The 72,089-nt window shown below is 45.2% G+C and overlaps 1 protein-coding gene and 1 pseudogene across 1 annotated transcript; one reads left to right on the forward strand and one right to left on the reverse strand.

The window, feature by feature from the left end:
• The first annotated feature begins 14,150 nt into the window (after positions 1 to 14,150).
• LOC139020243 (small nucleolar RNA SNORA21) lies at positions 14,151 to 14,310 on the forward strand (annotated as a pseudogene).
• A 308-nt stretch (positions 14,311 to 14,618) lies between these two features.
• LOC139019572 (leukocyte elastase inhibitor-like) lies at positions 14,619 to 16,080 on the reverse strand. Its single transcript, XM_070428564.1, has 2 exons — positions 16,061 to 16,080; positions 14,619 to 15,753 (listed from the first exon to the last, which is right to left on the reverse strand). Exons 1-2 carry the CDS (start codon positions 16,078 to 16,080, stop codon positions 14,619 to 14,621), a joined length of 1,155 nt encoding a protein of 384 aa, XP_070284665.1.
• Between the last annotated feature and the right edge of the window lie 56,009 nt (positions 16,081 to 72,089).

Consider the following 72,089-nt stretch of genomic DNA (forward strand, 5'->3'; position numbering starts at 1 on the left):
GAGCTGAACCATTACCATGACTTAGCCCCACTCTACTTATCCAAGGTAGGCAGGAGGGGGAGTAACAGTGCTGCATACCTATTGTGGGCCAGATACTGTGCCTAGTAGTTTACATGTCTTTTCTCATTTAGCTCCATGACAACCTCGTGGACATGAGTTATCACTATTTTGTGAAAGAGGATATTGACCTCTGAGTGGATAGAAGGCTTGTCCATGGTCACATAGTTAGTAAGTGGAGAAGTTAAGACAGTAAGTCTGTCTGATTCTTTTTTTTTAATCCTCACCAGAGGATATTTTTCCATTGATTTTTAGAGAGAATGGAAGAGAGGTGGAAAGACAGAAATATCGATGTGAGAGAAACACATCGATTGGTTGCCTCCTGCACGAGCCCCAACCATGGCCTGGGCTGGGGAGGAGCCTGCAACCGAGGTATGCGGCCTTGACCAGAATCGAAACCGGGAAGGCCGATGCTCTATCCACTGAGCCAAAGCGGGTAGGGCTGATTCTTAAAACACTGTGCTACTGTAGCAAGCTTACTCCTAGCTACTCCCCGGTGTTCACCTTTATATGGGAGATTCATATTTGTTGACACTAGTTTACTGAAATATTTTATAATATTCATCCTCCAACAATTACCTAAATAGTATTCAACTGATCCTGTAATTACTTCTTATTTGCATGCCCTCAAACCCCCTTGTCCATCCCCTGAAGCAGCCATATTTTTCCATGACCCTGCCACCCTGGTCCCGATGGGCGCCTGATCGTTTGCCCAATGATTTGTTCCCTGAGGTTTTTAGACTAGAATGGAGATAGGCTGTCACTTGTTGGTTGAGGGCAGCTGCTGGTGGGAGTGGTGGGTGTGAATTACCTGGCAGAGCGAGCTCCAGCAGGCAGCGAAAGCCTTTGGGCAAAGACATGCGGGCTGGCAGCTGGAAGTTGGGCAGTTGCCCTGAAATGAAAGAAAGAAGGAAATGGGTGTGGCATCGACCGCTTCTGCTAGAGCACACTTACTACACCTTCCCTGTCTGCGGCCTGTGTGAGCACTTCCATAATACAAGTACCACGTGGCAGCGATATGTTCATATCAAGGTGGATTCACATTGATTTGGGGTTTAAGATCCATGGGAGAAAAAAACGAATTCTTTGTGTAATTATTGCTTAAAGCCCATCTCTTCTGTTTGACTGTAAGGTTAACGAGGGCAGAGGCTGTGTCTTTCTTTGATTGCTGTTTTACTCTCAGGTTCTAGCATGGTGCCTGGCACATAGCAGAAACTTGATGCATTTATTTATTATTTTTTATTTTAAAATATATTTTATTGATTTTTTTACAGAGAGGAAGGGAGAGGGATAGAGAGTTAGAAACATCGATGAGAGAGAAACACTGATCAGCTGCCTCCTGTACACTCCCCACTGGGCATGTGCCTGCAACCAAGGTACACGCTCTTGACCGGAATCAAACCTGGGACCCTTGAGTCCGCAGGCTGACGCTCTATCTGCTGAGCCAAACCGGTTAGGGCAAAACTTGATGCATTTAAAAGAAAAAAAAAAAATATATATATATATATGTATCTCGACTGGCTGCCTCCTGCCTGCCCCCCACTGGGGATCGAGCCCACAACCCAGGCATGTGCCCTGACTGGGAATCGAACTGGGGACCCTTCAGTCCACAGGCCAACACTCTATCCACTGAGCCAAATCAGCTAGGGCTCAATGCATTTTTATTGAATGAATAGTGCATAATTAGAAACAATGTGAAGTATTGTTAGGTGTGTGAAATTTGGGAGAATCTGAAAGTCTACAACAGTGTCATTGCTGGTTTCAGGATATATTTCTGTGTGACAAGCAAGTTAATTTGCTTATAAAATTATTAATCGGTATGTTTAGAGGTCTAAAGACCTTGAAAAACATTGGAGGATCTCTTTTTCTTTTTTAGCTTAAAAACTTCTAAGGGGGGGCAGGGGGAGAAAAAGCTGGTGTTTCAGCTGTTTGTTTTCTTTTCCCTCCCAACTCTGAGGCTTCTATATGCTATTAAAGCCGGGCCAAATATCCCTGGCTTGGATTCCGTCTTTCCTTGGGGGGCAGAAGTTCTCGCCTTAGGCCTCCAGTCTTTTCAGTCTACAGATTCTTCAAAATATGGGCTGACTAATCCAGAAATGGTCTTTTTTGTTGACCAACTCCAGGCACATGTGTTATTTCATGGAGGAGTATTTGTTGAAAGATAGGACAGACAGTTCTCATTTGCAAGAGAGGAGGATATTTTCAGAAGCTACTATGGAAGGGAGGGTATCTTTGCACTCACATGGAGAGCCTTCATTCTGGGTTTTTATGAAGAATGTCAATTATCCTTCCTTCCTTCCTTCCTTCCTTCCTTCCTTCCTTCCTTCCTTCCTTCCTTCCTTCCTTCCTTCCTTCCTTCTGTTTTCCCCTTCCTTTGCTAGTTTTCGCTGTTCTTTGGGTAAATATTTTTTATTGAAGGATTTTACAACAGGGAGGAAAAACTTTTTTTTGTTGAAGGAACATCTCAGGCTACTTAGAATCCAATCTGGCCCAGGGAATAAAACTTGGGAGTCCAATTTCCTCAAACTGTACAGACATTTTACAACCCCTATTTTGTGTACTTTGAAATGTGGCATGTATGTAAGGCCACAGAGGGAGTTGAGCTAATTATTAAGTGAGGTGTTCCAGGCAAGAAAATGAGTTGGAGCTACTGCTAAAACAGTTGAATATAAATGTCCCTTCTTCTGCAACTAAAGGCAACACTGTTCCTTAAGTCTCCCCCCAACACCCCGTCCCCCTCATCTGGATACTGCAAAAAACCCTGTCTTGTCCATTGGGAACAATGGTTGGAATGATGATGTAGTCAATGGAGGTGGGGAGAAGTGTTTGAAATAAAAAATATCTTAAAAAGATGTTTCATGTGGTGGATCAGAAGCTGACCAATAAAATATTGCAACATTTGTATCGACCAACCCTATGGTTAGGGTTGTAAACATACATAATTATATCTCATTTTCATTTATTTTTAAAGAGATCAGAGATCCCTCTTTCAGCTAAAAACAGAACAGGACATTTCATTGATAATAGAGGGAAGGAGGGTGAAGGATGGTAATGGAGTTGCTTTGTAGTAGGCAATCAGGATATAGACTTTGGTCGTGAGAGCTAAGTACAGAGCTGACCCTCATTCAGGAACACATACTATCTGAAGATTATTGTCCAAGGAAACCAATGCTATGTACCCCCTAGCTTTTTTTTTAAATAAATAAACACAACTAAGGGCTATAAACCTCAATATGTGTACAAAAATTAAAACCTACATGAAGAGAGAAAAAGCTTCCTCTTCTTAGTCTGTCCATTTAGGGCTCTCCCCAGTGGAACCCCAAACTCCTTTTTTAATCCTACTGACCACACTTCTCCCACATGGAACCACCGCAGCAAATTTGCTCAATTGATAAATACTCCTATCCTGAACTTTTGAATGTTATTGTACAGATGCTGCATTTTTTTAAAAAATTGATTTCAGAGAGGAAGGGAGAGGGAGAGAGAGATAGAAACATCAATGATGAGAGAGAATCATTGATTGGCTGCCTTCCGCACAACCCACACTGGGGATTGAGCTGGCTACCTGGGCATGTGCCCTGACCAGGAATCGAACTGTGACTTCCTGGTTCATAGGTCGATGCTCAACCACTGAGCCATGCTGGTCGGGCCAGATGCTGCATTTTGATTTGTTAATATGATGTTGAAGCCCATGTGACATCTTTACTCTCAGTAACTCAGCATATTTCTAATCTAATTTTATAAACTAGGCTATAATTGTTGTTATTAAAAGTCTGTGGATCAGCCTGACTTTAAAAGGAAATCAGTGGATCAGACCTTTATATACCTTATGAAGTGATCACCACAATAAGTCTAGTACCTACGTGGCATTACACATAATTATTACAATATTATGACTATATTTTCTATGCTGTACTTGACATCTCTGTGACATTTTTATGCCTGGCAGTTTGTACTTCTTAATTCCTTTCACCTTTTTTGCCCATTTCCCAGCCCTTTCCCATCTGGCAACCTTCAGTTTTTCTCTATGAGGTTTTTTTTTTTTTTTTTTTTTTGGCTTGTTCATTTATATTGTGTGTTTTTTTAGATTCCACACATGTACAAGTGAAGTCATATGGTATTTGTCTTTTTCTGTTTGATTTATTTCACTTAGCATAGTACCCACTAGGTCCGTCCATGTTGTTACAAATAGAATGATTTCATTCTTTTTTATGGCTGAGTAATATTCCATTGTATATATGTACCACATAATCTGTATGCATTCATCTATTAATGGACACCTAGGTTGCTTCCATATCTGTCTATTGTAAATAATTCTGCAATGAACATAGGAGTACATACATCTTTTCAAATCAGTGTTTTCTATTTCTTGGGCTAAATACTCGGAAGTTGGGTTGCTGGGTCATATGGTAGTTTTACTTTTAATTTTTTTAGGAATCTCCATACTGCACCAATGGCTGGTGACTTTTTATTTTGAATGATTGAGACATCTGATGGACGAGTTCCCCCATGCATGTTCCATGAGATATACTCAACTCTGGCGCACTGGCCCTTACCCTGCACCTTCTGCTCCTTTCGCTCAGAACAGTATACCGAGTGGAAGAATGCTTTCAGACACAGGAAAACCTTGAATCCTCTCTACTTTTTAACGAGAAAGGTCAACCTTTGCAAAGCATATGTTCTTTCTGCTATGGAGTCACAGATCAGTGTGGGGAGGCTACAGTTATAAGCCCTGAAGGGTCTAACTCTACACTGGCCTGCTCTCTCACTGCCGACAGCAGGGAGACTGCCGGATTTGGTACAGAATTCATCCTGGCTCTTTGTGAGGAGACGCTGAAGTACTCAGTCTTCTGTCTACTAGTACATAGGTGTGCTTTACATTGAGAGAAAAATCTTAGCATTTGCCCTCGACTTTTCACCCTCATTTGCACTTTTAATATTATTTGTGGTTATTTTTTTTAAAGTTTCCATTTTCTAGTGTAAAATAAATATACTTTTGAGAATAGAAATCTGTGTATTTTCAGCTTGAAATAAATTAGAAGGAAGAGCTGGGAGTTGGTTTAATGAAAAGAGCAAACGGTTCAGAGTCAGATTTGTAGCTGTGTTCTCAGTACTTTGCCTTTCTGGGACTTAAATTCCTCATTTGTTGAGAGGGGATTTTTGTGGAGTTGTTGGGAAGATTGAAATACCATTTGGAGAACACCAGCCAGGGCCTGGGCCAGACGGCATCAACAGAGAGTACCCTTCTCCTTCTCACTGTCTGGTGGGGTGCCCCAGAGCAGCACAAGGCTCAGCTGCGGGCAGATGGCTGCCTCAGAGTGTGAATTCTCAGGGACTCTCTAGCTGGGCTGTGGGAAGTGCTGGTGACAGTGCCTGAGAGCCGTGTGTGTGTGTGTGTGTGTGTGTGTGTGTGTGTGTGTGTGTGTGTGTATGCCAACTTTTAGGGATTTGGCAGGAAGTCACACAATTTAGTTCTGTTCTTAGCTTGTTCTTGTACAATATCCTTGTGATATCAGAGACTCGGGTTCCGAGATGATAAACCAGCACAATCCTCAGTGCTTTTAAAAGAGATGGAATGGGATCAATTAATAAGAAGTCATAGCTGGGTGTGGGGAGGTAGAGGGATGATCACTTGTGCTGGTAGTGGGAGAGATCCTGGGACGATCCCTATGTCCCTAAATGTTTCTTTTCTCATGTACTGATCTGAAATGCTTGAAACATCACAGGGTATTTTTTCCTTGTCTTTGCCTCCTTCCTTCCTCCCTTCCTCCCTTCCTTCCTACCTACCTACCTTCCTTCCTTCCTTCCTTCCTTCTTTCCTTCCTTCCTTCCTTCTTTTTTTGCCTCCCCTTTAACTATACATCCAGGTCATTCACCCTGGCCAACTTGTTTGTGATCTAATTTGAGTCATTTTATCCCTCTGGGCCTCTTAAAATTAGGCATTTATCTATCCAACCAGTTCTGTTCTCCAGAACATAGAAAACTGTTACCAACCTGGGAGTTGACTCTGGTTGGGCCTCTTCAGCAATCACAGGGTGCTAAGTGCTCATCTTGTGGGTGGGGAAAGGGTTGCAGGGGATGCTGAAGACAAAACCCAGTCATCCGAAGGCAGGCCCTGGGCTCACTGTGGAGTGCCTATAAGAGAACAGTGCAAAGGAAGTTCCTCACAGTTTGAAAATGTGTCCTGTGGATTTTAGACTCAAGCTGATGAAAGCAAAGTCTTCCTTCCTTGTCCTATGAATCCAAACTGTAGGACCGAGGACATGAGAGAAGTAAGTGACACAGCTGATTTGCATGTCTCTTGGTTTTAGGCAGCGTGGGAACGGGAGTCACGAGTTCTGGTTTTGAGGCCCAGGCTCACCACTGCTTTGCTGGGTGAATTTGACATTTCTGTGCTTTGCTTTTTTCTGTTAAGGGGCGGGGCGGGGGGGGGGGGCACACTTGACCTGCTGGAGACTGTGTTCGTTCACTCACTCACTCACTCCCTCACTAACTCATTGTTCAAATATCTTTTGAGAGCTGCTTATTATGTTCTCATTGAGGATAGCAAAATGGACAAGGCTCTCATGTCCCTGTAATCAGCGGGGGAGATACACAGAAAACAAAATAAATGAGATGATTAGGATTATGAAACAGCCTTGGAGGCACTCCGGGCACAACAGCAGGTGAAAGCAGTTCGCAGTCAGAACACATGTAGGCACTGTGGCCTGTAGCTGCCTGTGGTCACCATTCTTGCTCTGTCGCCTGCTTTGGAAGTGCCTTCTTCCCCTTCGGTCCGATTCATTGGAACAGCGCGGGAGAAGCCAGGGAGATGGCCTTGCTTTGGCTCTGGGGCAGTTCATTTCTTTTTGTGGTTCATCACTGAACTTCCCCATCTGTATCTTGCCCCCCGTCTTTCCAACACTCTTGGCTTGGGGATGCATAGCGTGTATTCTGGGGTCTTCTTAGGGGTGATGGGCTGTTGCCATAACAACTGCCTCCTAGACTTAACAGTAGGTTCCGCTGGAGGTTTTTCATTGGCTTTTCAGTCAATTCTTCTTTCTCTTCAAATACCAGAGCGGATCTAACTCCCCTACTTCTCAACCTGAAGCTGGGGAAAGCCTTGACTGTCAAGGAAGTCAGGCCTGCACAGGTTTCCTTCGTGTGGAAGAAACAAAAGCAAGAGCCAACATGGGCGAGCCTCCTTGCCAGGATGATGGAGGGTGTCCCCGGGCCCCGGGAGAAGCTCTCCTTCTCTCTTGCTCCTCACTGTGCTCTCCAGACCTCCTGGGGGATTTCCCAGGGGGCTCCGGGGGCCACGTCTCCCTCCGTGTTGGGTAGTATTCGTTTTCAAGTTTCCCTGCTCTTTGGATCCCGGTGCTAGATTCAAAGGCCAGGTTTATAAGGTCAGGAGAATCAAAGACGGCCAGTGACTCACACACTTTCATGTGTCTCAGCCTTTGCCTGTTGGCAGTTTCTGGATCCACTTGTAACCACTTTCCTGGAGCCAGTGCAGGTTAAGGAAAGGAGCTTAGCAAACAGGGAAGGGGTGGGCGGCCTGCCTGAGCCTGAGCCCGAGCCCTGGCCTGTGATGTGGTCAGGCCGCTGTGCACCCAGCTTGGCAGGCCCGCCAGCCCTGGGCAGACAGGCCAGGGCACACCGCAGGCGCCTGGGAGCGCTGCTGGCTCCCTGCAGGGTGGGGCTGGCTGGGTCGGCTGCTCCCGAGGCTGCCTTGGGGGTTGTGCTCCGGGTGGTGGAAGCAGCCGGGGAGGGAAAAGCAGCAGCGTCCACTTCTGGGACTTAATGCGCACCTTTCCCGCTGGCCAGGACGGACTTGCTCTGGTGTTTAAAGATCTTTTGGTCCTGACTGGTTTGGCTCAGTGGATAGAGTTCGGCCTGCGGACTGAAGGGTCCCAGGTTCGATTCTGGTCAAGGGCATGTACCATGGTTGCAGCACATCCCCGGTGGGGGGTGTGCAGGAGGCAGCTGATCAATGTTTCTAACTCTCTATCCCTTTCCCCTCCTCTCTGTAAAAAATCAATTAAAAAAAAAGATCTTTTGGACACAGTTATGTTCACTGCTGTCATCCTCCTTCCCTAATCTTCAAACTGTAGGTCATGACTCTTACGTGGAGCATGAAACCAACTTAGTGGATTACAAACAACATAGAGGAAGGAGAGAGATACACTGCACGGACATTAATTGTTTAGGTGCCACACAGAGTTGCGGCTGTATAAGAGAATGGCTTTATTCTTAGGAGGTGCATGCCGAGCTGTTGCGGTGTGAAGTGCTATGATGTCTGTCATGTACTTTCAAATAGTTCAACCCAAAATTTTGTCTCTGTGTGCGTGCCTGAGTGTATTGAGAGAAAAAGAAAGTGACATGGCAAAATGTTAACAGCTGGCGGGGCGAGGTCAGCGGGTCCCAGTGGGAGTGACATTGCCTATCAGGGGACATTTGACAATGTCTGGAGATACCACAGGTTGTCATGACTCGGTATATGTGTGGGGTGCTAATGGCATCTGGTAGGGGGAGGCCAGGGATGCTGCTACATATCCTGCGATGCACAGGACAGCACCCACACAGAATTATCCAGCCCCAAGTGTCAGCATCGCTGAGGCTGACAAACCTGCTCTCACCGAGGAGTGTTTACATGTCATTCTTCCAATTTTTTTCTGTAGGTCTGAACATTTTCAAAAGTAAATAAATAAAGGAAACACAATAGATGAATGAAGGATCAGGTCTCAGAGTGTAAAGGTCAGTATTGTTTGGTAAAACTTGTTTTGTTCAAGCCAGGTGTCTGTTTATGTGCTCTGGGTTGCAACATACAAGTATTTCCTATGATGATGATGCTCAAACACTTGAAAAACGCTGCTTCATCCATACTGTGCTGGCTGCACTGGCTGCTGGGGCGATAGAGAAGCGTGTCAAACTCCCCAGTTTTGACCCACCCATGGCGATGTTATAATCTTATGTTGTGTTTATCATGTATCATGCAGTCTGCTGGGCAGTTTACACACATTATTCAATTTTCACGAGAACCCTTGTAAAGTGGGCATTATTCCTACCCTCATTTTACAGACAGATTGAGGCTCAGAGACCTTAAATCAGCGGCCCAATGGCACACCACTGAAAACATGTCAGCAGAGACTTAGCCCTCTCAGACTCCAAAACCCCAACTCTTCATTCGTGAGCCATTCTGTCCCAACCGTCCCTGTGCTTCCAACTCCGCATTGCTTGGTTGGGAAGTGAGAGGAGCTTCGTTTCTGGGAGGATGGAGTGGGTGTGTCAGCACGCACCCAAGCCCTTTACTCTCCTCCAATCCATCTTCTGATACCAGCACATGTGAGTTTGGGTGCTGTTTTCAGCCCTGAAGAAAGATGGTGCTCATCTTGAAGTGATGAAACTTTGATCAGAAAAGAATCATTAGGGCTGGATGGCAAAAAGGTGACAAGTGATCATAAAAACATTTGAACGAATTGCAACCTAAATACAGTGGGACCTTAACTTACGAGTTTAATTCATTCTGAGACCGGGCTCGTTAAGGAGCTCGTTAACTCAAATTACTCGGTCAACTCAAAGCAAAAAATCGGCTGAGAGACAGCTGGTATCTCAAAAAACTCATTAGTCGGGACACTCGTAAGTCAAGGCCCCACTGTACAGATTTCCAAAAAGCCCAGAGTACTGTGTTTGAAGGACAAAAATGAGCTCACATTGTCCTTCTACCTGAACTATTTAGAGTGTAAATGAAGATTCAAAGAGTTAACTGAGGCCCAGCCAGAGATCAATGATTCTCTTTCATCATTGATGGTTCTATCTCTCTCTCCCTCTCCCTTCCTCTCTGAAATAAATAAGATTATATTAAAAAAAACATATCTCATATAAAATCTACCATTTTAATCATTTATAAGTACAATTCAGTGACATTAAGCACATTCATATCGTACTTACCATCACCACCATCTATCTCTAGAATGTTTCTAATCTTCCCAAACATTTTCCCACCTAAAAAAATAAAAATAAAAAATTGAGCTATAATCACACAGCATAAGATTCACCCCTTTCCGAGGGTACAATTCTGGGGTTTTCAGTTTACTACATGGTTATGCAACCATCACCACTATCTAATTGCTGAACATTTCATCCCTGATCGCTTTTTAATTCTTGTTTCCACACAGCATCACCCTCTCTGCCATCTGGTGCTTTGGGGATGCTGCATTTCTTAAGAGTGCACCATTATGATCTCTGAAATTTTCTCCCAAGCTGGTCACACCTATTCTGCAAGTTTTGATGCCAATGCATTCCTGATTGTGCCTGATGATGCCAGGCAACGACAACTATGACACGATTACCCACCTACCTGGCCACCAGCAACGGTATGACACATACTGATGTGGAGATGTGAAAATGTGAAAGCGTGTGGTCTTAGAATGGGTGCACTCAGTATCTGCCCAGCTTCAACCCCAAAGTTGCTGCATCTCCGGTGACTCACTCCCTTGCCAAGTTCTCTGGGTGGCATCCTTTGCACCACTGTGAACTCCAGTGCTTTGGACGAAACCCCATTATTGCCCCTATTGTAGCTGCACGATCTATACTTGTTTACATAATTGTCTCCCTCCCTGGGCCAAGAGCCCCTTCTGAACTGAATATTTTATTTATATTTGCATCTGCTGTGCCTAGGATCATTTGAGGAGTCAAATAAGTGCTTAATAAATAGTATCTGACTAAGCAATGTTAAAAAGAGCCCACAAATTATATCTGAGAAGGGGACAGCTTATTTGAACGTTCCTGGGCAGTTTGTTGGTGAAATAAAGAGAACTTCATTAGGAGTCATCCAGCTCAAAATGTAACTAAAGAAAAACATTCTGAGACATTGGGAATGCACAACATGCTATGAAAACAGGGAAACAAGGAAGAGTTGGGGTGTTAATGGCAATGAAAACAGAGGGCGTGTGGTCATATTTAAGTCTAGGACAGAGAAAATGGTTTGAATTTCCCAATGGCTTGAATTTCCTACGTGGCCAACCAAGACCCAGGGGCTCCGTCCTGGCTGAGGTGTGAGTTCCGGGGGCTTGGCAGAGCTAGGGACAAGCTTGACTGGACCTAAGCAGACCCCGAGGACCTGGTCCATGCAGCCTCCTCAGGGTACTAGTTCAGCTTCCTCCACCAGGAAGAGGGTGTGAAGGCTTGCCTGTCACGGTGGGCAGTGATGTTCCTTACGATAAACTAGTTGAGATGGCTTGCAAGCATGTCAAACTCAAAGGCTAACACGGGCCAAATAAGCGAGGCATGCGGCCCACGGACCATGAGTTTGACATGCTTCGCTTACAGGATTCCACTTGGCATTACCTGATGGCTTCTGTGCTAGTTTCTGCCAGTCTCAGCTGTCAGCAATAATCACCTACAGCGGCTGGATGGAGGCCAGAGTGGAATCCTGGAGTCCTGGATGGCAGTGTGTTAGCTTCTTCCCCACTAGTGTGTGGATCTGGAGACTGTCTCAGCGTCTGTGCTGCGTGTCCCAAGGGCCGTGGGTGCCTGTCCTCCTCAGGGACAGTCCCCCATGTGTGGCCAGTCTGCTGACTAGCCCAGGGCCCAGGGCCCTGCTTTTTGGATTGCCTTTGTTTCCCTGTTCTCTAGTACCTGTCCCTGACATCTCTCTCAACAACTTCACTGGCCTCCCTATACTCTGACTTATGCATCCATCTGCCCCAGAGAGCTCTGGCTCCCTAAGTCAGGAGGCCTGGGTGCCCTTCCTCACCTGGAATTGAACTCCGGGGTAGCAACACTGGGCTCTGTCTTCCGGAGTTTGCTCTGCTCCTTGAGATGTGGCCACTTGAAATGCTGGACTCTCTCTGGAGCGGAAGAGGAGGAAAGAACAGTCTGACCTGTCCTGGTCGATTCCTTCAGTCTGCCTTTTCTTTTTCAGTAGAAGCCTCCAGAATGCTTTGTGGTCAGGATAGTCTCGTTATGCCAGAAGGACTGACAAACAGAATTGCTAGATCTGTAAAACAGGACCTAATTCTGGGCCATGAAGGTCTGTACAGGTGGGGTTCTCTGGGAGACCCATCTTGACAGGGGCTTCTTCTCTTACCCAGCATCACTCAGCTTCCCAAGGAGTAGTGGGCAGGTGACTGAGGCTTTGGGGAGGCATGTAGTGCTCAGTTGTTACCTCGGAATCAGCATCCCCTGAAAAGGCTAGACAGAGAATCTCGGGCCTCAACCCAGACCTCTTGAATCAAAACCTTAATTTTAATATGAAGCCCAAGTGATTCCAATTTATATAGGACTTTGAGGAGCACATTTCTAAAGCACTAGTTTGTTTTGTACAGATGCTAAGGCAGTGGTTCTCAACCTTCTGGCCCTTTAAATACAGTTCCTCATGTTGTGACCCAACCATAAAATTATTTTCGTTGCTACTTCATAACTGTAATGTTGCTACTGTTATGAATCTTAATGTAAATATCTGATATGCAGGATGGTCTTAGACGACCCCTGTGAAAGGGTCGTTCGACTGCCAAAGGGGTCGCGACCCACAGGTTGAGAACCGCGGCGCTGAGGAGACTCGTGTCTATGAAACACCTACTATGTGCCTGCACTTTTTTCATTACCAAGCTGCAGTGCCTGAGGATCCTTTCTTAGCTTATAGTTCATTCATTCATTCAACTCTACTTTTGAGAGCCATATGTGCTGGGCACTGGGCCAGACATTGGAAATACAAAGTGTACAAAACATGGGCCCTGATCACAATGATATGTATGAGGCTGCAATAGCAACCCAGTGCCCTGCCCACAGTGAGTGCTCAATGAGTGGTGCCAGAGTGGCTGATCTCAGTAGGTTGGTGTGGGACCCACATCCACATAGCCTGGTGGGGTGGCCCTTGCTATGTGGACCCCAGGTTGAACGTGGGTCAATCAGGAAGTAAAAGGGCATCATTATTACTGATGTTGAACAGGAAGAAGTACTATGTGGCAACCCAGAAACATGGACATTGGAACTGCAGCTGATGTAAACATGGAACAGGAACCAAATAAGCTGTCTTCTTTGGCCAGCATGCTCAGAAAGTTGGCATTTTGTTTGTTTATTTGTTCACCTAAGTCCAGGGGTCTGAAAACTATGGCCCATGAGCCAAGTCTGGCCCACTGCTTGTTTTTGTAAATAAAGTTTTATTGGAAAACAGCCATACTCATTTGTTTACATATTATTTTACGGCTGCTTTTACACTATAATGGCAGCATTGACTAATCTCCAATAGAGACTGACCACAAAGCTGAAATATTTACTATTGAGCTTTACAGAAAAAGTTTGCAGACCTCTGACCTGGCCTTCCACTTTAGCTAAAATAAAAAACAAGTTTTCAATTACTTTGAAAAGTGTACATATATTTATATAGAAAAAGTCTACCGCGATATAACAAAATTATTCGTGATTTCCTGTGGGAAATTTGATTTTGAAGAATTAGGGGCATAGAACACTTAATTTTTCCTTAATTTCTAATGATCAGATTCGATTACTTTTATATTTAAAAAGACTTTTGTTATATGAAGCACTTTTGTTATATTAAACTATTTTCATTATGTTCAAAGTAATTTTTAATTACAAAAGCTATACATAAATATTTGAGAAAACAAAAGGTAAATTTAAACTACCATCATTATACTACCCAGAAATTTCTTACTGTTCCTTTTTGGTGCATATTCTCCAGTCTTTCATTTGTATGGGTTACTATTTTGATGTACAATCTTCCAGTCTTTTGAGTATATACTAGTATAAGTGCATGTGTGAGTATGTATATACACATCCACACACATACATACACATTTAACATACTCATTATCTTTTGGGAATTTTTTTAAATTTAATAATGTATTGTAAACACTTTTCTGGGTTCTTAAATAGTCATCTACCCAACATTTTATTTTATTTTTTTTTAAAGGAAAATAAGCTCTTTAATCGTTTGAAATCAGAGGGGCTATAACAGAACACTAATCCTGTAGAACAAAGGGTCAGAAACACTGGCCAAGGCAAATTTATCTTCATAATCCAACCCTTAATTGGGCTGCTCTCCTATATTTCAATTGAATGTCTGTTTTTAAGCCTCCCTTCAGCAATGACTGTCTCTCTATGATTGCTTCCAGAAGTCTATCTGTGAAACTCATGGCTACCAAGACAGTACAGCACCACTGAGCCGTCAAGAAAGGGCAAAGGAAAAACACCGCTTTTGGGTGAAGCGGCAGCGTGTTGTGTTGCTTTGCTTCAATCGGTGGTGTGACAAGGTGTTCCGGAAAAAAAAAAAAAGAGAGTACAGCAGTTTCTTCGTTTACTACACTGTCAAGAGTCTACATATCTGCTTGGTGCATTCAAAAGCAATCACTAAATTTTTCAATATAAAAAAAGGAAAATAGATACCTATGCCAAAGTTAATGGGTGTAAACAGCCCACAGAGCTGACATTACGAAGGAAGTTACAGATTTTTTTTTGGGGGGGGGGGGTGGTAGATTTATTGTAGAAGATATATAACTTTCATATATCTTTGAAAGGGCCAGTGATACAGCTCTGAGCTTGACCTTGGGTTTCCACAGTCTCTAAGGGGAAGAAAGTCTGCCTAAGAACAGAATGTTAGTTGAGGGATTGTGTCGAATGAAAAAAATGAATGGATGGTCGGCCACAAAATTTTCAGTTTCTGGCACCATTAAAATTCCGGCTGTGGCAGCCGCTGCCTCTGTGCCTTCCTCATTAACTTCCACAAAAGACTTGTGGATAATTTTTGATATAAAAAGATCTCTGGCTCTTGCCATGCCAGACAGATCAGCCTTGCTATTAAAGAGATCCTCTGTACCCAGGCTGGCCAGGTGAGAGGTGAGGTGGTAGCTCTCTTCCAGCTGGAACCTGGGCAGGTGGACGTTGACTTTAATGGAACTCAGATTCTCAGGTTTGGTCCACTCATGCAGTTTTTCCAGGGTCAATTGTTCTTTGATCTTCTTCAGACCCGTGGCCTCGTCCTCGATGTCATCTGGCAGCAGGATGACCATGCTGAGGTCCCTGCCTTGGTAAGGCAGTTCCAGCACCCGGCACTTGAGGTCCTTGATGTAGCCAAATGGAAATTTGCTCTTCTGATACATCATTTTCACTGTTTTTGTGTCTTTCTTATTCAATCTGAACGGTGTATCAGTTGTGGCCTTTTTACTGAATGTCTCCTGCCAGTTTCCTTTGAAATAGATGGCATTAACTAGCACAAGTTTGGTCATATTATCAACCACGCCTGCAGCCAACAATTCTGGAATTTCCCCTTCAGTCTGCCCTTTGACCCACGCGTTTATCACCTTTCTTGCATCTTCAGAGGCTCGCTGAAAATCTACACTGGCCAGTTCAGCACCACACATTTTCTGGGTTGAAGCTAAGGACTCAGGGAGGAACTCACAGGTTTTCTCTCGGTATAACCTATTAGCAAGTTTGAGAATATAGGGAGCTCCACGCTTGTTGATATCAGCATTCAGACTCTGAAAACTTGAATGAATCTCCTTAACAGCATCGAAGTGAAGCGTCTTGGACATCTGTGCCTCGGTAGTGCCTCTGGCCCCCAGAAAGACCATGGCCGGCGCTGAGGAAATGCTCATGGGGGAGATGAAGATGTTCCCAGAGGGGCTGTTGTCCTTCAGTGTGCGGAAGAGGTCCACGGCGAACCGGGTGTTGGCCAAGCTCAGCTGCTTCGTGGTGAGGCTACAACACAGGACAGAGGCCCGTGGCTAGCTGCCTGGGAGGGGCTCTGGATCTGAAGATGTACCCAACATTTTATTTTATTTTTTATTTTTTTATTTTTGGGGGGGGGGGCTTTATTTTTTATTTTATTTTTGTCTCTTAAAATTCTGTTAACATATACATAATATAACATTTTGTATCTCAACTACTTTGAAGTGTGCAGTTCTGTGGCATTAAGTACATTCACATTATTGTGCAACCATCACCAACATCCATCGCCAGATTACTTCATCATCCCAAACGGAAACTCGGTACCCATCACACTCACTTCCAGGCCCCACCTCCCATAGCCCCTTGCCAAATAACCTTCCACTTTCAGCTTCTATGAAATTTACACTCTAAATACTTCATAGAAGTGAAATCATCCGATACTTATTTTGTGTGTGTGTCTGGTTTGTTTCATTTAGTATAATGTCTTCAAGGTTCATCCGTGTCATAGCATGCATCAGAATTTCCTTTTTAAGGCTAATACTTCATTTTATGTATATACCACATTTTGTTTTGTCCCCACCTTTTGACTATTGTGAATACTGCTGCAAATTTCTGCTGGGGTCCAATCCCAGCGGGTCCAGGGGTCCCCAAAGGTGTGGACGGAGTCGGCGAAGAAGAAATGACACGAAGACAGCCTTCAGTTGATCAGCAGCCTAGTCAGGACCTCTAGCCAGGATCTCCAGCCAAAGTTCTGGTCGGAGCTCTGGTTAGGAACTGATGAGGTTCTGATCTGTACCCAACATTTTAAATTGCTGCATGGTATTGCATTCTATGGAGATATATGTTTACCAATTCCCTATTATTGGACATTTACATTGTTTTCAGTTTATTACTCTTTTAAAGAAAGCTATGAGAACATTCTTGTAAATAAATCTTTGCAGATATCCGTTATGACTTTTATAGGCTACGTTTGTGTAAGCAGAATTGCTGGGCTAAATGAGCACTACAATTCTGATTCCAATTCTATTCCAGTGTGTGAGTTCCCCACCCCCCACATCCCCCATCAGGCAATTCTTAGATACCAGCTGGGTGTCCTGCATTTCAACTCAATTCGGACACTGTCTACCTAGAGTTAACGTCATATCCCACAGGTTAAGGGCTCAGGCCCACCAGACTGCCCCCCACTTCAGGTGCCAATCACAAGTCCAGGTTGTTACCTGTGCTTCTGAAAGACTCGCTAAACATCAGGGGTCCCCACAACCCTCTCCTTGGGTTAATTTGCTACAGTGACTCACAGAGCTCAGAGAAACATCGTACTTACCAGATTATCAGTTTATTATAAAAAGATGTAACTCGGGAACAGCCAGATGGAAGAGATGCACGGAGAAGCTGAAGGAGTTTCCAAGGGCTCCCAGCACCTCCACACGTTCACCAACCTGGAAGCTCTCCAACCCCCCCGCCCTGTCCTTCGGTTTTTACGGAGGCTTCATTACAGAGTCATGATTGGTTAAATCTGTGGCCCTTGGTGATTGAATTCAATCTCCCGCTCCAGCCTCCCTCCCCAATCCTGGAGGGCGGGACTGAAAGTTCTACCTTCCAATCACAAGGCTTATCGCCCTGGCAACCAGCTCCTATCCTTAGGTGACCTAGGGGCTTTCCAGAAGTCGCTTCATTAACATAACAAAAGACACCTTTTCCAGTCTCTCCACTTAGGAAATTCCAAGGGTTTTAGGAGCTCTGTGCCAGAACCAATGAAAACCATATATACTTTTTACTAAAATCACAATATCACATGAGCTTTTAAGTTGTTCTTCGGTGACTTGTGCATCAGGTTGTGCCAATTTAAATCCTCAGCAGTAGTGTCGGAGATTGCCTGCTTTCCAGAACCTTAAACCAAGTATTATAAAAACGAACCACAACACTTTCACTTTTGGTTTTGTGTTTTCTTACCAGACAGTTCTCTTTTTATTATTGGCCATTTAAGTCTCAATATCTCACTGTAATGCCGAGCAGGTGTCTTCACCCCACATTTCAGGACCATTTAAGTCCTGAACTACTAATGCTTGGCAAAGCCAGCTGTCGGCATCGACATCAGCCACTTCTGGATGTTGACCTCTGCGTGCACACACCCTGTTCTCCTGCCTCCCTCAGACACCCGAGGGAAGTGGTGGGTCTGGCGGGGTCACGTGACTTGGCAGGTACTAGATCACACACTACAGAAAAGCAAAAGCTTTATCTGGAGGATGGGTGGCCTCTCCTCCTCCTTTCCTTGGCCAACATTCTTTAAAGAGTAGCATAAACTTTCTGTCTCCACTCCCAATCCCACGAGGTTCTGCTGCAATTGAAAAGTCGGTCAGGAATTTCTAACTGCCTGATCCAGGACCTCCTGTTGGCGGCAGCCTGGACTGCACCAGGTGTTAGTTAGACCCATAGGGTCAGATGGGACCTGGGGCCAGATGGGACCTGGGTTCAGCAACCTGGGTACTAGAGTTCTAGCAAAGAAAGAATTCAGAGCCAAGACTCAAACTATAAAAAAAAAGTTTATTTAGAAAGTCACAGAGGTAGAAGAAGTGAGCAGTAGAAGAAATGAGCTCAGGAGACAAGTTACAGAGGCAAAAGAAGGGCCCTTGGAGCGTAGGAGAGAGAAGGGTGAAGGTAATGCGCCTGGGGGAAGGAGAGGGGAAGGCGAAAGGCCTGGGCCTGCTCCCGTCCTTAGTCCTAAGGGCTTTCAAATGTGGGGATTTTAGGGGCGGTCCTAGGGGAGGATCTTAATGGAATATTCATCAGCTTTCCAGGTGTGTCCTCTCAGGATCATGATCTCCACTGATTGGCCAGCACCAGGGCAGGCTGTCAATCAATGCAGCTGGTCCTGAGGTCAGCCTTGGTGTTGCTTGTCTGGTTTTGCTGCTTTTCTGGTCCTGGAGCTGACACACAACTGAGGTCTAGATGTGTTTGATGCAGATCAGAACCTCACTGTCCTGGGGGCTTGATGCTTAGGGCTATTTTCCAGGCCGCTTGTTCATTCCCTCTAAAGGGGTCAAACCTGCATGACTAGCAACATGCCAGGGGAGGGAAGGTCAGGGGAGAATGCGAACTGCATGACCAGGGTCATGTAAGGCCAGGAGGCCTACACCGCATGACCAGAGATGATAGGGATGAAAGCTTAGGTTACCCTGGGGGCGAGGTCCTTGCTTCCCAGTTTTTTCAGTTGCTAGGACCTGGGGCTTTCCACCCTGGTGACCTTCTGTACTGGCCCATTGCCCTTGCTCTGCTCATGTCTATCTAACTGCCTACCACACTTCTCCTCTCTTTGGCTTTTTTATTTTTTTATTTCTAATATATCTTTATTGATTTCAGAGAGGAAGGGAGAGGGAGAAAGATAGAAACATCAGTGATGAGAGTGAATCATTGATCGGCTGCCTCCTGCACACCCCCTCCTGGGGACCTAGCCCACAACTCAGGCATGTGCCCTTGACCAGCATTGAACCCAGGACCCTTCAGCTCTATCCCCTGAGCCAAACCAGCTAGGGGTCCTCTCTTTGGCTTTTGATATTTGACTCTCCTTCTTGGAAGGTGTCTTGTCCACAGCCTGCATTTAGTTGTTCATATTCAGTTTCCTTTACTAGCTCTTCTTCCTTAAATTCCCTTTAAATGCATGCATCAATATTCCTCAAGGTATATCCGGTTACATTTCACGTCTCTTTTTGTTCATGCTGTATGCTTGCAACTCTCTAAAGCTTTGCTCTGCAGACCATTCACCTCGGCTCCTTTGGCCTGTCCAGCACTCACCTCGTCGCCTCTCTGTCTACCCACCGGAACCAGTCCTTCCTCCCAGGCTTCCTCCCTGAACAGAATCACCCTCTACCAATTACTCAACTCGGAAACCTCAGAGGCATGTCTTTTTCTGCTTTCTGCCTCGTCTGTCAACATCCAGCATGTTGTCAGACCCCGCTGGTTTCTGTGCATCCGCGAGGGCCATCAGAACTGAAACGCAGCCCTCCTCAGCCCCGACTTAAATGAATGAGGCTGTTTTCTCTCCCATTTCCTGCTTCCTGATTCTCTAGGCAGAGTCTACCTTTCTGCCGCTGCAGCAGCGATCTCCTAACAACGCAACGCAATTGAGTCCTCTGTCCCTGAAAAGAACCTCTCAGTGATTTCTCGTAGATGACAAAGGCCTTCCTAATCTGGCCACCGCCTCCGCCTCCGCCTCCCTTTCATGCATGGCTCACATCCTGCACTTCTCCCTGCCCGGCAGCCAGCCCTCATTCCCAGCAGGGCCCTCTGCCTGCCATGCCCTGACCCAGCCCCTCTGCACCCCCAAGACCTTGCCTCTCCTTTCCCAGCATTACTCACTTCCTGCTCTCTGGGGCTGGGCACCGTGGTCCTATCGCTGGTAAAGCAGTTGTCACCTTGTCATTCCGGTTAGTCACATGCCTGCTCTTCCCCTGCCCATCGAGGAGTTCGTTGTGGACAGGGGGACCCTGCCTTACTCACCTGTCTCTCCAGGGCTTAGCACCGTGCCAGGCACAGAGGAGTCACTCCGTGAATGGGTGGGGTGGTCCTCTAGTGACATCACCACGCTGGCTCCCCAACCGATATTTTTTAAAAAACAGATGTTAGGCTCCTAGTGTTCTTAGTTTTATGGGACTACAGTCAAGATGATACTGTATCAGCGATCAATTTCCATATTGACCTAAGTTTCTGTTGCTGTTCATCAGACACCACCCCCGCCCCCCCCCCCCCCATATCAGGGTGTTTTCTGTGGTTTCAGAAAGTGCGCCTCCCAAAGGTGACATACTCCTTTTCCTGTCCACACAGGAAGCCAGAGGCCGATGAAAATGCAGGCAATCCCAGTTAGCAAACACAGTGAGCCAATATTTTTAGCAACTCTTTCACCACGGGCTTTGGGATGTCAGTCCCTTCCTACCAATTTAGAGAAAGGCATTTGCTCTTGGGCTGTGCCTGGAGCAAGCAGATAGGCCCCCCGGGCGTGAGCCGTCACGCCTGGCAGCTGGTGGGCCTGGTGGGGAAGGGAACTTGGCCTTTCTGAACCTTAGTGTCCTGATCGGTAAATGTAAACCTGCCCCTGAATGACAGGGTTGTTGTAAAGGTTGAGGGATGAGATGCCGTGGAGCACTGCTGGGGCCGCTCAACAAAATGCAGCTGCTGAGAGGTGCTGCCCATTGCGGGACACAGAAGGGAGGGAGCCAGGAAGTTCCTGTATGGCAGGCTCAGCCTTGGCCAGTCCGGATAATACTGCTGCCCCCCACCCCCACCCCAAGAGATGGCTAACTTCAGGTACCCGGAGTTGGGCAGGTGTGAGGTGCTTAGTCACGTGCAGGGAATGCCCTCTTGCCTTAGAATTCAGTGACCAGGGAAGAGGTTTGTAACGGTTCAGGCATGGTGTTCAGGAGCTCTTTGAACCCCTGAAACTGGATAGTGAATTTTGTGTCAGAGCACATTTTTCTGAGGAAAGAGGCGTTGGTTTTGTCAGATTCTCTGAGAGGTCTGGGACCTTAAAACTGTTAAGAACCACGGGCCTGGAGTCCTGCAGACTCCAGACACTTGAAGGTGCATTGTTTCCATCTCCAGGGCAGGGGTGCTGGGAGCAGAAGCCAGTCCTAGTGCAGATCCACTGTGAGCCTGCAGCGCCCACACTGCCTGTGGGAGGCTGTGGCAGGCTCTGAAGGATGCTTCTGGGGTGTGTGTGCCTGCCTGCATCCGGGGTGGCAGATGTTTGCACCAGCTGCTGGGGTGGGAGGTGCAGCCTGTAATCCAGGAACTTTATAAGAGAGACATCTCCAGCGATCCTTATGTAAACGAAAGGCAAGCCTCGGCCTTCCTAAGCTGGGGCTCTCACCAACAGCCATTAAACCAAGCGGGTAGCTCGGGCAGCTCACTAGCTCTTACAGCAGATGTGAGGGGAGGGGCCCAAGATGACCTACCTGTCCAGGAGGAACAGCCTTGGGCGTGAGGTCAGGCTCGTAGGTGGAGGTGCTGCCAGGGCGGTTTCCCTCCCATCTCCTGTGGGGACATTCAGGACACAGACACCCGGCCCCGCATTCCCCTCAGAGACTGAAGGAGAGTGTCTGTCCACTGCAATTGGGTGTGTTCAGTCTGTCCGACTCTCGTTTTGTTTTGTTGTTGTTGTTAATCCTCACCATAGGATATTTTTCCATTGATTTTTAGGGAGAGTGGAAGAGAGAGAGAAAGACAGAGAGAAACATGGGTGTGAGAGAAGCACATCGATTGGTTGCCTCCTGCACGAGCCCTGACCAGGACCAGGGCCGGGGAGGGGCCTGCAGTCAAGGTATGGTGCCCTTGATTGGAATTGAACCTGGGACCTTTTGGTCTGCAGGCCCATGCTCTATCCACTGAGCCAAACTGGCTAGGGCCCATTTCGTTTTAACACCCTGGGTTTGGTGGGATGGGGGCTGTCCGGGGTTACTCCTGGGCTGAACAAGGTTCCCGAAGGAAATGGGTTTATTCAGAAGCAGATAGCCACTCCCCTGGACAGGCTCTCGCTGCTCCCTGTTCTTAGGGCACTTCTGCCCCGAATGACTCAGCCTTCCCGGCCGGCCGGCGAGCAAACGGCAGTCCCTCGTGTTCCTGCTGAAGGATAAAAAGATGATGCTGTGCGCTTGCAGCTCGGGCTTGTCAGCGTGCACATTACATTCAGGTTTTTACAATGAGTGTTTGATTTGCCGTGGACGGATATTTATCTCCAAGTCCACCAAATGCTTCTCGAGGCAGCCTCCACAGACTGTAATTGCTAAACCCACTTATTCTGACTCAGTGTCTGTTTGGCAAAATGTCTAGAGAGACAAGAAGTGGGGAGAAGTGAGCTGGGCCCAGATGCTTCCCTATGACTAACAGACTGTCCACCCCAAGTTGGGAGCTGAGCAGCCTGCTGGCGTGTCATAGGTGGGTGGGTTTCTCACAACTCTTATTTAAAGCTGTGCCCTATTGTACTGAAAGTGTAATTTGTGAATAAGCGTGGAATTAGAGTTGTTGGGCTGAGCTGACTCATTGCCAGTAACTGGGACAGGGTCTGAGGATGTCTCCATGTCACATGGAACTCAGGCAAGAGGAGAAAAGCAGGGAGCGCTTGCTGGGGAACCTGCCCATGGTTTCCTGATGTCATTTCTGCAGACAATTGGGGCCACTGGTTTATCTCTCCACTCATTCCCTCTATCCCTTTAGAGCAGTGGTTCTCAACCTTCTGGCCCTTTAAATACAGTTCCTCATGTTGTGACCCAACCAGAAAACTATTTTCGTTGCTACTTCATAACTGTAATGTTGCTACTGTTATGAACCGTAAATATCTGATATGCAGGATGGTCTTAGGCGACCCCTGTGAAAGGGTTGTTCGACCGCCAAAGGGGTCGCGACCCACAGGTTGAGAACCGCTGCTTTAGAAGAAGAATAGGGTTGAAGCACTCAGTGGCTGATCCAATGGATCTCAGTGGAAACTCTTGAAAATCAGAGTTTTGGGCTTTGAGATCAATCACACAGCCTGCATGCAATCTCCAGGAGAGCCCTTGCAGCAAGAGGAGTGGCAGGGGACACACAGAAATTGGTCTCAGGACCAGATTTGGGTGTAGCCTAAACTTCTCAGCATCTTCAGTCACAGCTTTGGGGCCCGGGGAGGAGTAGATGAGCTTTCCAGGTCACATGGGCCATTCCGCTGAGCTCTGTGTTTCTGCCAGGTGGGAGCCACCTGGAGTTCAAGCTCTAAAGTGTTGTTGTGAGGACCACTGCCATCAATTCTCATGAACAATTTGAGTTGAATTCACTGATTATATCATATTGATCAACATTTTGAAAAACAGAGAATAAGGTTCTGAGGTGACAGATTTCATGAAGCATAATTTCCATAGAAACAGGGTAGAGAAATCCCAGAACACTGGGCCCCCGAAAAAGGATGGGTGTAGTGTGATGACATAAATGCTATACCCCAGTGATTTCCCCAGTGACTCCCATTGGGGGCGACATTGCTCCTGGGAAATTGGGCAATGGCTGGGGACATGTTTGGTTGTCACTGAGAGAGGAGGTACCATTGGATTCTACTGTGTAGGGATCAGAGATGCTGCTGAAGATCCTACAATACACAGGACAGCCACAACGAAGAGTTATCTGCTTGTGCCGAGCCAGCATGGCCATGGGTGAACCTGAGAGAGGGTGGTAAAGGATTGAGAAAAGACAGACAAGAGAAAAAAGCTGGGTCTGGGTGGGGTGCTGTCCTCTCTGATGGAGAGACGGCGCCACAGCCTGAGAGCCAAGTCTTTATTTTATAGCCAGTTTCCACGAGGCAAAGTAAGGGCGTAGTCACAACGTTCTTGTGGGTTTCGAATCTACTCAATCACACGCACCTGATCAAGCTTTATTTACTTGCTGCACCTCTCGCAGCCTATATCTCTCAGCCACGTGGGACCACAGGTTCCGACCATAGGATCAAGCTTACAGCTATAACCTTTGGCTATAATTGTGCTGGGAGGCTTTGCCCTCCAAGCTGGGACTTGCACGTGGCTTTGCCACGAGAGGACTGTGCCCTCTCATTAGTCCGAGGCTTGAACCTGTCCAAATGCTGTAGCCGCTCTCCACATCTGATCCAAAATGTCAGCAGGGCCACTCCGGAGAAACTGCTTATAAAGGGACCCCAGAGCACAGCAAGTGCCTGCACATGTTCTCTTCCTCCAACAAGCTGCCTCCTGCATTGCATGTGTAATGATCACCAAACATCATCTGTGTGCCGGACACAGTGATTGGCTGAGTGGGAGGCTAAAAGATGAGTAAGCCCAATTAGGCAGAAAGGACACGATCACTTCGTCTCTCCTCTCCTAGATAGAAAGCTCTCCTTGGACTCTGACAGAATTAGCGATGGTGCCTATAGTGGCCTTTGTTCTAAAAAAAATAAAAAATAAATAAATGCCTCCACCCCTTTGGGAGTGGGGGTGGGGGAGGCACCCTTCCCCTTCGGGCTCTGTGCTATGATTTGGTTCTGGTGCTATGAGTTGCCCTGCGGTGCCGTCCCGGAGGCTTCCTGCTTTCTCATCCATGCAGCTTCCCACTCCGAAGGGCAGACTTGTTTCAGTAACTGAGATGGACTCAGATGAGACCGGGGGTCTGGAATTCATTCCCTTGCTCAACAGTGATTGTTCATGCTTGACTGCAGATTTCTGCTGAAAAGCCCCCACATCCGGCCTCAGGAAGCCCTGCTCAGGGGGGAGTTCTTATGAGAAGGTGTCTTGGCAAAGGAACTTTGGAGAAGGAGAAAAATCATCTGGGTCGCTCACAGTTCCATCATCCCAACCTCCCTGGAGCCACCAGAGCTCCGTGGATACGAAGGTTTGTTCCACAAAAGGGATTCAGGCTCAAGGGAGATGGGGAAGTCAGAAGATATGAACTGAACCGGACCTGCCCCAACCCCATCCCATCCCATCCTATCCGGGCGCATGTCCCCACTTGCACTCCATTGGAACAAGAATGCCAGGGCCATGCCTTTGCTGATGACCGTATAGCATCCTGTCTCTTTACCATCACACATTTAAAGTCCTCACAGTCTGTGTGGCAGAGCCCAGGGTGGAAGGTGCTGCAGAGTTGCTGTCAAATATGTACCATGTCACACATGCATGTTCTACTGTTTGCTAAATGCATGTGATGTAGCCATGTCTAAACAATGGGGATTGACAGAGGTGCTGAATTCAGAGTGAATTGTCATTCCCCTGCTGCTCCTGCCTCGAACCACAGCCAGTTTTGAGTCTGTCTCCTCACTTGCTTCCAATCCCTTCCCATTTCCACCTCTTCAATCAGGAACCAGGTCTTATCAGTTCTTCCTTCATAATCTCATGTATGTTTCCTTTCTTCCCCCCCCGTATCACCCAAGTCTGCTCCCTGCCACTCCATCACTCAAAGCTGCCCACCTGGCCAGTCTCTGAGGTGCTTTTCCAGATCATCTCCCACACCACCACCAAGTAAATCTTCCTCATGGCCCATAATTCCCTTGGCTTAAAAATATTTAGGACTTCCAGACTCCTTAACCTGGTATTCAAAATGCCTCACAGCGTGGCATTAACAACCATCTCTTGGGCACTAATTTCCATGCACTAATATTTTAAAAATAACTTTAAAAATAAGTTGTAAGTTTCCTATTAAAATACCAATCCTATATAATAAAAGGGTAATATGCAAATTGACTGAATGGTGGAACGACCAGAACGCCTGTGGCCCCTCACCCTGCCTGGCCCTGCCCCTGAGTGGGCACCCCCACCCCAATTGGGGGAGGGGCCAGCTGGCAAACCACCAACTGGCCTGCCCATGATGGTCCCCATCTGGGAGGCCGGCTGGACCCCACCAGTGCACAAATTCATGCACCGGGCCTCTAGTTAATTTGTAATTACCATGTAGAATTAATTATTATTTTATCATACCTTTCAGAATAAAACTGTTCAATAAACATATATCTACATGCAATGGTATTATGGACTGCAATGAGTAGAAAGTTTTTTCCCCATTTTCCTCAGTTTCATATTTTTAAAGGACTGGTGTCCATCTCTTATTCGCTTTAAGTAAGTTGCCAAAAAATCCTAGAGCTCTATAGAAAGTTCAGGAACTGCCAGCTGGTTTAGTGGCACCAGGCCTGTAATATTTTGCTCTCACTCTGCTTGGATGAGGAGGTTTGTGGGACAGGGAGAAATACGTCCAAACAGGACCTGCGACTCCCCCTTGTGGAGCGCGGTGAGAAAACATGCGGGAAGAAGTTGCTCTATGTGTTGGGGAATACTATTTTAATGAAACAGCCCCAGGAAACAAGATCCGTGAAATCTGTATGGTTTTAAACTGAATATTGTTGTTTTGTTTTTGCGTATTGAGGATAATTAAAATATCAAAGTTTAGCCCATGGGTTCATTGTTTGCCTACGGTTTTCCACCTGAGCAGTTTACAAGGAACTAATTGGTTTGAGTACCACAACCCTCTCCCGCCTCCCCCATCCTGTTACTCCCAACCCCTGTTTTTCCACCTCATGGTGAAAAGAGTTGCTGCGTAATCCAAATCAGAACCCCCACTCCCCCCCCCCCCCCCCCCCCCCCCCCCCCCCCCCGGTCTCCCCACCCCATCCCGAGCAGGCAGGCAAGCAGGTAGGGGCGATCAGGCCCTGGCGAAGGTCTCTGCTGGGGATCCGGCAGGGGGAGGGGGTGGTTCGGGTTCCCTTCCTGTCAGCTCTTTCTCCTCACTGGTTAACCAGCTGTCTGGTCTGTGTCCTGTCAGCCTGGCTCCAGGTCACTCTCCAGTCCACACACTGGCCTTTCTTGCCTTCCCTACTTCCAACTAGACACGGGGGTGTGGAGGACAGGGACCAGGGTTAGGGGTTACTCCCCGAGAAAGGGGTGTGAACAGAATGGGCAATGATTACATTGTCCAATACAGCTTGTCGTGTGTGAAGTGCATCAAGCTTTTGTGAGGGTCAGCCTCTGGGATCGCACCACGTGGTCCTTCATTTCCATGGCAGGGAGACAGTGAACGTGCCTGACTGGGAGAACACTGGAGAGGTCCCTGCTAGGGCACTCCTCGTTGCTTGGCTAAATCTGGCCTGTCTTCCTAGTCTTACCTTCGGGGTCATTTACTCCAGGTGGCCCTTCTTGGAATCCCCCAAGGCAGGGTGAGATGATTCTCCCAAAGCCCAGCACCCGCTGACACCCTGATTATTGCCCTGATCACTCTGCACTTTGCAAGTTTACTTGGCTGTCACCACTATTAGGCTCCCTGTCTCGGCAGCAACTAATTGTGTTTAACTTCCCTTGTGTCCCTGAGGCTTAGGACCCTGCCTGGTCTGTGAGGGGTGTCAGGGAAGGCGTTCCATCTGTAATAATAAAAGTGTAATATGCTAATTAGACTGACAGCTGAACGACCTTCTGGACGTTCTTCCAGACAAAGCCTCTGTGGCGGGGGCCGAGGCAGAGGCCGTTAGGGGTGATCAGGCAGGCAGGCGAGTGGTTAGGGACTAACAGGCAGGCAGGCAGAGGTGGTTAGGGTGATCAGGAAGGCAGGCAAGCAGTTGGGGCAATCAGGCAGGCATGCAGAGTGGTTAGGGGTGATGAGGCAGGCAGGTGAGCAGTTAGGGGTGATCAGGCAGGTAGGCATCGTGGTTAGGGGCATTGAGGCAGGCAGGCAGGCAGGTGAGTGGTTAGGAGCCAGTGGTCCTGGATTGCAAGAGAGATGTCCGACTGCCAGTTTAGGCCCGATCCACCCCCCAAGGGGTCCTGGATTGCGAGAGGGTGCAGGCCAGGCTGAGGGACACTTCCCCAAGCACAAACTTTGCGAGCCTCTAGTATAATATAACTTCTGAGCTGTCTTTTCAAGAATGAGTAGGGATTGTCCAGGGAAATAGAAAATATTACCTGTAAGTGGTAAAAAACTAAAATCCTACAGCAAATGTATACAATGAAGAGTGAAATTCTGAGTCCCTTTCATCTCATACCACTGGTTGTTGTCTCTAAAAGTAACAATTATGATCAATTTCTTATGTATCTTCCAGAAAACAAATATTCATACCTATGGAATTCTCTTTTTTTTAAAGATGAGAGGGATTTGGCTGAGTTTAGATACTGATGGGAAAGACAATGTAGAGAAAAAGGTGAGACAGATGGAGTACTAATGAGAGAGAACCGGAAGCCTGGACCACCCCAGGGGGCGGGGATGGGATCCAGAGGCAGGAAGAGAAGTCTTGGCTGCATTGGCAGGATTGCAGGTCTTCTGCTGAGAGCAGATGGAGGGGCAGAGAACAGGGCTGGGGAAGGGAGGAAGCAAGAGAGGTCAAAGGGCAGGAGGCCATGGTTAGCGGTGACAGAGGTGACACAGGTGTGGGTGCAGTGATGCGTATGGGTAGCTGAAGTACAGGTGAACGTCCTGGGGGTTGAGGCACTTGAAGCCTGGGGTTTTAAATTTTGATCGTGTACATGCGTAACTTTTATCTATACACAAAATAAAATTATAAATCCACTTTCCTCAAGTGTTCACCACGTTTATATTGGTATGGAAAAGTAATCAGGATATTTTATGTGAAGAGAAACAGGTCACGAAACAATATGGTTCCTTGTTTTAGAGGACGCACACATATATAGGGAGAAAAAGTCTTGAACCATATTTAAATGTTTTTATTGATTTCAGAGAGAGGAAGGGAGAGAGAAACATCAATCGGCTACCTCCCTAATAGGGACCGAGTGAGCCCGCAACCCTGAGGGGGAATCAAACCAGCGATTTCTCCAACCTCTCTGTGCATGGGATGACACCCATCCACCTGAGCCAATGGGCCAGGCTTGATGGGTATATTCTAAGCGTTACTTTGGTAGTGGAGTATTTAAAAAAATTTGTTTTTCTTTAAAATTTTTAATCCTCACCTGAAGATTTTTTTCCCATTGATTTTCAGAGAGTGGAAGGGAGTGGGGAGAGGGGGAGAGAGAGAAAGAGAGAGAGAGAGAGAGAGAGAGAGACATTGATATGAGAGAGACACATGGATTGGTTGCCTCCTGCAGGAGCCCGACTTACCCTTCATGGGGAATCAAACCTGAGACCCTTCGGTGCTTGGGTTGCAGCTCCAACCACTGAGCAACACTGGCCAGGGCGGTAGTGGAGTTTTTGATAACTAAGCAATTTTTTATATTGTACTTTCCAATTTGTTTTCATTGAACGTGCGCATTGCTTGTGTTGTAAAAAAATAAGAATGAAAATGTACTTTCCTACCACACACTAACAACATTACTCTGATGTCTTTCTCAGGATGTTGCTCCCCCCCCCCCCTTTTTTTTTTAGCTCTGGTGTCCCAGTTCAGGAAATAAGGTTAAATAACCGAATGAATATTTTAATTTTAAGTGTGTGTAAACTACTTAGAAAAACTTTGAATTAAAACCGAATAACAGGTATGGCCTTTGAAAGGAGCTTAACACAACTCTCCATTGCTATCACCCGAGAGAGCTGTAGAGCTTTGGATGGCTGGGAAACAGTTCTTTTGCAATTAATGAACCAACTGGGTTGGTTTTGATTTCTTGGTGTTATTGTGTCCCCTCAAAATGGATATGTTGAAGCTCCAGCCCCCAGTACTCAGAAATGTGACTGTATTTGGAGATAGGGCCTTTAAGGAGATAATTAAGTTAAAGAGGTCTTAGAATGAGCCCTAATCCAACATGACTGGTGTCCTTATAAGAAGAGATTAGGACCCAGACAACACAGACAAAGGGACAGCGCTGTGAGGACACAGTGGCCGTCCGGTCTAGAAGGCAAGGAGCGAGGCTTCACAAGAAGTCAGCTGACACCTGATCATGGACATGCAGCTTCCAGAATTGAGGAAACACATTTCTGTTGTGTCAGCCACCCAGCCTGTAGTATTTTGCTATGGCGGCCCTAGCGGACTAATACGCTTCGGTTTCGTGTGACTTGTTTCATTCAACACAAGGAGAAACTGAGGAATATTGTTGGGCTTTTCTGTGGGTCCAAAATCTGACAAAAGAAAGCCTGTTTATCTATGTGGGAATTTAGTCATTGACAGCGTGAGGCTGGTTTCTCTTCAAACCTTTGGGGACAGCGACATCTAGTGGTCATTTGTTTTATATAACCTTTTCCGTGGTTCTCAATCCCCAGGCACATTATATTCACCTGAGATTAAAAAAAAATCTCTACTCCCCACTCTGTTCTGTGCATCCAACAGAGCAGAATCTCAGAGGAATGGCGGAGGAGGATGCGTGGTGGGGGGATAACAACCAAAGACCTTGTATGCATTTATGCATAACCCATGGACACAGACAATAGGGTGATAGAAGTCCTGGGGTAGGGGGCGGGGGCAGGCTGGAGAGGACCAATGGGGGAAAAAGGAGACATATGTAATACTTCAACAACAGAGACTTATAAAATAAAAAAGAAATCCTTATGCCCATGTAGCACGCAGACACATTATGTCAGAATATCAGGGAGTGGGATCTAGGTATTACTACTTTTTGAATCTTTCTACATTAGTCCGAAACGCAGCCAAGCTTGGGCAGGAAGGAAGACGTGGGATTATTATGGTTTAAAATAGGCTCCCAAATTCAATCCTCCCTTCAAGAGATGAGGCTTAGTTTCCCTTTGCTCGAGTGTGGCCTAGACCTAGTGACTTGCTTCTAATGAATATAGAATCTGGTGGCAGTAAAAGAGTGGGACCTCCGGGACTAGGCCATGAAAGGGGTGGCCCCTCCTCCTCTCTGGGATCGCTCATGGCTCTGGGGAAGCCGCCACCATGTTGTGAGGATGTTCAAGATGCCCTTGGGCTGCCTGTGAAATGCAGGGTGCCCAGTCGGCATTTCAGAGAAACAACGAATACTTTTTTTTTAGTTTGAATATATCCCAAATATTATTCAGGAAAGTAGACCCCAAATGCTAACCTGGCCTCCGTATTTTGGAGTTGAGGCTGTGTTTGGGATTTACGGTGATTTAGGATTGTCTCTGGCCTATGAGTAGGCAAAACAACGGGTGACATTTTCATCTGAGGAAGGGGTGATACCTTCCTACGTAAAGTTTAAAGGGATGGTGGGAGACGACGAATGATGCTGTTTTGACCACTATAATCCGGGCATCTTGTTATTTAATATACTGGTGCCGGTGGTCTTGTTCCAGCATCTAGAAGGGTTCAGGAATCTGGAGAAAGGTTGTGTGTAACTTAATAAGGAGTCCAGAGACGAAACATAATTTTGAAAGGCATTATGGGGAGCCAGAGAAGACTTAGTTAAAGGAGCTAAGTTCTCTTTGTCTCAGGACCCTCTGGACCCCTTGCTATTTATTCACACAAATTGTCCTAAGGCGAGATAGATATACCCATCAAAGGGTAGGGTTAGGTATACAGAATCAATTGTCAGATTGGGGAAAATTGCCCACGGCTGTTTAGGTGTTTGGTCAGTAGGAGGCAATAACATTTAGATTAAGATGCCCTTAGCTGTCTGGCAGCAAGCAATCATTTTGTGCATCCTTTTCAGGTTTTGGGAAATGTACTCAGCCATCTCCAGATGATTCAGCCCTTGCTGACATGCTGGAATTGGCTTCCGGCAACTGGTTGACCGATTTGAGGGTTATCCTGATCATCCGAGCCCTTTCTTAAAATGCTCCATACGTGGTCTGGGTCTTAATTAAGTCCTTTTTGTTAATTTCAAAGAACAGCACCCTCCTTAAATCAGCTTAAACAGAAGAAATGTTCTATAAGTATACATGGGTGGCTACAATAGTAGGCATTCAATATTTTTAAAAGAAATGAATGAGTTGATTCAGGGGCAGATGTATAATATTAACTCAAGCCAGTCTGTGCAGCGTTTCCCCTGATTACAGAAATTGGGATAGGAGAGGAGAAGAATTTAAGTTAGCCCAGTTCGAGTGAAGTCAGGCCTCTGTTCAGTGGTTGGGGAAAAAGAAACTTGGTTTTTCTGGTCAGTGTATGTGGTTGTGAGGTTCCGAGCTGCTGTAGCCGCTTTGATAACTTGAATAAAGCCAGACGTGGGATGACACTGACAAAGGGAGAGGCAAGTGATGAAGGAAATGCAGAGAGTCAGAGCCCTGATCAAACCACTCCTGAAGCCCTCATTACTTCTACATTTTACGGTACACGTTTGCTTTTTAACTGGGTGTGATTTTGCTCTTGAAATGACATTTGGCAACATCTGGGGGCATTTTTGGTCATCACAACTGGGTGGGTGCTACTAACATCTAGTGGGCAGAGGCCAAGGACGCTGCTAAACACCCTACACCACCACCACCAAATCATCGGGAGATTTTATATATATATATGGTGCTAATGTTAAGAAACTCTGACTAGAGATTTCATTAGATTCAAATTTTCTTTTGGCAAGAATAGTGAGTAGGCGATGCTTCCTATTACATCACACCAGGTGTGTTCTCTGAACTTTTGTACCTGCTCTTGCTCCCACTCCAATGCCCACCTCCCTGTCATTGCCTGGTTAGTCCCGCAGGCCCAGGTCCCGAGAACTGCCTGCCCCTTGCGCTCCTTCCACACCCAGGACTCCTCTCACAGGGGCGTTGGGTGGGGGCCTCTGGGGGCTTGTTGGTGTGTTGGTCCCCTACTGGGCGAGAAGCACCATAAGGGCGGGGACTCCGTTTGCCTTCCCTCACACATCCGGTTCCCTGGACATGGCAGTTCTTGGTACACACCTGGTGCGTAAGCATCAATGAACAAATGAATGGGCGCAACTCAGGTATGTGAGCCGACCAGAGGCCGTGTCTCCCTCCCTGGGCAGCAGCTTAACCAATCCCAGTGTATTTTCACAAGTCCATTCCCTTGGCACCCATTCACCAGTAAAAGGGTGCAGCAAAACCTCCCATTCTCTGTACAGTGGGATAGGATTCATACTTAACAATAAGGTCATCCTGTCACATGCTACAGCATACATGGGCCTGGGGGGCATCACGTTAAATGAAATGTCCATCGCAAAAAGACAAATACTGCATGCTTCCACGAATAGGAATTGTCTAACTCTTAGAAACAGGAAGTAGGATGGTGGTTGCCAGGGACGGGCGCTGTCGCTCAGTGGGTGTCCAGTTTCAGTTTTGCAGGGTGAAGAGGTTCTAGAGATCGGACGCCCAACAGTGTTCATGGAGTTAATGCTCATGTGCTGTACACCTAACGTGGTTCAGATGGTAAGTTTTATGTTGTGTATTTTTCACCACAATTAATAAAAGGCAATCCGTGGGGATGAAAAAAATTGTGCACGTGGGTTACACCTGGAGAGACTTAGCCAGCCTTAGCAGGCAGGGCTCAGGCGGCTTCTTGCCTCACTTTGTGCTGATTTAGGAGGCCTTTACCTGCTTGTTTCAGAGACTAAGCTTGTTACCAAATGCTGGGGCACCCGAGCGAGTCCCCCGTGCTGTCCGAACCCCCAGCCCAGCGTGGTGTGTGCTGCTCTGCCGCCAGGCCCGGCCGCCATGGGAGGAAGGCTAGACGCCCAGGGCTGGATCACAGCCTGGGGTCCAGGGCTTTGGTCTCCAGGCAGCAGGCAGACACTGAAACGGCAGGGCAGGGGCCGAAGTTCCCTGTGGTGATGCAAATAGCCGAGGGGAGCCTTTCCTCGTTCTCCCGCAGCCTCCTGCTTTTTAGCTATGAGACAGGAGGGTCCCCGGCTCCTCAGCACAGAGCTGTGCAGCTCTGGGCATCTTCCCCAGCCCATCGGAGCCACCTGCAAATGACTCTTCCCGGCTCTGTGAGGGGCCTTCGCACCTACTTTGTCACCCTCCTGCCTCCTGCTTTTCTCTGTGTCTGCCTTTCACCCGGGCCTGCCAGCCAGTTAGCACCTCCCGGAACAGAAGGCCTGGAACAGAAGGGGGCCCTGTCTGCTCCTCATCCAGCTCCCGGAGCCAGGCTGGAGGACAAAGGAAGGCCATGCCCTCCCTCCTGTCTCCCTGTCCTCTCTCCTCAGGACTCTCCCCTTTTCCCAGAAACCGGTCCCAGAGCTGGCTGCGGAACATCCCAGAAGGATACCGTGTTCCCTCTCTCCGGCCTCCTGCTCCCTGCTCTCTGGGAGGACGCTGTGTTAGGTATGAGTTTTTTGTTGTTCTTTCTTTGTTTGTTTTTTCCTAGAAATGTTTAATGTCACTTTCCCACACTTTCCCCCTAACTCTCATTTCATATTACTTTCATAACAAAGAAAAATTAGCCTTGAAGATGTGACTATAAGCTTGGGGGCAAAAGATTTTAAAAAATCATCAGAATAGCCCGGCTGGCTTGGCTCAGTGGTTGAGCATCAACCTATGAACCAGGAGGTCACAGTTCAATTCCTGGTCAGGGCACATGCCCGGGTTGTGGGCTCGATCCCCAGTGTGGGGTGTGCCGGAGGCGGCCGATCAAGGATTCTCTCTCATCATTGATGTTTCTAGCTCTCTCTCCCTCTCCCTTCTTCTCTGAAGTCAATAAAAAAAAAATCAAATAATTATGAGAATAGAAAGTGTTTGGTGTAGGAATGATTAGAATATAGAGAAAAGGGAAAGAGAGGGAAATAAACACTAACAATAAAGATGTGCCCCTCAGAGATAGTCCAAGGTCAGCCTGGGTCTCCCAGAAAGAAGAGCCAGAGAGGAGGCAGTGAGGAACGGGGTGGGGCTGAGAGAGGGAAGGCAGAGCCAAGGGAAGGAGGCACATTCCCTCTGGCCGCTGCTACTGGCAGCTGGGTGCCGGCCAACCCGGCTGCTCCAGAGCCCGGAGCTGTATGAGATGCAGGTCAGGACGGCCCCACTACCGAGGATTTAGCCCACAACCCGGCCACGTGCCCTGAATGGGAATCGAACCGGTGACCTTTCAGTGCACGGGACGATGCTCAACAAACCGAGCCACATTGGCCAGGGCTGGTACAGCATTTTGGGATACAAAAACAACAACGTATCCTGCAGTTACCGTGAGCTGGCCCAGTACAAAGTGTTCTACACAGATGGTCTCATTTCATCCTCTAGTAACTCCAGGAGGAAGCACTATTGTTATCCCCATTTTAGAGATTAGAAAACAGGGTCAGAGAGGCTGAATTTACCCAGATGACCCAGTAAGAAAAGTGGCAGACCCAGGACCCAAGCCCAGGCTGTCTGACTCTAGTCCCACTCTTGGTTCTTCTTTGTAATCAGTGCACATGGATCATTAAGGTTGGTTTGACTGAGTGACTCTGCTGCTCCCTCTGTTCAGCCTTCTGTGGTGTCAGCTGAATTTTAAGCCAGCCCACAACCGCAGAGCTATGTGCTTCTCAGCCCACACCCAGGGAAACGGGTGCAGAGGTTTCCCCCCAGCATTCAAAGGCACCACCTGGTTGGCTCAGCCCAGACAGCCTGAGGATTTATGAACTGTGAACAGGGGAATGCGATGGGTCAATGGGCTCAATTTAAGATAGGACCCACCCTAGCAGAGATGGCGTTGGACTTGGTAAGACTCCTGGCCCACAGGCAGTGAAGACCGTGTGCTCACTGCAACCAGATCACACCCAGGAGTAAGAAATACACCTCAGCTATTCTGCCCAGACCTATCAACCAGACGAGTCACTCTTCCTCCCCTGAGATGGAATGAGTTAAAGGGGATGGAGAGAGACCAGGAGGGTTTATTGATAATCTTTCCTCAAGGAAACTTGTTGTAGAGAAGAGGTATTCTCTCCTAACAGATATGTAGCATCTCCCAGTTATTTCTATCTACCCATCTATCCATCCATCCACACACCTACCCATCCCCTAGCCATCCATCCATCCATCCATCCACTCACCTACTAATCCAACCATCTACCCATCTGTCTATCTATCTTTCTCACAAAAGTGACTCAGACTGTATATCCTGTTTGTGCCTCCGCTATTCATCTAACAACATGCCATGACTATTACTCTATCTCAATAAATACATCATTCCCATATTTCTCTGAGTAGCTATATGGTATTTCATTATTTAATGTATTAAGTAATTTTCTATTTTTTAATATTTAGGTACTTTCCAATTTTTCACCATTATAAATGTCATCCATATCTTTGCCCACATTCCTGATGATTTCCTTAGAATATATTCATAAATGTGAGATTATTAGTGTTAAAGTGATTACTGAGTCAAATAAATAAATATATATTTTAAAAAATGAATATCTTAAGGTTTTCATGTGTTTCCCAAATTTCTTTGCAGCAACATTGTGTTAATTTATATTTTTACCAGTAGTATGTAAGAAAGTCTCTGGTAATTTTTAAAGTTGTACCTGATGGAAAAAAACTTATTGCTTTAATTTGTACTTTCTGATTAATAAAGTTGAATATTACTTATATATTCATACTAGAGGCCCGGAGCACGAAATTCGTGCACTGGAGAGGGGGTGTCCCTCAGCCCAGCCTGCACTCTCTCGAATCTGGGACCCCTAGAGGGATGGCCAGCCCTGCAGGCCTGGTCCCCCCCAACTGCCCTCCCCTGCCAGCCATCTTGTGACAACGTGGGGGTGGCCATCTTGTGATGACATGGATGTGGCCATCTTGTGAGGGTGTGAAGGTCAATTTGCATATTACTGCTTTATTATATAGGATTGTTATCATTCGTTTTCCTGATTTTGTCCCTTTTACTTACTTTTCTGGTGGTGTGAATTTTTTTAAATTTAGTAAAGAGGTCTATGTATGTTAAAGACACCAACCTATTGCTTGTCAAATATTCTATTTTCCCCATTTGTGGTGTATATTTTAATTTTATATAATATTGCTAACCTACAAAATTAAAAAAATCTTGTATGTGGTCAAGTCTATCAATTGTGTCCTTCATGGTTTGTTATCTTTGATACTGTGACTGCAAGGCCCACAGTTTTTAAAGAAGAGAATATCAGATCTCTACAAAGCTCTAACTCTGGGGCAAATATTAGTTGGCCATATATGCCAGGGTATATTCTGGGCTCTTGATTCTGTTTCATTGGTCTATGTGTTTGTTTTTATGCCAGTACCATGCTGTTTGGATAGCTACAGCTTTGTAATATAGTTTGAAATCAGGAAGTGTGATGTTTCCATCTCTATTCTTCCTTCTCAGGATTGCTTTGTCTGTTCAGGGTCTTTTGTGGTTCCATATACATTTTAGGGTTGTTTTTTTCTATTTCTGTAAAAAATGCCATTGGACTTTTGATAGGAATTGCATTTAATCTATTGGTTCCTTTGGGTAGTGTAGATATTTTAGCAATATTAATTCTGATCCATGAACACAGGATATTTTTTCATTTGCTTGTGTCTTATTTTTAAACTCTTTCATCAAAGTTTACAGTGTATAGATATCTCAACTCCTTGAATAAACGTATTTCTGAGTATTTTATTGTTTTTGATGCTATTGTGAATGAGCTTAAAATTATTTTTCAGGTATTTTGTTAGTGCAACTGACTTCTGTATACTGATTTTGTAGCTTACAAATTTATTGAATTTGGTGATTCTTTTTTTTATTATATTTTCCTAAATATGTTTTTATTGACTTCAGAGAGAGGAAGGGAAAGGGAGAGAGAGACAGAAACATCAATGATGAGAGAGAATCATTGATTGTCTGACTCCTGCATGCCCCCCACTGGGGACTGAGCCAAAACCCAGGCATATGCCTTGACTGGGAATTGAACTGTGGTTCATGGGTCAATGCTAATCACTGAGCCACACTGGCTAGGAGAATATCTTAAGATTGTTTTCTAAAAAATATTTTTATTGATTTCTGAGAGGAAGGGAGAGGGAGAGAGAGACAGAAACATCAATTATGAGAGAGAATCATTGATCAGCTGCCTCCTGTATGCCCCCAACTGGGAACCAAGCCCGCAACTCGGGCATGTGCCCTAACTGGGACTCAAACCGTGACCTCCTGGTTCATAGGTCAACACTCAACCACTGAGCCATGCCAGCTGGGCTATCTTAAGGCTTTAATAATTTTTTGGTGGAGTCTTTTAGTATTTTCTCTATAGGGTGGGACAAAAGTAGATTTGTAGTTGTTTGTGTGGAAAAGAATGTAATAATCTACACTAATAAAAGGGAAACATGCAAATTGGTGTCACTCCGCTATGCCCACCAGTCAATCAGAGAGACTATGCAAATTAACCCAACAAAGATGGCGGTTAATTTGCATACACAGGCACAGAGTGAAGACTGAAGACTGAAGACTGAAGAGACTTGGCTTCTCCGCTATGGTTGGAGCAAAGGCCTGGGTCCTAGGTGCCGGAGGAAAACCGGTGCCGGCAGCCAGGGGAAGGAAGGCCTATTGCATGAATCTCTTCATGCAATGGGCCTCTAGCTAATAAATAATAATGCAAGAATAAACTGTTTCCCATACCTACAATTGTAAACCTATTTTTGCCCACCCCGTATATGTGTGTGTATGTGTGTGTGTGTTTGTGTGTATATATATAATTGTTATATCTTTTTGATGAATTGACCCCTTGATTATTATATAATGACCTTCTGTATCTCTTGTTATAGTTTTTGGTTTAAAGCCTATTTTTTTTCTGACATAAGTATAGCTACCCCTGTTCTCTTTTAGTTTTCACTTGTATGGAATATTTTTTCCATCTCTTCACCTTGAGTCTATGTGTATCCCAAAAGCTGAAGTGAGTCTCTTATAGGCAGCATAGAGTAGGGTCTTGTTATTTAAACCCAGTAATGTCTATTTTAATTTACCTTAGATGGTCTGTCTCTTCCAGTGTTGCCCCCTCTCTTCCTCTTACTACAGCTTCCTTTATTGAGAAAGTTTTGAGTCCTTCTGGGACTTGGCAATAAATTTGGTGCCACACCCAATACTGTGCTGTGCTTCTTCCACAGAATCTGTGATTCAAAGTTAGGTCCTAGATCCTCTTCCCATTAGGGCAAATTCCAGGACTTACTAAGGCAGCCACTATCACCATGTATATGTGTGTGCGCGAGCGCGCGCACGTAGTGTCTTGATTTCAATGTATAGCTCTCTAATAATAAACCTTCAAATCATGTAGGTCTAAAGGGATTCAGAGGCCTCATATAAATAAGATGCCTCTCTAATTCCTAAAGTGGGCACGCAGGGGTGGCCTATGTCCTTGTGATACATAGTTACATGGATTGCCTCATGTAGAGTTTATCTTCCATTTTCCCATTCTCATTGCTTGTGAACAGTTCTTTTTGTCCTGGTATGTTTACCTCTGCCTATGTTGAGTCTAATCTTCTCAGAGGATGTGGAATTTTTATGACAATCATGTTTTAGAATCCATGTGGGTGAGGGTGCTCTGAGTATACCCCACTGTGGAAGTAACAGTTTAAGTCAAGAAGTGAGTGGACCTTCATTAGCATTCTTTTTCAATCCAAAAGTTCCCATGAATTGTGATGGAGAGAGCAATGTGGGGACTGTTACAAGCTTTGAGAGGAGTAATTTCAAATCCCTTTTTGATTGGCCTTTGCTGGCAGCTGGGCCATTGGCTATTCCCCAAAAGAGGGAGGTTCAGTTAAGGAAGGAGGAAACAGGTATTGAAGAATTTCCCTTTTTATTATTCCTGAGCCTTTAGCTTAAAGAGGGGGAACATTTGTATGCTGGTCACAGGCCCAGGCAGATGGCAACTTTCTGAGGCACCCGTTTTCCAGCTGTTTGCACCCCCTGTAGAGGCCAGAATAAATGCGAGTAAATATAAAAAATTCTACAAACTCTGTTTAGGGTGTTAGTGAGCAGCCAAGGAGAATACTTGTTTAAACAAAATCAGTGCCAAGGGATATTTATACACATGTCATATTCTGCCCAGTGCGCATGTATGAATCTTGTGGTGGACGTAGTGAATTGGTATTAGCCTGATACGATGCCATACCCAGAGTTCCCTAGGCCTAGTTTCCATTTGGAGTGAAATCAAGAAGATTAGGACATGAGCCCTGATCCTTTTTTGTTTTGCTTTTGTTCCGTCTCTGAAAAAAGACAAACTCCTTGTGTTTTGAAGTGATGTCATTTTCTCTTTGGGAGGAGAATATAAGATTAGCATTTGTTCCTCACCTTTAAGCCTGGCTTTTGATTTAATTATCATGTAGAAGTAATCTTTTAGCAGGATGTTCTATCAGAGCTTTAATGCCATTTCTGATTCTGCCTGAGAGGATAGGGCCTGAGTCTCCTCCAAGTGTTCAATTAGGGCGACTTACAAGAACAAAGTGGGGGAAATGGCATCGGCTATCATACCAAAGCCATTTGTGCTATCAAATAATGACGTCTCTTTTCTAGAAACACATAATTATATTTGGAATTCATGATAACATTCTCCTGTATTTCAAAATCCAGGCCAAAAAACAGATAAAAATATCAGAGGAAGGAAAATGCTTTTGATGTGTCAGAATTCATTTATTTTCCAACTTGTAATTCTTTGTCTTACGTATGTGAATGAGCACTTATCAAAACATAAGAAGGTTATTATTCAAATATTCCATTCTGAACATTTGTCCAAATGTAGTTTAATGTGCCCTATTAGCATGAGGAATGTTGAGAAATGATCCCAAATAGACTTCAGGAGGTGATTAGAAACTAAATTAGGGTTTATTTCTAAGTTTTTAAAGTATTTATTTAAGTTATGAAAATAACACATGAACAGATACTTAATGTTAAAAAGCAAACAACACATTCTTAAATACTTAATAGCATTGGGTCAAAAATCCCTCTTATGGAAGAAAACGGAATGTATCTTTTTATGGCTAATATCCTTAATTTAGCATTTTTTACAATAATATTGCAGCTGCCCATTAAAATACATAATTTATTATTTAGGAGTCTCTTTAAAATAGTTTGCATTTTGGCTTGCTCTCTTTAGTAAGAGGGAGATTTATAATGCATTCTTCTAAAGTGTAGCACTTATTTTCTTCCCATTAACTTGTCTGTTTTTATGCTTTGCTTTGTTGAACTAATCATTGTGGTGCTTTTTTATTTCCATGGGCCTTATCTTCCCAGCAAAATGTAAGCTCCTTGAGTTAGTGTAAATCTACATCCTATATTTTGTGTTCTATATAACTCAGAGGGTATCATACACAGTAGATGCTCAATAAATACTTCTCCATATGAGAAATGCAGATTAACATTCGATTAGTTCAGATATGCTATACAGGGGTGAAGCCTCAAAAGATGCTTTTGGGGAGAGTTGGTGGTGGTATAAATCTTTGCCATCTCCTGGTTCACCTGTGGTTTGACAACTTCTTCAGAGGGAACTTAAACATTTCCATTAATTTAAAGGGCTAATTCACACTTTCAAGTCAAGGTTTCATTTTATGAGGACTTTATTTGGAGAAGGGGAAACTAAATTTGAATATTTAGATTTGAACGAGGGGTAAAAGACAAAGTTGCTATTTCTTTTATGCTTCTCTTATCTATCTCACTCTGCCTTATACACACACAGCCATTTATACAGGATGGCTTCACCATTTTCCTCTCTTCTGACCAAAGGCACTGAATACTAGGGTAAAATGGAAAGCAGATTGGTTGAATACAGCGACAGGGTAGTTTATTCACAGCCCGGGCACTTCTCAGTTATTCTCAATCATTTGTCTATTCATTCTTCCAACAAGCATGTAATTGATCACCTGTTATATGGCAGGAGCTGTGCATGTGCAGCCCTTGAATTATAGTGGGGACAAGACAAGCATACCCTGACCCTCAGGGGCGTGTCTTGTTGGACTCTGTCAAGATCCTAAATACACTCCTTTGCAGATAGGATGTGACCTGCTTCGAGTCTGGTGGTGTTGGAGGAAAACCTGGACCTCTTCAGACTGATTTACAGAGTAATTGTTTTATTCTTCACGTGACTTACACAAACCTAATTCAGGTTATGTAAATAAACATAACATCAGATTGGCTTTTCCATTCTAAGGAGAAAATGCTTTAATGTTATTAAAAATAAATTCCAATAAAATAGAAAGTTACATATAAATTATACTTCCATGTGAGAGTTTCTAGGAATTATAGTTTTCTAGAACTACTAAGTAACTTACAAATGACTGATTTTTCCCTTTTCAATGGAAGCGGATTCTGTGTTGAGAGTGTCCTGTGGAATGAATGAATGAAACAGAAATATTTGACTTGTTAGAAACAGCAGAAAATGGGACCATGATTTCAAGGATGGATCCATATAGCTTGGCAGAAGTCCTTGATAGCTCTCTTGCTGCGTTTTTTTGGGTAACATGATGGAGGAAAAAATGAAGATGAAATTTCTAGGAAGTAACCCAATCAGGTGTTGCTTAATGGAATCTACTGTCATTAAAATCCAATTCGATTCATTTGGAGAGTGAAATATCACAATTGCAACTACACCATAATGGCTTTTGGAAGATGGAGTTTGTATAAACTGGGTTAATCCCTTGATCACCAGTTCAAATAAAAATAGATAAAACATGAGGAAGTTGGCAGCGGTAGAGGACTGGGAGTAGAAATGGTGATGCCAGAAGGCATCTTTCCTGCCAAAGGGAATTGGCGTAGGGGAGATATCTGAGCCCAAATCCCGGGAACCACAAGCTAGTAGAGACAGAAGACAGGTTGTCCACATCCAGGTGGGGCGCTGGAGCTCTGCTGGCCCAGCTAGATCCCATGTGAACTGCCTCTCTGACCTGCACATGTGGCCTTGTGTGCAGAAATGTGCATTTCTTTCCACATAGGGCCTTGCTTTCTATTAGCCTGCAAGAAGTTGAACAAGTTATATCTTTGGAAAACACAACAGGGAGGTGAGCTACTCCTGTTTGTAGAAGAGGCTATTTCAATGTAGTAATTAGAGAACTGTTCAGTGAATTTCGGCTTTATACTCAGAAATGACACCCTGAGGTCTCACCACAATGCCCTGGTAGACTTTCAGAGCATAATTTCTACACTCAGGCTGGGTGTGTGATATTGGATGGATTGCACACTAGGTCACCTCAATTATGAGGCTGTCAACCTTGGACTTGAAATACTTTGACAATCCACAGTAATTAGCATGAATTGAGGTGAAATTTGTTTCTGCTTGGCAAATTCTTGTGAAATGGGATTTCAAAGGTATGCTTATATTGTTCTTGATGACAAACTTTCAATTACCTAACATAAAAAAAATTGGCACAGTATTTACAATTTTTAAGGTATTCATTAAAATAGACCTTACAAAAATCTCTATGAGGCTATGCTTGAATGCCTGCACACTGGGTAGGATGTTTTGACTGCAAGTTACAGAAAGCCCAGGTCAGAATTATTTAAACAATATGGACAATTTGTCATCCTGCACAACAAGAAGATCTGACACATAAGGTAACTTCAGGATTGGTTCTCAAATCAGTACTTTAAAAACATCACCTGGGTCTCACATCCTTCCCATTTGCCTGTCTCAGTGAGCATGGTACCTTATCCTGGTACCAAGATGGCCACCAGAGTTCTGGCATCAAAGTGGACACAGCCATGTCTATTGGAAGGAAATTCCTTGTGTATTGCTCTTTACTATTGAGGAAACACTTCAATAATAGGGACCTCTAGAGAGCTTGCAAGCAGACTCATTGGGCATATCTGTCCCATCAAGAAAGTATTTGAATCAAGGAATGAATAAATGAATGAATGAATGCGTGACTTAACTTCCTGATTTCCTATGGGGCGCAGCTACAGTGTTTTGGACAGGTTCAAGCCTTGGACTGAGGAGAGGGCACAGTCCTCTCATGGCCACGTGCAAGTCCCAGCTGGAGGGCAGAGCCTTCCCAGCACAATTAGCCAACAGCTATAGTTGTAACAGGGGTGGGCAAACTTTTTGACTTGAGGGCCACAATGGGTTCTTAAACTGGACCGGAGGGCCGGAACAAAAGCATGGATGGAGTGTTTGTGTGAACTAATATAAATTCAAAGTAAACATCATTACATAAAAGGGTATGGTCTTTTTTTTTTTTTTTAGTTTTACTCATTTTAAACGGGCCGGATCCGGCCCTCGGACCGTAGTTTGCCCACGGCTGAGCTGTAAGCTTGAACCTGTGTTCCGAACACATGGCCCCACGTGCCTGCGTGATAGAGTTCAGGTGCACGTAGTTGAATAAGGATTGAAACTAACGAGAATGTTGTAAACATCTTGATCACGCCCCTACTTTGCCTCGGGGCATCTGCTATAAAATAAAGACACAGCTTGTGGGCGCTGGCGCTGTCCATCAGGGGAGCAGCATCCCACCGAGACCCAGCCTTCGTTCTCATGTCTGTCTTTTCTAAGCCTTTCATCGCCCCCGCTCAGGGTCACTGAACCAGGCTGAGCTGTCATGGCACAAAAGGCGCCCTGGGGCTGAGTATGCCATGGCCGTGCCGGCTCCCCACAATTTCCCCCCACCTATAAAATAGGGTTAACAATTCTTACCGGTGACAATAGGCAAAACTGTGACCTAACCTCAATTTCCCTCTACTCCCTCTGGGTGGCCTATTTCTGTCCCCTATTAAAATGTGCTCTCAGGAAAGGCTCACCTGGAGTTTCACCTCACGTAACGCACCGGCCAAGGGGTTATCTTTGGGCCCTTGCGTATTTACTTCTTAGGCCTTATCTGCATTGCGAAGTGGAAAGGCTGTCTCTGCGAGAGGGATTTTCAGGTGCCGTTTGTCGGGAGGGCTTCTGAGGTGGCTGGTCCCTTCCTGGGCCCCAGATCCACTGAGTACATAATCTGCTTTGCTTACTCTGAAGGCTGGCCCCGATAATCCCGGCTCCACCTGCATCGCCAGGCTGTCAGGAGGATAAAGTGGGATGATGGATGGAGGCATAACTTTGAAAAGTTAAAAGCTGCTCACAAATGTGAGTTGTTATTGTTATTAATCCGCAGCGTCAGAGAGGCACTCCTCTTGAAAAGAGTCCATCTCTGAGAAGACTGGGGGCAATTTGGAAGGAGGTATCATTTATTGGTTTCTTGTTCTTAGAGCAACAAAATCCCCCGGTGAACGCAGAGTGAATAGGATGAAGAGTTGTTCTTTAAATCGGCATGGATAAGGGGCTTCCCCTCACCCCCTCTGAAGCCTCTAAAAGCTATAAACTTTGTTTTGGCAGGTTCGTTGCCAAACGACAGGCAGCCAATAGCCTTAATTTTTCTCTCCGTTCCCACATCTCTTTCTCTACCCTCTCGCCCCCCTCAGTTATTTTAGAACAAGTCACAGCTTGGAGCTGATCTTCAACTTCTGGAAAGCTGAATTGGTTCCTGTGTATTTGGCTTGGCTGCGTGTGGGGAGGAGGGTTTGCTTCTGCAGGAAGAGGAGAGGGGTGCGAGCTGGGGAAAATCTGGGGAACCAGGAGGAGACAGGAGGCCTTAGTCCAAGTTCCAGCGCTCTCTCCCAGGGCCTGCTCTTCAGTTCTATTCTGCTTACAGCCTGGCCTGCCGCCTGCGGGTGGGGCTGGGAGCCGATGGGGGCGGACTGAGGAAGGGTGGGGGCAGTTGGGAAGGTAGGAGGGAGGGTTTGAGGCAGCCAGGTCCTGGGGCTGATTAGAATTCTCACTGCTGGTCAGATCTCATTAAATGCGGGACCAACGGCTGGAAAATAATCATGAAGTGGGGGAGAGGCGGCAGTGGGTATTTATGGTGGTGATTAGCTGTCTTACAGGCAGGTAGCTCTTTCCACTACACCAGTGGTTCTCAACCTTGGCTGCACATGAGAATCACCTGGGAATCTTTCTAAAATCCTGATTTCTGGGCCCCATCCTCCGGAAATTCTGTTTCTTTGTTATGGGGTGGGGACACAACATTAGTAACAAAGAAACAGAATTTCCGGAGGGTGAGGCCCAGAAATCAGGATTTTAAAAAGATTCCCAGGTGATTCTAATGTGCAGCCAAGGTTGAGAACCACTGCACTACACTTTCCAGGTGGAAGGGGGAAGGCCCCTCTGCCTTTTCCCTGGTCACTGGCTGTTTCATGCTTTTCCTGGGGGAGGCTTGTGCGTGCTGGGGTACGAGCCGGAAGCCTTATATAGGCAGAGTTCCTGGCAGGGGCTGGGCAGCATGGGAAGACCCTTCTGCTGAGGCGTTGAGATCCCACCCTCTGCCCGTCACCGTTGGTGGACACATTGAGCCCTCCTGTTCCTCTCAAGCAGCCAAGAGTGTGAGGCCTGGACTGGGGTGTGGGCAGGCTGGGAAACTGGCTTTGTTCCAGCGTGGGGGACAGCAGAGGCTCTAGAACAGTGGTTCTCAACCTTGGCTACACATTGGAACAGTGGTTCTCAACCTTCTGGCCCTTTAAATACAATTCCTCATGTTGTGACCCAACCATAAAATTATTTTCGTTGCTACTTCATAACTGTAATGTTGCTACTGTTATGAATCATAATGTAAATATCTGATATGCAGAATGGTCTTAGGCGACCCCTGTGAAAGGGTCGTTTGACCGCCAAAGGGTTCGAGACCCACAGGTTGAGAACCACTGCATTAGAATCACCTGGGAATCTTTGTAAAATCCTGATTGCTGGGCCTCATCCTCCAGAAATTCTGTTTCTTTGTTACTAATGATGAGGCCCAGCAAACAGGATTTTACTAAGATTCCCAGGTGATTCTAATGTGCAGCCAAGGTTGAGAACCACCGCTCTAGAACCTTCAAGGGATTCGCTGGGCATTCCCAGGACGTGTGGCTTTGTTCCTCTCAATCTTCTCACTGAGTGAAAAGCCCTCCCACCTTGTTTCCCATCTAAATTCAACTCACCCTCGGGGCTCCGCTCAAACCCCTCCTCCTCCAGTCCCTAGAACACCTGCTCCTCACCTCACCAACGCCCAGAACTGTTGGTACTCACCTCAGGAGTGGGCTCTTGATTGCCTGAAAGTCCATATACACTGGGCCGTGCGCATTTATTTCGATCTTCCCAGTTTACTCCACTTTGCTCCCACCGGCTTTACTGGGATCACAACACAGAGAGCCAGAAGTGCCTGGGCTTTTCATCTGCCCTGAGGTGGCCCAGAGCAAACGAGTTGGCCAGCCAGCGCCGCCTCAGTGAGACCATTTATGCTCTAGAACGTCCTCGAATCAGGCCAAGGCTTGGCTGGAATCGCACCTGTGCCCAGCTCTTTCTACGTTTTAGTCCTGCTCCCTCAGCTACCTTCTCGGTTTCTCCGGAAACACTTCATTGATAGATTCCTGGCAAGGGAATCAGAGCCTCCAGGTCTGATCCTGGGAACCTGATTTAAGAAGAGGGCAGCAGAGGGGGATGGCTGCGGTGATGAGAAGGGTGTAGATCACCAGCAATCTCAGTCATGGGTAAACAAAGCTTCCCTCAGTCATGACCTGGGGGCACAGGACCCATTTGTCAAGCAGAGCAGGGCTGCTTGGAGGATCTGTTTACCGGCAAAGCTTGGTAATTGGCAGAGCTGGAGCTGCCAGTTGTCCAGAGGGGAGGATTCCAGAGCAGGGCTGGGAATCTGGGTGGGCAACAGTCAATTTATGTAGCTCGGGTTAAAGCGCTTCTGGGAGACAGAGCTTTGTTTGTAGCTGACTTTCTGTGTCTGAGACTGGAAGTTGGCATCACACCGGGAACAGTCAGGATGGCCTCCGTGGGCAGAGGGGAGAGTGCTGTGTGGTCTGATCTCTGGGTGCCAAGGTGAAGGGATGGAGCCTTGGAGAGTAAACACTCCCTTCCTTTACGGAAAATTCAAATTCACTGCCTTTCACTGTGGTCACAATGTGGATGTACTTCTTCTGTGTGAACGAAAAGAAAACAAAGACATACATTATTTTCCAGAAATTCTAAGTTGAGATGAAAAACTTATGTCTTGTTTAAGCAGGATTTTTTTTTTCCTCTTTCCTCCTTCTCCCACCTTCAGATTTTTTTTTAATAACACTATTGTATGAGTCAGAGTGGGTGTATCACTCTTAATTATTGTTGATCACCATTCATGTTGGAACAGCTACCTTGAAACGCCACCTCCTATCAGGAAGTAAATGCCGACTTAGTGACCTGCGTGAGCTAGCTGGTGACCTATCCCACTGGGGAGATGGCAGGCAGCCGCCTGGCGCTTGTTGAATTAAGAAGTGTGACTACAGTAATTAGCAGCGAGTTTCCAGTACAGGAGAGAGTAGATTCAGGGCAGGGCACCGTTGTCATACAGGTCGACCTCCGTGCGGGAGAAATGAGGGATTTGGGATTGGGGCCTGGAGGGTTGGGGAAGGGGTCATGAGAAAGAAGGTCAGTAGCAGAAACCAATTTGACATCCCTGAGCCTGTAATAGGATTTACCTTGGCCCGCAGACCTTGGAGCAGAAGCTGGTTGGCAATGCTGCAGCCTGGGAGTGTGTATTTGGGACCAGAAGAGTTAAGTCTTCCCTGCTTTGTCTCTAGTATGTGCTTAATGGAACACAAACAAAAAGGAGGAGACACAGTGTTAAAATAGAGCTGGGGCCCAGAATGAAATAATTCGTGATTACTAGCAGTTGTACACTTTATGGAAAAAATGTGCACTCGGGTCTTTTAGGAAGTGTAAATAAAACAGATGGATTTATGGAGGGGGAAGTATGCTTTACACACCCAGCTCCTATATCAACAAATGTTGCCCTCAAGGTAAAATTTAAAAAAAATCTTCTAAGCTTGTATTAGTCACACCCATTTATTTTTGGCATAATTTGTGTGCTATTTGGAAGTTGGCAAGAACAGGAATGTTAGGGCCAACATTTGGTCTTGCTTCAGGGGTTTCTATGAATATGAATGCCTGAAGTTTACATAGGCTTATGCCGTCTCTATAGCAACATGAGTTTGTTGTGAAAATCTAGCCTTTTAAAGTCAAGAATCTGTATGTTAACCTCAAATTCAACACGCTATCTAATTCTGGTGTTTTGAAACACTTTAAAGACTGTTGCATGTTCAATATTGGATTGGATTAGGTTGGAGGGTGAGTTGATGGCAGTCCTTGGAAAAGACCGCCCCCCCCCACCCCCCCTCCACACTCTCATAGTTTTTTTTGAAGGGAAGCCCTTGCTTATGGAAGTTAACCTTAACATGCCTCCAAATGGAGCCAGATGAGAGGAACTGCAAATCATGGTGCAGTCCAGGCAGATCCGAGAGACCAGTTTGAAGGACCAAAAGAGAAAATGACCTGTTAGAGCAGCGGTTCTCAACCTGTGGGTCGCGACCCCTTTGGCGGTCAAACGACCCTTTCACAGGGGTCGCCTAAGACCATCCTGCATATCAGATATTTACATTACGATTCATAACAGTAGCAACATTACAGTTATGAAGTAGCAACGAAGATAATTTTATGGTTGGGTCACAACATGAGGAACTGTATTAAAGGGCCAGAAGGTTGAGAACCACTGTTAGAGTGTGCTAGTTCCACTGGGTTTAGAACTTGCAGGAGATCTTGCGAGTGCCCCTCCGGCTGGCTCTGTCTTTTGGAGCCTGGAGGGCAGAAAGGGGGGTGCTGGCATGAATGAGGCAAAACAGCTCAAATCTTTTCGTCTGCCCCGAAACACTGGGGCTGGTCTGTACAGATTGATCCCTGTTGGGCTTGTGTGTGTATGGGGAACTGTTCTTGCACTTAATAGGATTCTTGGTGGAATTCTAGTCAGATACCGGTTGTGTTTAGGAATTTGAGTATGTTCACCCCACCTGCCCCCTGCCAATGCCCGATGGCTTTTGGCAAAATTATGGTATGCCATATGTTCTACTAGCCTTCTTGTCTTTGGGGATGCTCTTTCCTGATCCTCGGTGCTTCCCAGGGCCCTCAAATTCTCCTCTCTTGGCATCAGGAGAGGAAAAGGTGAACTGTTTTGTACTGCTGGTTAAGAGAGGGGTGCTTTGAGAAAGAGCCATGGGCCTGGAGGTAAGGTTAGGTTCCATATTGGAATCTGGGACCTGTCTCTTAAGAGTGACATGTCCATGAACCATTTGTGGAAACCCTTAAGTCCTCCATTTTGGCCGAAACCGGTTTGGCTCAGTGGATAGAGCGTCAGCCTGCGGACTGAAAGGTCCCAGGTTCAATTCCGGTCAAGGGCATGTACCTGGGTTGCGGGCACATCCCCAGTAGGAGATGTGCAGGAAGCAGCTGATCGATGTTTCTAACTCTCTATCTCTCTCCCTTCCTCTCTGTAAAAAATCAATAAAATATATTAAAAAAAAAAAAAGTCCTCCATTTTGGTGTAAGGGAAACGAAAAGAATGCCTGCTTGAATGAAATAGTGGGTGTGGCAGAACTTTGTACACTTCTCAGCTCGGATGCAAATGCAAGTCTAATACTCTCACGTGAGTAAGGGATGGCAAATAGTTTTCCACTCCGATCCCAGCTTTGCTCATTTGGCGGTGGCTGCTGGCAGTGTTGTGCTGAGAAGGATTCTGAGCTGATCCCGCAGGGAGAAGGGCTAAGGTTGGTGAGTGATGCTGTCATTGGCACAGGGAAGCAGGATGGGTGCCCTGCCGTGTAACGTGTTGGCATTTCTGGGCCCATTTGCTTTTCAAGAAGAAAAGAAAATATGAAATAAGTGGATAAACCTTTAACAGTAAATTTCAGGTATCAGTACACGGAGAAAGCATTATTTTGAGGAAGTGGACCAGAATAAACCGTGTGTATAGTTCTGACTCTATCTATGGAAGAGAATTCCCTTTGGATGCCTGGCTGGGGAGATGCTAATCATTGGGACCAGTCTTTTCTTTCTGTTGTCCCATCTATCATATCGTCTCTTCTATACATTTTGACATTGGATAAGTTTTAATTTAGCCCTTGGCTCTTTGTTGGCCTATCTGGATCTCTAGTGGTTTTTACTATACATTCTCACATCTGTGAAATTGGCAATTTGTTTGAGGGAGGGATTATGCTCCACATTTTCCCTCCTTTTGATTCCTGTTCTAGTGTAGGATATAAAATAATTTGCCTAGCAAATTTTGAATTGGTCGTTATTTTTTCTGATTATATATAATATTAATTTTGGAAAATTTGAAAAATAAAAAAATACAAAGAATCAAGTAAAAAAAACAAACAGGTTATAACATTATAACTAGAGGTTATTATCATTACCATTTTGATGTGTTTCCTGCCAGCATTTTTTCTTTGTGTATATTTAGATATTATTTTTAAGATAGTTGAGTGTATACTCTCAATATAATCTGTTTTTTCCTAATTATACTACATTATAATTACTCCTCTGGATCTGTCAATGAGTCTTGATAATTATTAAAATGCTTAAATATTAAAACTTTAACTGTTTATTAGTTGTGACTTAAGCAATAATGCCTGTTTATTATTAAAAAATAACCCACAAAAAGGTACAGAAAGATATTTAATGAAAAGTAAACACCTCCCTCTTCTTATCTACTTCATTTTCTCACTTCCTGTAATCCTATTTTTACAATTTCTTATGTTTTGTTTCAGATGTTGGTTTCACCTTCGTAGACATATAGAATATGGTTCATATTATTCAAACAATCTTTCAACATGACTTTTGCACTTACTATTATCATGGACAACTTTCATGTTACTACACTCAAATCCATCTCATTCTTTAACTGCTGCTAGGTCTTCTACTTCATGGAAATCTTATTCTTTTAAAAAATATATATTTTTATTGATTTCAGAGAGGAAAGGAGAGGGAGAGAGAGATAGAAACATCAATGATGAGAGAGAATCATTGATGGGCTGCCTCTTGCATGCCCCACACTGGGGATTGAGCCTACAACCCAGTCATGTGCTTTGACCGGGAATTGAACCCTGACCTCCTGGTTCATAGGTCGATGCTCAACCACTGAGCCATGCTGGCTGGGCAGAAATCTTATTCTTTTTTTTTTTTACATTAAAAAAAATTCTTTATTGTTTAAGTATTACATAAATCTCCTTTTCCCCCCATTGACCTCTCCCCAGTCGCCCCCACCTCCCAGCACATGCCTTCGCTCCCCCACTCCCGAGTCTGTGTCCATTGGTTATGCTCATATGCATGCATACAAGTCCTTTGGTTGATCTCTTACAGAAATCTTATTCTTTTTCCCCCCCAGAAATCTTATTCTTAATCAAACATCTGTTGATAGCTATTTAAGTGGTTTTTTCCCCCCGCCCCGATTATAAACAACACTGTATTGAACTTCTTTGCATGTATATTTCTGTGCATAATTATGAGTGTTTATGTAGGATTAATCTTTGGAGGTGAAAATTCTGGGCTGAAGGGAAGGTTCACAGTTAAAATATTAAAGGATATGGAAAAATTGCCTTCCAAAAATGATTATCCATTCGCATTCTCACCAGCTCTCCATGAGCTTTCTAGTTTCTCACACCCTTATCATTATATGGCCCTAAAACAAATAAACAGGAATTCACTGTTGTTTTAATTTGTGTTATTATTATTGAGGCTGTATGTTTATTTGCCACTTACATTTATTTTTCTAAAAAATGTTGTTTGTGTACTTTGCGAATTTTTATATCACGTTATTGGTAAGTTTCTTATTGATATGCTATGCATTGTCTTTAGATAGGAAGAAAAGTAGCTATTTGACATATGTATTGGAGGTAATTTCACTAATTTTTGCCTTTCACCTTGTTTGTGGTGTTTTTACTTACAGTAATGTAAAATGTTTATGTAATCAAATGTATTAGTCTTTTTTCAGTTATTTTATTTCATGTCAAGAGTCTACTTTATTCCAAGATAATTTAGATAATTCACCTATCCTTCCCTATAAGAAAATTTAAAAAATGTTTTTATTTTCATGTTAAAATCATGTTATTTTTATTTTTTTATTTTTTATTTTTTAAATATATTTCATTGATTTTTCACAGAGAGGAAGGGAGAGAGATAGAGAGTTAGAAACATCGATGAGAGAGAAACATCAACCAGCCGCCCCCTGCACATCTCCCACTGGGGATGTGCCCGCAACCCAGGCACATGCCCCCGACCGGAATCGAACCTGGGACCCTTCAGTCCGCAGGCCGACGCTCTATCCACTGAGCCAAACCGGCCTCGGCAAATCATGTTATTTTTATGTTAAAATAAAAAGTTGTAATGTAGGGCTCCAGTTTAACTCCACTCCTACCCCTCCAGTGGTTCTCAACCTGTGGGTCGCCAACAATGAAAATATATCCTGCATATCAGATATTTACATTATGATTCATAACAGTAGCAAAATTACAGTTATGAAGTAGCAATGAAAATAATTTTATGGTTGGGGGTCACCACAACATGAGGAACTGTATTAAAGGGTCACGGCATTAGGAAGGTTGAGAACCACTGCCTGAGTTGAATAATTTGTCTTTTCCCTTCTGATTTGGAATGTCACCTTTTTTTAAAAAAATATATTTTACTGATTTTTTTACAGAGAGGAAGGGAGAGAGAGAGTTAGAAAAATCGATGAGAGAGAAACATCAATCAGCTGCCTCCTGCACATCTCCTACTGGGGATGTGCTCGCAACCCAGGTACATGCCCTTGACCGGAATCGAACCTGGGACCTTTCAGTCCGCAGGCTGACGCTCTATCCACTGAGCCAAACTGGTTTCAGGTGGAATGTCACCTTTATCATATACTAAATTCTTAGGTATACTTTGGCCTCCTCTGAACTTTCTTGTCTGTTTTATTGGACTGTCTAGTCCTGCATTTGTACCATATTGTTTTAATTATTGTAGCTTTATCATATACTTTTATAATAGGGAAGTCTAGAGTACCCTTGCTATTCTTCCTTTAAAAAAATATTTCTTGGCTATTTTCATGTGGACTATTTTTCCAGATGACCTTGGAATAATCTTGTCAAATTTCTATCCTCTCAATAAAATGGACAAACAAAACCCTTTTTGTGATTGTGATGAGGATCACATAGAATTTATGCAATAAGATGAAGAGAATTGACATCTTTACTGACACTTCCTGTTCAGCAATACAGTTTTAAAAAAATATATATTTTATTGATTTTTTACAGAGAGGAAGGGAGAGGGATAGAGAATTAGAAACATCGATGAAAGAGAAACATTGATCAGCTGCCTCCTGCACACCCCCTACTGGAGATGTGCCCGCAACCAATGTACATACCCTTGACCTGAATCGAACCCGGGACCCTTCAGTCCACAGGCCGACGCTCTATCCACTGAGCCAAACCGGTTAGGGCCAGCAATATACTTTTTATTTCCTTTTATTTAGATCTTATTTTGTGTTTTTCAGTAGAAGTAAACATCATTTTTAAAGGCAAGTAAAACTTTGTCTATGGATTTACCAGAATTTACCTGACTAGTCCCTTATTGCTGAACTACCAGATCATTACCCATCTCTTTGTAGATTCAACAACGCTGTGGTGAGCATCAGTGTGCTTTGCTCTCTGACCACATTTTGCTGATTTCCTTAGAATACACTTCCAGAAGCTGATTAGATCAAAGGATCTGGGCATTAAAGGCTTTGGGTAGCTATTGGGATATTGCTTTTCAGAGAGGCTCAAACAATCTACTCTCCCACCAGATGTATGAGAACACCTGTCTGGCTGAATCCTCACATTAGCATTAATAAAAACTTTGCTGCACTGATGAGTATGAGGCATGTGATGGAACACAGAATTGTGTGTCTGCCTCTACCTGTGGGTGAATAGATATTTCCTTCCCCCTGCCCCCCGCCGCCCCCCAGGGGACAGTGTTCTTCACTAAGACTTTGGAGACATTTAGTTCAGTAAGTTCTTAGGTCTTTTGAAAAATTCAATTGTCCACTGACATCTAGGACTGAAAGATAAATTCAGAGAGGTGTCTTTCAACTTTGCTATGAAAAAATTGTCTAATAGCAGATACTACAGATGCAAATTCTACCTTCTACAACCCGCCCCGCCCCCCCCAACACACACACATACAGACACTCACGGCTGAGACTCTGAAAATTGCTCAGAGGAACTTGGAGTTGGCCAAGGTTGAAAGAAGTTTTCCAAATTCCATGCCCCCAATAGGTCTCGGGTAAAGAATGGTTCCTCTTGCTTTTTAGTAGAAACAGTAATTTGATCCCCCAAGTTTAGAACCCAGTTGTGTTCATTTGTAACAAGCAAATGCCAAATGAGCTAGGCAAGCCTGAGATGGGCACTGGACAGCCCTCCTTGTAATGTTTCTTTGCTTTGGGGCGATTGTTCACTCCTGTGTACTTTGGCATGCATCGAGCGTGGGAATGAGACACTTAAAATGCTCCCCTTCCACCTGAAAACCCCTTTTGCTGCCACCACCTCGCTGTAGAGCCCCTTCCATCAGGATTTTTGTGTGGGGTGGGTCATGCTTTTTTACAGGGCAGTTTCTTTCAGGGCGAGTCTATTAGGCTTGTAGGATACTTTAATTGAGGCGGGGTAATTGTGGGCTGCTACAAGGGTCCTGGCAAGGGTTACTGTATAAATAAGATTATTTTGCTTAGTCGTGTTAATGGGCATTTATGTGCCCCAAATCCTTCAGCCAGCGGTGGGATGATAGCCCTTAAGGCCATAGTTACTATTTTGGGTTGGGCTCACTTGTAAAACTGGGTGTTTTTATTGTGAAGCTGTTTTTAGTTAGGGGAGTACATAAAACCCTTTGAAAGACAGAATTTCAATTTTGTGGTTGCTGTCTTATGTAGTTTTAATGGTAAAATCACTATATATGTGTGTGTTTTTATAGTTTAGAACAAAACAGTTAAAATCGTGCTCACTTTAGCAGGATTTCTTAATAACGGAGAACTACAAAATCTTAGTGCAGTTTGGCCAAACGTACATCCTTTCCCCTGACCGGTGGTAACTTTTCACTTTGGGGAGACAGGTTCTCTTGGGCTCTGTAATGCTTGTTTCTCAGAGGTTGCAGGTCCCCGGGGAGATGTGGGTACCACGTTGTAGCGAGGGCACGGGCTGTGTGGGCTACACCAGGGGGCGTGAACACAGTCCTGTGAGTTGAGGAGGTTCTGCAGGTACATTTGCATCCCTGGGCCTGAGGCAGACAGAGAGTCCCTGACGCTACAGGAAGTCCCCAGTCTCCCCAGGGGCCTGGCTACCCTGCTTGATGGTCCCCAGTAAGCAAATTGAATGGACTGTGGGCAGTTAGCTACGCTAGCTTGTAACGTGTAGCTGCAATTGGATAAGACAGAAAAGTGCATAACCCAGGGGTAGGGGAGGGGGCGGGGGAGGGTGGCTCATTTCCCCCACAGAGAGGATCCCGTGCAGTGGGGCGATCCCTACCTGACTGTAAATACCCGCACTCACCCCTGCGGCTGAGTCACTTTTCCCAAATCCTGTTTCCTTTACTTACAGCGAGAGGGCTAGTCCTGCCTGTCAAGAGCATACACCTGCACACCCCAGCCATGTCCCAGGGAGGAGACGGGGAATACTGCGGGAAGCTGTTCTGGGGATGGAAACTGTGTCCCAGAGACCTGAGGGCTGGATAATCCGATGATGGGACACAGTTCTTCTCGTGGCCTTACTTTGTACTACAAAACGAACTCTGGCGACCAGGGACTCTTCTTTGTTCTCTCTTGCCATCTGTCCTGTTCCTGCTGATAAATCGGTTAGTCTGAAGGACTTGCCACCAATCATGATGATTTTCATTGCATTGCCCTGGCTGCTTCAGTTCCCCTCCTGACATAACCCCATGAGGCCCATTCCCATGTCTGCTTCCAACATTTCTCCTGTATATGTACCCCTTGCCTGTCCTTTCCCTTCTTCTAGATCTGCATCAGGCTATCTCTCCCTTGAAGCTTTCTCTGGGTATTGGCAGACATTAAGTATATTGGTATTTGGGGTTTATATCCCCCCAACTGTTGGTTATTTATAAAGCAAGGAGGCGGTGTATATAGTTGTTTAGAGTTTGGCCCCTAGAGTCAGGCAGACCTCAAATCAGTCCTGGTTCTTTCCCCACTGGATGTGTAACCCTGGATATGACAGCTCAGCCCTCCGAGCCTCAGTTTCTCATGGAAGATTAGAACCTGCCCCTTTGTTTAGTGATAAAGATGAAATGAAGCCATGAAGAGCTCTTACCGTGGTGGCAGAGGATAGTGAGTACCCGAGCAGTGTAGCTGCTATGGTTGTCACTGTTATTATTATGCATCATGCAGTACACACTGGAACAGTGCAGGGAAGCCCCTCACTATTGCCCCTCCCACCTGTGCTTCTTACAATGGGACTTCGACCCTTTTCCATTGAGAGGTGGGGTATATGTTCTCTCCCCTTGATTCTGGCCAGGTATTAACCACAGGGAAAGTAATGCTAAGTGGTTTCTGAAGCTAGGTTATGTAACGTGGTTCAGCCTTTGCCTTCTTTTCAGCCATCACAATGTGAGGGGCCCCAAACGGCTGTGATTGAAGGAACCGTGGCCCCCAGCCCTCAGCCTTAGCCGACTCCCAGCTGAGAGCCAGCATGAACTCGCCAGCCATATAAGTGAGTCACCTTGAAAAGGCATTCTTCAGCCCCAGTAGATCCATCTCAGCTGATATTCCATGCCTCAGAGAAACCATCCGTACATGTTTTCAAGTTGTTCGGGTACATGTGTATTTGCAAAGATATATGCACCCTTATGTTCATTGCAGCATTATTCACGATGGCTAAGACACGGAAACAACCAACGTGTCCTGCGATAGAGGACTGGATAAAGAAGATGTGGTACATATACACAGTGGAATACTACTCAGCCATAAAGAAAAGATGAAATACTGCCATTTGCAACAACATGGATGGACCTTGAGAACATTATGCTAAGTGAAATAAGTCAGTCAGAAAAAGCTCATATGTGGGGTATAAAACGGAAACTCATGAACACAAACAGCAGTGTGGTGGTTGTCAAAGGGGAGGGATTGGGGGCATAAGGGGGTCATAATATATGGTGATGGGAAAGATTTGACTTTGGGTGGTTGGGCACACAGTGCAATATACAGATCTTGTAACATAGAAACCCACACCTGAAACCTACATGATCATATTAACTAATGTCACTCACCCCAATAAATTTAATAAAAAGAGGGGGGAAATAACGCCTAGAACATACCATTTCTATATATTAAAATATTGGTACACAAGACAACAAAGAATACATACATAGCAATACAATAAAATGCATGTCTATTGCAGGGAGGGAAATCGGGCTGAGGAGTGGAGATGAAAGAGAATTATAAAAAATTTAGGAGAGAGGGAGGGCTGTGTATGGACCCAAAACAATAATGTCATGAGCTGAGGAATCTGATCAACCCAACCCTCAGTCCTGAAGCACACAGACGACTCCCCACCAAATCCTCCACTTGCACTTCCTTTGTGCCAGCCTTGCGAGGGGTCTCATCATGTTTCTGCTCTTCTTCTGCTTGATAGTACTTCCCTCCAATGGGAAGTCATAGACTCTTGGGGTTGGAAGCGATTTCCCTGCAACAGCACCTTGCCCCATGCTGCTCGTTGAGAAGGATACGAGAGAAGCAAGCAGCACTTCCTGTCTTCAGGCCAGTTTGTCTAGATGGGGAGAGAGCATGCTCAAGAAACAATTGGATAACAGCACAAGTTGGTATGTAATTAAGTGTTAAATTGTGTGGGGCCGGCCTGCGACCAGTAAAGGCAGAGGTGCTGGGGAAGAACAGGATGTCTGCTCAAGATAAAAATAGCTATCTGGAATTTCACTGACTTCAGAAGAGTTTGATTAAGGAAGCCACTGCCGCAGGATTTCCCTACCCGCCCCCCCCCCGCCCCCCCCCCCCCACCTGCCCGCCCCCTCCCCAAGCTCGCTGCCCTTTGCCAGGAGCTGTGGATGCCTCGCTGTGCTGCCTGGAGGCCCCGAGGTTGCCCTGACCTGCCGGTGGGGAAGGCAGCCAGGCTAGAGGGAGGGGAGTGGAAATTTACCACTCACCTTCAACCAGATTTGTTTTACACACAGGGCTCTAGATTAAGATTTTGCCCCAGGACACATTTCTGTGTTAAAATGTTTGAAAACCCAGAGTATAAAGTCCCAGCACCTCCCTACCTGATCTGGCTCTCACTGACCACGTGGGCCTCCTCTGACCCCAGAAACTGCATTTTTCTGAATTCCTCCTTCCCTCCTAGGCCTCTGTCTGCTGAATGAATTCCTCACATCTTTTAAGGTGTGGCTCAAGCATCTTTTTTCTCTTTGGACCCTCTCCTCATCAGCCACCTTCCCTTAACCAGAGCTGATCTGGCCCTCCCTTATGAAAGCACTCACTACACACTGCACTGTGATTGCCTGCCATCGGCATCCCAAAGGTCAAGGGCATACTTCTCCATCTTTGCGGCTTCAGCATCCAGAAGGGCACCTGGTGCATAATAAGTGATAAGGGAACATTTGCTGAGGGAATGAGTGATTGCTATACGTGTGTCTCTTGCAGTGTTCATGTGTGGGTTACATAAAAACTATGATATTTAAAACAAGGCTCTCTCTCTCTCTCTGCCCCCCGCCCCCCATTGGTATGTCACAGGGGTCAGCAAACTATGCATGTAGGCCAGACCCAGCCATTGGCCTGTTTTAGCCCACAAGCTAAGAATGATTTTTACATGTTTAAAGGCTTAATAGCCTTAAGAAGATTATGTGACAGAGACCCTGTGTGGCCTGTAAAGCCCAAACTACTTACTATCTGACCCTTTACAGAAAAAAAATGTGCCAACCCCTGGGACTTTAGCAGAAGACACTATGAGAAGGTCATGGGATTCTGAAGGCTCTGAGGAGCCAATCAGTACTGGTTGACATTTAGTAGTTGACATGTAGCTAACACAATAGCTCTTATTATGTGCTGAGCATCTACATATGTTAACTCAGTTAATGCTCCTACGAGGTGCTGACTATGAGTAGCCCCCTTTTACCCATGAGGAGGCTGAGGCACAGACACTTTGGCTTGGCTAAGGTCTCGCACTGGCTTTTCTTTAGATGGGCCTGAGAATTGGCAGAGGATGGTGGTTAAGAACCATGAGTCCTGCTGCCGTTCTGCCTGGTTTGACGACTGGCTCCACAACTGAAGTGTCATGGTGTCCAGGCTCAGCTTAGCGCCCGGTGCAGCATGGGAATCAGGTAAGCGTTCTCTGTCACTGTTTTGCGATGCTGCAGAGGTAACATTGACAAACACCGTTGTATTGCTGTAATGGGATGGAAAATGCTATTCACTTGAATCGGAGAGAAGCAGTCAGCTTGGGAGGACTGTGCTTCCCAGGGTGCCGTGCATGTTGGGGGAAGTCCTGGATAATGAGTGTGGTGTGTGAGTGAAGGTGGATGGATTGATTGGGGCACAGTATGGTAAGCAGGATCTGTGTGTGTGTGTGTGTGTGTGTGCGTGTGCACGCATGTGTACAGATAGGTGAGACTGTGCATGTTTTTGGCCTTTAACATTACTATAAAACTCTGAAGACAGAATGAGAATTTGTGTTTGAGTGTCTCTTTATTTTGGGACTGGGTTGCACGGGGCCAGGATTTATGCAGGTTATGTTATGTACTGACTGCACTGACTGCACATAGTAACTGACTGCACACAGTACGAACCTCTCCACCCTGATCCTAACGCAGTGATGGCGAACCTTTTGAGCTCGGTGTGTCAGCATTTTGAAAAACCCTAACTTAACTCTGGTGCCGTGTCACATATAGAAATTTTTTGATATTTGCAACCATCGTAAAACAAAGACTTATATTTTTGATATTTATTTTATATATTTAAATGCCATTTAACAAAGAAAAATCAACCAAAAAAATGAGTTCGCGTGTCACCTCTGACACGCGTGTCATAGGTTCGCCATCACTGTCCTAATGGGTATATCTAAAAACTCAGGCCTCCAGTGGTGGAATCCACTTGCACAGCCTTGCAAGAGCCAATTGTGCATAGATGCGCCCACCCCTGCCTTTCTGTGATGCCACACCGGTAGCTTAAAATTGGCCACGATGGAGGTTAGCAAATGCTACAAATCAGAGCTTTTCCCTCACTTTGAGCTGGTTGTTACATATCTACCAGCTCACCACTCCAGGCATCAGACTTATCTCTCTTCCCAGTTCCATTTTTTTTTATTATTATCTAAGAATATAAGGATGGTGGTAACAAGGGCAGAAACATGAGAGAAACCTTTTTTTCATGGTGAAATTTTATTTTGAATAGATACATTGAATAGCAGTTTTTGGTTTTGAGGACTTCTTAAATGTTTCGATGCTAATCGACCTAATTTTGATATCAAAACAGTAGATGTAAAATGGTTGGGTTTATATGTTTAAATTGTGTGTGTGTGTGTGTGTGTGTGTGTGGCATTGAAGACTTTTGGGCAGGAGGGAGCTGGTGTGTGGTAAGGGTAGTTATATAAAACAGGAATATATTTTGGCCAATTATTTTGCTATGTTTCACTCAGGTTTATTTGTGTGTGTGTGTGTGGGGGGGGGGGGATCTTTTTTTCATTGCGCAGTGACTTATTATCTTTCTACTAGGATATTACAGGGAAAGAGGGCATTAAAAAATAAATTTAATTCAAGTCATACCCTGGGAGGATGAAAGATTACTGAGTTGTTGTCCACGCAAGGTTGAGTATTATGTCGAGACTTTGGTTTTTCAACAATAGCTAATTTTCAATAAAGAGATTATCCTGTAAAATTGCAATATGTTTGGAAAGGAGTCAAAGCTTCATAGCAATGTTGTAGAAATTAGCTATTATCAGAGGTTAGCTCTAATTAACACAAAAATGTGATTTCAGATGACAGTGACAGGGGGTCTGTAAGTGCCTTTGTTGTGTGACTATGTTACTGTTTGTGGAAGAACCAGCTCTTGTGGAAAATGCAGGCTTTGCAGCCCTCGCAATATAATTACGTGTGTTTTGTTTGTTTTTATAGAACAGATGCAAGACAAAGAACATAGTATGAGATATTGGAATGCAATTTTGAAACATATGTTTCCAAAATCATGGAAACGTTCTGGATGATAAATAAATCCTTTCAGCCGCAGAGGGTGCAGGCTTGGGAGGCTGAGGGAGAGCCGGGTGTTGGATGGGGAGGAACGTGGGTTAAGTCACAGGCTGAATAGTAAGCACATCAAAGCCATTAAAGCATAAACCCCCAGATTTAAAAACGTGAGAGGCAAAAGATTATGTAGCGTGGTCTGGCGGCTTTATAGAGCCCCTTTCAAATGAGGGATAGAACAAAAGAATGTGCGGTTGAAGCTCTTGAAGAGATTTATTTCAGGACAGAGGCAAACATGTTGCTCTGATGCCAATTAACCAGGAAAAAGCACCACGTCATAAATGCCAATGTTAACAATGTAAATCCCACACCCGAGGATGTACTGAAGACAGGCCACAGTGCTCCCAAGAGAGAACGCATGAAGGGATAACAGGCAGAGAGCGCTCCAACCCCCGGGCCTACCTGCTCAGGCCTTCTGTGTCTGCCCGCTGGAGAGCTTCTCAGTGGGAAGTAGCCTCTAGTTTGGGTAGTTCAGCTGCTTGACCTGCTATTATTATTATTATTATTTTTATTTATTTATTTTTTAAAAATATATTTTATTGATTTTTCACAGAGAGGAAGGGAGAGGGATAGAGAGCCAGAAACATCGATGAGAAAGAAACATCGATCAGCGGCCTTCTGCACACCTCCTACTGGGGATGTGCCCGCAACCAAGGAACATGCCCTTGGCCGGAATTGAAACCTGGGACCTTTCAGTCCGCAGGCCGACGCTCTATCCACTGAGCCAAACCGGTTAGGGCTATTATTTTTAAAAAATATGTTTTTATTGATTTCAGAGAACAATGGAGAGGGAGAGATAGCAACATCAATGATGAGACAGAGTCATTGACCAGCTGCCTCCTGCACACTCCACACTGGGAATCAAGCCTGCAACCCAGGCGTGTGCCCTGTGACCTGGTTCAGAGGTCAATGCTCAACCGCTGAGCCACGCCGGCTGGACCACTTGACCTGTTCTCATGTGGGATTTTTGATTCCGTCCAAGAAAATGTGTCATGGGAACTGGAGAAAAGCCTCTTTATCACTCTGTTTCATCTGTAATAGCCTGGAGATGCCCCCGAGTTTTCCTATATTATTTTGGATAACAGAGTCAATAGAATGGATGTGTAAAGTTATTTGCAGAATGCACAGTGAAAACCATCAATTCTATATATAGCACTTTTATGGCTTTTAAAGTATATTCACATTCATTAACTTAGTTGTTCCCCACCGTAATTCTGTGCAAAAGGAAAGGCAGTTAGAGCCTTAGTCTTTAGAGCCCAGGATGGACTTCAGATGATTCAGCCCAACCCTTTCATGGTGGAAAAGAGGCCGAGGGAGGTTGGGAGATCTCTATCCCCATTAGCCTACGAGAAACACTGAGCAAGGGGAGTCCGAGCTTCTCAGCCACCAGCAGCAGTATGTGTGAGTGAGTCTTGGTTTTCTCTTGTGGAGAATAAGGCACGGCAGTCTTCCAGGAAAAATAGACACTAAAAAGTCAAATAAAAAGTGTTGTCTGGAATAGAGACGTCTGTTGCTACAAAAATATTCAACTCATCATTACTGAACGGGGGTAATAAATCTCTTTACCTTTTGTATTTTGGTGCATGGAAACATTATCTTTTATGATCATAGGTGTTGCTTCATTATTTAAAGCATACTTGTTATTGCAGGAAAGACAAGCTCGCCTTTGATTTATAAGGGAGCGATTGTGCTCGGTGTTAAATGAAAGTTCAGAGGGAAATGAATTCTAAATAAGAATAATTGAAGAGATTCAAGGTTCATTTGAGTTTATATTCATCAAGACAATTGTCTCCAGAAATCCTCTTATTTAAAGCAACAGGACAGATCGTAACTTACAAACTTTGCCTTTATGACATCACTTTATTCTATATATCATAATCAGAAATGTTAAGCCTCAGCAGTAATTTATACAAAGCGTATTGTTACAGAGTTATAAATGTCATTAAGTGGGAGACTTATGCCTCGGTGTCATGAAAGTTGATCCCTGGATTTAAAAAAAAATTACCCATAATGCAAGGGTTCCATAAAAATATTCTTAGTCCTTTCTCCTCCAGAGCAGCTTCATATTAAAAGTTCAGTTTCATTTTACACCTGTATTCTGCTCCGGGAAGTGCAACCTTTATTTCTCCTTCATGTTTCTAAAGTCACCTTCTTAATTCTGGTAGAACATAACTCAAACAACTGAAAATGTTAGGAATGGATTTACAGTCCCTCTGGCTACTCTCTATCTGGGATGGAAGGGAAAGTGAAGCTGGAGATAACTTTTCCTGCCACCAGGGGACACCTAGTGAGAAGAGGCGATGAATTGTAATGTGCCACTGAGTTTTGATTATTCAGGGACTTGTGATGGAATTTGTGGATTCTTCAGGCCTCTGGTTTTTTTAATTTTATTTTATTATTTTTTTTTAAATATTTTATTGATTTTTTTACAGAGAGGAAGGGAGAGAGATAGAGAGCTAGAAACACCGATGAGAGAGAAACATCGATCAGCTGCCTCCTGCACACTCCCCACTGGAGATGTGCCCGCAACCCAGGTACATGCCCTTGACCGGAATCGAACCCGGGACCCCTCGGTCCCCAGGCTGACGCTCCATCCACTGAGCCAAACCGGTTTCGGCCAGGCCTCTGGTTTTTATTTTGGCTGATTTCACGGCTCAGTGGCACCTCTGGCGGTCAGGGACAACTGTCCACCTAGGGTGGGTCCCCAAAGAGAGAGTGGCAAAGGAACTGCCACCCCCTTATTGAGCACCTACTCTGTGTCAGACATGGGGTAGAATTTTCACAAATAGGTTGTTTCATGAAATATTCACAATAAACCAATAAATAAAGTAACAGCACCCCATTTTATAGATGATAAAGGCTCAGTGTACTTCATTCAAATCTTTTATTGAATATATCCTCTGTTCTAGTCCCTGGGAAAAGACGGTGAATGAGAGAGAAATGGTCTCTGTCCTCTCTGAGCTTAGAACGCAATAGGGAGAAAAAGGAATCAGACAAGTCATCTCACATGTAAATTGTAAAATTACAAACAGTGATATGTGTTAGGAGTAAAAATCATAAGGGACTATGGGATTCATAAACAGGGGATCTGATCTGGTTTGTAGGGTCAGAGAGTGTGTCCCCAAGGGCGTAACCTTCGAGCTGAGAACTAAAGGATGGAGTAGAAGTTGTCTAAGGTTGCCCAGCTCAATCTCAGGTCTGCCCGACGCCAGATTCTCTCCGTATTGTCCGACTACGTGCAGTTGGACTTATGCACTGAAACCAGCTCCTTGACTCCAGCCACCAGCCACAGTCCACCAGCCTCCGTGTTCTGTGTGTCTGTGGGAGTTGGTGATGGTGGATTGGAGACTGCTTCTCAGCAAGTTATACTAGCAACACAGAGCAACCCTTGCTCTCTGTGCATTCTTTCCATTGTCTTCATCCTTCTGTCTCAACTGGACTTGGGCGATGGCGGTGGGGCGACTCCCTGACATTACTCCTGTTGGGGGAGAGGATATTCGAACACCTGGGATGGGCTTGATTAATGTCCGGCCCAAGCCAGAGTTCAGGAACATCGCCTGGATACTCTCCTACCTCCCAGAGCCTGCCTCCTAGTCTGACTCCCTTTGCTCACCCCCACCTCCCTGATCTAAAGCCATCCTGGGGGTTGGCTACCTGCCTAAAAAACTCCCTGACCTGCTGAGGAACTGCAGCAGGGAGTCCTGTTAGCAGCTGTGGGAGGGTGGTTGGAGTCTGACCAAAACATTCCTCACTCATGTTTCCACCCACTTTGTGTCTGTCTGCAGGGTGAGCTGCCCCGTTGGACACGGTGGCCACCCCAGAGCTGCACCTTCCAGCCAGGCCCAGGAGTGGGGGCAGCTGAGGATGGAGGTGAGAGTTTGGGAACTGGAACATTTTCCTGGGTCCTCTACTGATCCCCTCCACCCCCCTTCCCCCCGCCAGATTACAGCAAGGGTAGTGATTTGTGAAAAAAATTGAGACATTGGATGACCATTCAAAGGCACTTCACCAAAAAAACAAACAAAAACAAAAGAACCCAGGAAAACATCTTTCTCCTTAAGCCAAAATCCCACCATTGGTGATTTATTCTTTTGGGTGACGGGGCATTGCCTCTCGCTTCAGTGCTTTTGTTAAAATGCATACAGTCTCAGGAGAAGGGAACGTTTTAGTCCTGGTCACCTTACTATGAATGAGTTTATCGTTTTCCTTTCCTTTGCCTGGTTAAAGGGCAGCTGGAGGACACCTAGGTGTCTTGGGAATAGGTTGCTGAAGTGTGTGTGTGGGGGGGACGTGGCGGGGGGCACGCACTTTTCACTGGTCTCAGCTCCCCAGTCTCCCTTTTGCAAAAAAGCAGCACTATGCTGTGATCACTAGGGGGCAGAATTAGGCCAGCAACTGGCCCCTAGTACTTGTTACCAATTCTGCAAACCAAAGTTGGCAAACATGCATTATTAGTGCTGTTTTCTTAGAAATCTGGAGTCTCTCCGAGATGGTAGGAATGTGTGGGGTAGGCCACTATAGTGCAATGAAGCAACTACCAGGAAAAGAAAAGCCCTGAACGGGTAAAGCAGACACCCCACAGGTTCCACCGAGGGACTTTGATATTGTTCTGCCACTGGTTTTGTTATGAAAATACACTGAACATCTCTCAGAGCGAAAATTCAAATGAGAGCATTTGAAGCCAGACTGACTTCTCCGATGCATGTTGGTGCCTTCGATTTCACCCAAGGGTGAAAACTCACATACAGATCAGATATAGTCTTCTGATCATGGAGAACAAACTCTCTTGAGGAATGGTGGAAAAAAATCCCCCTCACAGCCAAACATATATTGTACTGTTACGAATGGCTCTGTTCTTACCAAATAAATCTTGCTTAGCAACTTACCTCCAGAGTCAATGATAAATCACTGCAGGAGCTCCAGGCATTTCACTCTGCCTGGGCAGTAAAACTTAGCGATGGTCCTGACAGCATTTTGTAAAATCATAATTGCTTAGGGAAAGTGATTCTGGATGTCTTAAAATGTTCAGAATGAAAGAGTAGCTGTTCCTTTGAGGAAAATTATCCTAATGCTGTGTGTGTGTGTTATCCTTTATATGAATTCTAGATTATAATCTACAGACCCTCATCATTTTTATTGAGAATGTGCAAGAATTTTACTAGAAGCATAGTCACACGCAGCAGACTCAGGTTTTATAGGAAACTTTGGGGCAATAGGATAAACATCTGTGCAGGCCTATCTAACATACATGTAGGCTGAATTGTGTCCCCCTCAAATTCATGTGTTGAAATACTAAGCCCCAATACCTCACAATGTGAATGTGACTGTATTGGGAGTTAGGATTCTTAAAGAGGTAAATGAGGTAATTATGGTAGGCCCTAATCCAGTGGTTCTCAACCTTGGCTGCACATTAGAATCACCTAGGCATCTTTCTAAAATCCTGATTTCTGGGCCTCATCCTCGGAAATTCTGTTTCTTTGTTATGGGGTGGGGCCACAACATTAGTAACAAAGAAACAGAATTTCCGGAGGATGAGGCCCAGAAATCAGGATTTTAAAAAGATTCCCAGGTGATTCTAATGTGCAGCCAAGGTTGAGAACCACTGCCCTAATCCAATATGACTGGTCTTATAAGAAGAGGAAATGCGGACAGATACTCGAGGAGGAAAGACACAGGAAGAAAGCAGCCAAAGAGAGTCCTCAGAAGAAACCAGTCCTGCCAATACCGTCATCTTGGATTTTTAGCTTATGGGACTGTGAAGAAATAAATTTCTGTTGTTTAAGCTACCCAGGGTAGCCCTAGAAAACTAACATTATGTATACAATTGTTTTAAAAGGTCAGTGCATTAAAATGGAATCTCTACATATTTAAAATAGAGCTCATGATTTAGATTTAAAAATTTTTAAAAATATATTTTTATTGATTTCAAAGAGGGAGGGAGAGGGAGAGAGAGATAGAAACATCAATGATGAGAGAGAATCATTGATCGGCTGCCTCCTGCACGCCCCCTATTGGGGATTGAGCCCATAACCTGGGCATGTGCCCTGACTGGGAATTGAACTGTGACCTTCTGGTTCATAGGTAGATGCTCAACCACTAAGCCACACCAGCTGGGCTGGATTTCAATTATAATATCAGTAATTTTGAAGTAGAATTGTTTAAAGTGAAATAAAATCTTTATAGAAAGTCATATCATTGAGCTGTAAATTGCAGATGAACTTAGCCAATAGCATTTGTGCCTGGATTCAATATAACTACTTGACTGTTTTGATTACTCATCTGGGGAAGTAGGAAGGTTCATTTAGATATTGCTCTTTTCTATCTTCCCCCCAAATTGTCATAGCACATTTAATACCAAGTCTTGCAGAGTAAGTGAAGTCTACTTCTTTGACTTATTTTATCCAGCGAGACAATGGTGCCTTATTCCCAGGTTCACCTTCGGGGTGGGGTGTGCAGGAGAATAACCACTCCGGCCTCCTCACCACAGGCAGCACTCTGAGAAGTGCCAAGGATGTCATATCAAAAACGGAGAGAGGGGAGAGACAGGGCTCCATGGTTCAGAACATTTAGAGCATAGAATTGAGCTAGTCTTTCAAACCGAGAACTTGGTTGAGAGTTTTTAATCTCATCTTGTTTTGTTACCAGGTTTGCTGATGGCTCATTGGATGAGAGGTTGAACCAGCAGTCAGGAGACTGGGTTCCAGTTTATCCCAGGTACCTCACCCTGCTCCCTTCCAGCACTAACATTCTCTATAGTAACACAGTCTTTGAGGCCAGTGGACAAGTGGCCTGAAATAGCCCTTGTCAAGACTGACAAGTTCAACATTCCTGCCCAGTCCAGGGGCCTGGTGGCTCCTTCCCAAGGCTGTTTTTGCATTCTCAAGACCCTCTCACTTCACTTATAGGTACCACAGGCCTGCTCTCTGGGGTTGTCTTCTCTGCCATCTCTCCTTCTAGAAAAAACTGGTTCTCTAGAGCAGCGGTCGCCAACCGGTGGTCCGTGGACCACTGGTGGTCCGTGAGGTCCGAAAGGTTGGCAGCCGCTGCTCTAAAGAGTGTTGAATACAAGCCGTTTACAACTTAGTGCAAACTTAATAGGTTACCATACCCCCGTCAAGGGCATTTAAAATCACATTTCGTATCTGTAGGACTTTCTCCTTCTGAGAACAGCTTCAAACATCCAGCTTTGGGGAGGCATCTTTGAGGAGCAGAGCTTTTCTGATGCCTCTGTCAGGAACGCAGTTTTCTTCTTTGCTGGTGGAGAAGGTCAGATATGAACAAAAGAAGGTCAGATATGTTAAGCAGTTGTTCTAATGAACAAACATTTGTGCCAGGATTAGGCCCTGGGTCTGGTTGACTGCTTTTGTCTTCATCCTCTTAGGAGGGGCATATTTTGGACGTAGATTTGCTCAGTCTGGCAGCTCAGTGTTCTACACCAGCTATTCGAGCCATGAAGCAGCCTGAGTCCCATGGGCAGCAGGACAGGGCAGGGCAGGACCAGCCTCTGAAAGATGCCTGTTCCGTTGTCTCTGATGCAATTTGGGCAACAGAGCATGATACGCATGAGATCAATAAAATCCTTTTTTTGGAGGGATGGATGAATGAATAAATGAATGAATGAATTAATTCCAGTATTCTGTGGTGAGGGTGTGGGGGGGGAACCCCACTTTGGGTCTTTCACTTTATTTTCCTGCTGTCCATTGCAGTTTAGGAGTGAGCATTGGTGCCTTAGCACCCAGAGCTACATACCCCTGTTATACCATGTAGCATGTTATACTATGTAGTACATGCTACACATACACATACTTACTACATATGTCACATCCATCATAAGATATATACCAAAATTTAAAACATTTAAAAGGTTGAGAAAAACCTGAGTATCAACAGAAGTTCTAATATTTCTCCCTACAGCCCAATGGATGTAAGTGCAGACCTCGTGGGGGAGGGCATTGGGCCTCACTATGGAGACCCCTTGCTTAGTGCATCATTTTATGTCTGACATTGACCAGAATCTATGTTATATCCACTCGACGAAGTAAAACCAGAATTCAGTTAAGTATTTGCTGAGGGTCTGACTTGTGGTGGACAGTCTGCTGAATGCTGAGGGGTAGCGACTCGATGCCTTGGACCCTTCCAGGTAGAACTGATTTATGGCACTTGCTCTCCTCTTCTTACAAATACACTCACACCGGCTGGTTGCGTGCCCATATTTTTAGCACCGGAAGTATTGTGACAGGGGCTGTGGAAGAAACAAAGATGTAGCAGACTGTTTTTGTTGCTCAGGTCTTAGTTTGGGTTGTGTTGTTAGGAGTGTCCATAGGAAAAGAAACACAGAGCCACCGGGGAGGGGTGTACAGGAGCTTCTGACATTTCAGTAATGTTTGTTTCTGAACCCCAGAGGGGGGTGCGCAGGTTTCGTTTGGTTATTCACATGTAATCCATACATATATGTGATAGGCACACTTCCAACCGGTGAGCTATTTTATTAAAAACAAAAGGAAAGAAAAGAAGGCATTAAAGATCGCAGGGCCCTTTGGGACAGAGTACAGGTAGAATGGAGTACATTACGCAGACCCACGGGGCTGGGCAGCTGGGGAAGCTTTGACAGGGAGGTCATCCACTGCAGGACTTGGATGCACAGTGGAATGAGGGCTCAGGGAGAGGAGCCACAGGGACAGTGAGAGCTGAGCATGGCATTGGGGCTGAGCCTGGAAGCTATGAACAGCCCTGGAAGTCGCAGGGAGGGTAGCAGATGGGCGTTCCTGTTGAGTTATAGGGGGGTTCTGTGGAGAGATGGGGTGAAATGGGCTGTAGCATGTTTTGAGAGCCAGACAGAAGAGTTTCAAAATGATGTTGAGAGCACTGAAGAGCCATTGACCAAATCAAATTACTTGTGGGGAAGTTAATTTGAAGCCATGGTGAAATAATACCTATTGATGGTATCTACCTCATATGTCCCGATTCCATCCATTTCTCTGTAATGCAGCAGTAGCCTTCTTATTGGCCTCCCTCCTGCCTGCCCATCTTAACCCTTGCTGGCTCGTTTCTTATACTTTTGGCTGAGAGATCTTTTTAAAATGCCATTTGACCATTTCTCTTCTGAGCTCAAACATTTTTTAAATAATATATTTTTATTGATTTCAGAGAGGAAGGGAGAGGGAGAGAGAGATAGAAACATCAATGATGAGACAGTATTATTGACCGGCTGCCTCTTGCACGCCCCCTACTGGGGATCAAGCCCGCAACCTGGGCATGTGCCCTTGACCAGAATTGAACTTAGGACCCTTCAGTCCATAGGCTGACATTCTATCCACTGAGCCAAACCGGCTAGGGCCAAAGATTTTTTAATGGTTCCCAATGCCTTTTCCAGCAAGTCCAAGTGCCACAACCGGACATACAAATGCCCCTGTGCCTTCCCCTTGCCTTCCTCTGCAGCCTTTCATCCCACTTCCCACTCAAGCCACATCAAAGCACTTGTACTTCTTTAAACCTTCAACCCCTCACGGTGTACCTGGGCCATGAGGCCCCCATTCACCCCAACTTCCTCTTACCCTGGTAGATGTCTACTCATTATTCAAGATCCAGCTCAGCTATCAGTGTCCTCTAAGACTCTATTACCCAAAGTGTGGTCTGTACACCAGCAGCACCCTCAGCATCTCAGAATCACAGCCCCACCTTAGACCTACTGAGTCAGGAATCTGCATTAAACAAGAACTCAAGGAGATTTGGGTATACCGAGTTCTCAGAAACACTGGTCTAGGCAGCCTGGTCTGCCCCCAGCACCACGCCCAGGGGAGGAGCCAGGCCCCCAGGAAGCCTTCCTAACAAGATGTTATCTTCTGTATATTTCTCTGTGTTTTCTTCATTTAATTTTGAATGAACTCCCTGAGGGCCAGGACCCCATTTTATTCAACTTTGGTGACTCAGTGGCTCCTCTAGTGCCAGTACACAGTAGTAGATGCTCAATAAATGCTTGTCGCATGAGTAAAAATCAGTAATAAATTCACATCGTGAATGAATGATGGTCTGCTCCTCATATACCATCAGAGATCAGCTTAAGGTGGACCCCATTTCAGACACCTTGTTGGGACTTGCTTTAGCTTCCTCCCTTCAAGCATC

Source organism: Myotis yumanensis, unplaced genomic scaffold (assembly GCF_028538775.1).
Source record: "Myotis yumanensis isolate MYYU_CA2020_CCGP unplaced genomic scaffold, mMyoYum1.0.hap1 SCAF_11, whole genome shotgun sequence".
Classification (NCBI taxonomy): domain Eukaryota; kingdom Metazoa; phylum Chordata; class Mammalia; order Chiroptera; family Vespertilionidae; genus Myotis; species Myotis yumanensis.

Excerpts from the sequence above, each read along its gene's own strand:
- LOC139019572 (XM_070428564.1), bottom strand. The coding sequence starts at position 16,080 with ATGGGAGGTGGGGCCTGGAA. Across the intron at positions 15,754-16,060 it reads ATGGGAGGTGGGGCCTGGAA|CCTCACCACGAAGCAGCTGA; the intron begins GTGAGTGTGATG and ends CCTGTGTTGTAG.